General features: G+C 39.8%; 1 protein-coding gene across 1 annotated transcript; it reads left to right on the top strand.

Annotated features, from left to right (window-relative positions):
• The first annotated feature begins 27,999 nt into the window (after nucleotides 1-27,999).
• DSG2 (desmoglein 2) lies at nucleotides 28,000-58,110 on the top strand. Its single transcript, XM_008692890.2, has 15 exons — nucleotides 28,000-28,161; nucleotides 30,528-30,563; nucleotides 32,168-32,302; nucleotides 36,121-36,282; nucleotides 36,418-36,562; nucleotides 37,365-37,531; nucleotides 39,423-39,560; nucleotides 39,676-39,861; nucleotides 44,286-44,551; nucleotides 45,293-45,435; nucleotides 45,732-45,959; nucleotides 49,864-50,091; nucleotides 52,213-52,334; nucleotides 53,426-53,755; nucleotides 55,347-58,110. Exons 1-15 carry the CDS (start codon nucleotides 28,000-28,002, stop codon nucleotides 56,355-56,357), a joined length of 3,459 nt encoding a protein of 1,152 aa, XP_008691112.2. The 3' UTR covers nucleotides 56,358-58,110.
• The last annotated feature ends 548 nt before the right edge of the window (nucleotides 58,111-58,658 follow it).

Raw genomic sequence — 58,658 nt, 5'->3', positions numbered from 1 at the left:
CTCTTCCTCCTTACACTTTCTTGCACCCTGCAACAGAAGGGTCTGTTGTGCTGGTCTTTGGAAATGCTTTCAAAGAGGCAAACCAACGACAAAGACATTTGCTGCCAAGGTGATAGAAGCTCTTCTACTCTATGCAACCCTATTGCACCCCAGAGCCTCCAGAACAAGCCAACACATGCAATTGCTACTTCTGCCAACTCTGGCTAGGAAAGGATGTCTCCACGGAAAGAACAAGTCAGGAGATGTTGTTGAATATTTTGATAGGAGACATTGAGTTGTCGGGCAAAGAAAACCTGCTAAACTTTGCACAAAATCAAAGCTACTACTCAAGGGCCTATGAGAAAATTATAAAATGCCATTCCATCTATTAGCCAATCAAAATAACTGTATTATGTTTTAAGGATTAACAAAAGATAAATTTGAATTTTTTTAATGTGATTTGTTTTTTTTTTTTTCTTAAAGATTTTATTTATTTATTCGACAGAGATAGAAATAGCCAGCGAGAGAGGGAACACAAGCAGGGGGAGTGGGAGAGGAAGAAGCAGGCTCATAGCGGAGGAGCCTGATGTGGGGCTCGATCCCATAACACTGGGATCACGCCCTGAGCTGAAGGCAGACGCTTAACCGCTGTGCCACCCAGGCGCCCCAATGTGATTTGTTTTTTAATTGTGTGTTTTAAGTTAACAGTTAAGAGTTCAAGCTTTGGAGACAACTAGTTGAGTTCAAACCCCAGCTTTACCACTTCCTAGCTGTGTGTCCTTGGGCAAGTTACTTAACCTCTTTGTACCTCTCTGGACTATTATTATGGAAATAACAGTCCTTACCTATATCATGAGGTTTCTGTAAACAGGTGGCAAGCATGCACTTAGGACACAGTAAGTACTCATGAAGATTGCTATTTTTTTTTATTGTTTTTATCATTATAGTTTAAATCTTCAAAATGAACTCAACTCAAAGTTAAGAGTACTGACATACAGCGTATTGAAACCATACAAACTCAAAACATCTATATTATCTGATCCAAAGTCTTGTCTTAGATGTTCAAACAGGCTGAAAAGCAACTTGTTGATCAAGTTAAGAATTGACTAGGCTAATTCTCTTCCTGTGACTCCAAACTGCCACTATAATATTTCTTTTTCACTAATCTTTTGCCTCATTCACCAGGCTTGTCCTGGCTAGGCCACTCCACATTGGAAACTCCTCTGAACCCACAAGCAAAGAGAGACAAATTCATTCAGATCAAATTATTATCTTATGTAGCCAAAATGATGAGAATCACCAGATGATTATAGTTTTTCAGTTGAGCTTCCTTGGAAAAGGGCAGAGTGGAGAGCTTTTTTCCCTAAGAGTTCTGTTTTTTTTTTTAAGTAGTCACACCCAGCGTGGAGCCCAATGCAGGGCTTGAACTCAGGACCCTGAGATCAAGACCTGAGCTGGGATCAACAGTTGGATGCTTAACCACCCAGGCGCCCCCTAAGAGTTCTAATCACATCATTTTCACCAGTAGAACGGGGCAGCCAGGTGGCTTTGGGGGAAAAAAGTTACTTGAAAATTAGCATGAAAAGAATAATGCTCTTAACCCAACCTTCAGTAGTATCCATGTGCTGGGTAACGCTAATAGAATAGCAATTACTGCACACACAAAAGAGACCACACTTTACATTCAGTTTCTATGATATCTGGTGTCAAGTTGGTAGCCAGGTAAAAAAGAGATTTATTTGTAAAAACTAGTTACCCAACATAAAACGGAAGGAAATGAAATTTGTCTTTTCCTTTGCATTTTTTTTACCTTATTTCTAGAACACGATATGCCTAATGTTTTGGTAATCACTACTTTCCTGCTTCCTTTAAAAAGCTGACCATAACTAGTTGATAGGTTCTTAAATTGTTTTGATAGGTTAATTCAAGATCAAGTATAAATCACAGGAGAACTTTATTATTCCTCCTTGGAGTATATGTCTTTAATACTTAAGATAACTCTTCACTTAGAAAACAAAGTGATATTCCATTAACATTAGGTCAAAGGTCAAGAGGTGAGGTGTTTTAAGCATATACACTTTCCAGGGTCCCTCAAATCACATATTTTGTATCTGTCCATGTAGGGCCCAGAGCACACCTGGGACTCAGGTTTCACATTCTGATGAACTGACCCAATGGATCTAGTCTCTAAGAAATAAAAGTAAATAAAATGTTCCGTAGAAGTCCCACTATCTAATTATTCCTGAAAACCTAGAAGCCACAATCTTCCTCTGATTTTTTTGTGTTTCAGACAGCTTATTCATACTTCTCAGGTGAAAATCGAAGGTATAAAGAACAATAAACCATACTCTATAGACTTAAGATTCCAACTATTGAAAATTCCAACATGTAGGCTGATTCTCCCACAGTGCCAAACAATGGAAACTCACAATGGCACTTTTATGAACCATAAGGCAATTCTTTGCATGAGCTTTCACATGGGTTTTACTTTGTTCACCTCTAACTCTTCCCTGTAATACTGCTCTGCTTAATTTTTTGACTTGTCATCAAATGTCCTGATTACTTCAGATGAATGCTCTAATCCTAAAATTAAGAAAGAAGTATGATGATGATACACTCTCTTCCTCTTTCATACCCAAAGAAGAATTAGTCACAAGAAGTCTTTGTTGACTGACTTACCTCCTCTATTGTAGCTGATTCTACATGAAATGGGTGTGACTTTCCCCAAAGTATGACATCATTCAGATATTGTTTCAGTAAAAGTTAAGAGAGGTCCACCTAAAAAAAAAAAAAAAATGTCATAGTAAATTAGCAGACAATTGCCTAGTCAAACAAGAGGTCTGCTTTCAAGGCATATATTAATGTTCATGATGATCATTAGGAATTTAAAAAAAATCTTTAACCACAATTGTCCTTAGAGATGCTAGTAAGTCACTGTGATATTTAAAGCTAAATTTTCAAGAGTAATTTTTTTCCATTGCCTTCTTTTTTTTTTAAATATTTTATTTATTTATTTGACAGAGAGAGAGACAGCCAGCGAGAGAGGGAACACAAGCAGGGGGAGTGGGAGAGGAAGAAGCAGGCTCCCAGCGGAGGAGCCTGATGTGGGGCTCGATCCCAGAACGCTGGGATCACGCCCTGAGCCAAAGGCAGACGCTTCACCACTGAGCCACCCAGGGACCCCTTCCATTGCCTTCTTTGTACCAATGTTTTGCTTAACTGGTTTGCTTAGCATTTGAACATATTTCTGTCTAATAAAATCTCTAAGTGGGAACTAGAGAGGGGGGTGAAATTTAAATTTGGTCTACCACCAAAACAAAAACAAAAACTAAAAAAAAGAAAAAATGTACAGCTCAAACAAAACAGTTCTAAAAACAAACATCTTCCTAAAATGCTTAGGCACTAGAGACATTTTGAATCTCTTTTCTTATATCCGAAAGACTGCTTCAACTCTCCAATTCCCTGGGTGTATAATAGATGTAACTGAGTTAATTATATTATTTTTTATCATATTGAGTTTTTCAATTATTTTTGTTACAAAAGTAAAGTTACTACATATATAATCTGCCATTCACAGTATCTAATTTAGGACTCAAGAATAACAACATTATAACTTTTAGTCAGCACAGCTCATGTAAACGTGTTCCCAAATAGTGGTTCCCCATATTTTTTTTCTCCATGACATGTGTGACAGACAACATTCACAAGCTCACATCCTCCTGTGGACAAGATCACCTTGAGGCTGCACTGGTCTTCCCAGCTGGAATCAACTCTCTCCACCCGACATGGATGTCAAAATGCAAGTAAGTAAGATCATTATTGAATAACTTTAAATGTGCTCTAATCATTTTAACAAGTAAGCCATTCACAAATTACAGAGCTTGATTATTAAGATTACCACATCGACTGGTATGGTACTGAAATAAAAAACCACCACCACCAAGAGGAATACTGAAAGGTAACTAAAATGAGTGATTTCATTTCCTCAGATCCTTGTTTTTTCTTTAAAATGAAAATTGTTCACTGTTTTGGGGATTCTGCTTCTCTCTACTAAGGTATTTATAATATCACTCCAGATTATTTTGAAAGATCTTTAACAACCAATGGTATACTTCCAAGTTTGCTCTCCAAAACTATTGAATCACTTCATTTCATCTTTTCCTTACACATAAGAACTTCCCTTGCCTACATGCAAATGAATGAAACAACTGCCAAGAAACCAATACTCTTTTCTGTCCTCTGAGGGTTTTTCTCTGTGTATTTCCATAGGCTCATTAGTCACATTGAGTCAGCGTGATGGCTTCTGCCTGACACCCTCAGTAAACACTCCCATCCCTGCCTGTAAGCTCGGCAAGTCCTGTCATGCTGGGGATAGATTCCAGTCCAGAGATGCTGTTAACAGCCAAATACTCTCCTCCGATCGTCCCCAGCCACTGCTATTTCCCTTATCTTTCCAAGAATTCTCATAAACAAATCCTGGGGTAAAACCAAAGCCAGAAACTTATTCTGATTTTTTTTTTTTTTTTTCAGAAACTGTAGTTGGGGGGCATCTGGCTGGCTCAGTCAGTAAGCATGCTACTCTTGATCTCAAGGTTCTGGGTTCAAGCCCCACACTGGGTGTGGAGCCAACTTTAAAAAGACAGAAAATGTAGTTGACTAGATAAAATCAACATTCCCAAGTGTCACACTCCTGTTAATGAATGCTTGCTTTGTTCAGCTCCAGAAGGCAAGAGACTTTCCATATGTTTTATGGTTTTGCACTTTGTCCTCCCTGCAAGGAAGGGAGTCTTAACACAGCAATGTTCTCTACTGGCCTCTGAACTTCTTCACTTCACGCTGTTCAGCCAGCCTTAGCAAGGCCCATCCTTGATAAAATGGTGAGGGAGAGTGATTTTTGTCCACCTTAGTTTGGAGACATTTACTGACATCCTTCCAGGAATATAACTGTCTCTTGTTCTTTCCCCTTTACTCTCACTTCAAAGGCGCACCCACACACGCATGCGCACACCCACACCCTCGCCTCCAAAATAACTCGAAAATATTTTCAATTATTCATTCATTCCCACATTCAACTAATATTTACTGAAGACATACAAAGGCTCAGGCAAGGTTCTATGTGCTGTACACACAGCAGTTCACAGAGAAAACCCCCGGCCCTCCTGAAGTTTACATGCTCGTAAATGGCAACGGATAATACATAAATGCTTAGTCTTTTAGATTGTGATGTGCCAGGAAGAAAAATGAAGCAGGGAAGGGGCGCTCTGGGGGTGGGAGTAATTTGATTTGTAAATGAGTGTTCAGAGAAGGCCTCACCAATAGGGTAATATTTGAGGGGCACAAAAAGTGAAGGGTGAGGGAGTAAACATTGTACATGTCTAGAACAGAACCTTCTAGGGAAAAGGAACAGAGAGTGCAAAGGCTCCGAGGTGGAGCATGCCTGGCCAAACTGGTATCTGCTATGGTGTAAATGACTGATAAGAGATTAACATGCCACTCTCCCAGCATGATGCACATAATGGCTAAGGGAACCTTCAGCTAAAGGATTCCAGACGTTAGTCATTGGGAGGGAGGGGCATCTGATGGGACACCAGGGCTTGTTGAGGCTTCCTAGACACTGGGGCTTTGTGCACACTGCCACCCAGCATTATTCTAGTCCTATCACATTTTAAAACTAGTGTGATTCATTTCAAAAAAAAAAAAATCTCTTAAGATGTCATCGGTACTCTACTTAGACCCAAGAGTAGACAAGTTTGGTTTTCTGGCTGAGCCAAACAGTATTTTGGGATTGTAACATCCCCCACTAATTCTCCTCTGCCCTGTGAACAACGTTAAGGATCTCCTTCAGCCATTTGGTTCAGGGACTTTGCATCCAGCCAATCCCCGTATATTGACTTGCAAGGAGGAGCCTGTAGGGAACAGCTCAGTTACACTGTGACTCACTGCATGGGGCGCTCTCGCTCTGTCAGGGTGTTGGTGTCCACAGCTGTGCTCTCAGGGCTGACTGTTGCTGCCCCAAGTGTGGCGACTGTTCATTACGGACGTGCTGGCTTCTCTGTGCGAGACCACAGGGCTTGCAGTCTGCTAGGCTTTGATTATTAGTCTGTAAGTTCTAGCTCAGAAAGGCAATAAAGCCATCCTCCACCCAAATTGGCCAGCTCTCCTCTCTCACTGCCCAAGGTGGAGGTGGCTCTTGATCCGTCTAACTGGAAAGTCCATGAGAATCTCAACATCCTGACTCTAGTGGCTGTGATGTCGCTCCTGCCTTGGCTTCTGTGGAAGAGGACCAGGGCTCCTTCCCCAGGATTAAGGGGAAGGGGGATCCTCTCCCATTTCTCCACATCCAATGTAATACACTGGCTTCTCAACTGGCCCCTAAACTCCTCCAGCTTCATTCTGTCCATCCCCTCATGCCACACTGAGTTTCACATGTATACTGACACACCTCTTAACTATCAGCCAGGCCACTCTACAACCCTAAGTCACATCACCATCTGCCATCCTTCTCCTGTGCTTGAGCTGCAGTGTGGTTCCTCTTAACTATCAGCCAGGCCACTCTACAACCCTAAGTCACATCACCATCCGCCATCCTTCTCCTGTGCTTGAGCTGCAGTGTGGTTGGGGAAAACACACATACACAGACCAACACATGTGTATGTATATGCGTTCATGCATGTATGCATATGAAACACACACACACACACACACAATCCCAACCAACATTTTCTGACCAGATCCACCATTAATTCATCCACAGTGCATATTTCAAACACCTTCCCTTAATTATACTGCTTTTTACTTATAATCAGTTCCTTCTAGTATGTGGGCTTAGTTCAATCTTTATTGATCAGCAAATATTTGCTAGATACTAGAGGCTGGACCCACTATGAATATGATATGGCCTCTGCTTTCTAAGTACTAACAGTCTTGAGAGAGAGAAATGGGTGGAGTAGCAGACATGGATGAAATCACCATGAGCCACAATGTGATTGCTGCTACAAAGGTTGTATGAATCATTTCAAACAGAACCACAGAGAATGAAGGGAAAGGTAACTAATTGGAGATGGAGAGTATGGAAAAAGTTGAATAGAGAATGACTCTCATGTTCTTGGCTTGGGTGGCCAACTTGACAAGGCATGTGAGAAGCATATGAGGAAGTTGTAAGCTTGAATTGGAGAGGTGTAGAGGGATTGCAGAGATCTTTTTTTTTTTCAGTTTGTGAGTCTGACATCCCTACAAAATTATTATGGTACTTTGAGGTCCCCATGAAATATCCAAATGGTAATATTCCCATGTTTGAAGCTCAGGAGACAAAGCTTGCACAAAGAGAGTCCCTATAGAATCATCTCAGTACCAAGTGAGAAGAAAAGAAGGAAAGAACTAAAAAAAACATTAGCATTTAACAGGGGGGCGGGCCGTAAGAAACGGATGGAAAAAGAAAGAAAATTAGATGATTATTTCCGCTCCCTAAATCTACCTGCAATTGTGTTTTCCTTCTCATTTCAAGCTACGTGCTGGACTTTTCTAATTGGATAGTGCTCTAATACCTCAACACAATTTTTACGGAAAAAAAAAAAGAAGCTTTTACTTCTGACTCCCCTGTTGGTGTTAACATGTGATGAAAAGAATGCTTTCTTCACAGAAATCTGAAGCCCCTGACTCTCCACCAACAGTGTCTATGTTTTGAGTTACTCTGTCCTGGCACGTTCAGTGTCTCCTTCACAATTATTCATCCTTTAAGAATCAGCTCACCACACCACCCCCACAGTCCCTACCAAAAGCCTTCTCTAATATCATTGTCCTCAGTGTGAGTTAGGTACTGTCTTCCCTAGGTTTGCATTATACCCTGCATATAGTTCTACCACTGCATTTATAATAGCTTTTAAGTTCTGTAGTTATATTATTTCATAAGTACCTATTTTTACTTCTTGGGATGAAGAAATACTTATTTACCTTTGTATTCCCAATAAAATGCAAATGAAATGTTTGGTGAACAGGGACAAGCTAAATGTTGAATAAACGAAGGAATAAATGAGTGGAGTTACACCAGAAAAGAGATTCCTTCTTTTTCTGCTCTTTTCACGTTATGTAGAGGTATTTCATATTTTTTCTTGTATCTACATACCCATTATCTATAGATGTTCTAGAAGTAAGCCTCCTGACCATAATGACCATTTTTTATGCTGTAATGGCCATACATTATGACTTAAAAATCAGAAATCACCCAATTTAGCTCTCACCTCTTTGACATTAATTTTAATACACTCATTGGGATTTTCAGTGGATTTAAAGGGTCAGCCTTCTATCAAACTATTTGCCAAGAACTGTTGATACATAAAGTGTTCCTTGATGCTGGAATGTGTCAGGAGTAAAAAGCCAGTGATAGTAGATAAAGGACACATTAATTTTTGTTTTTACACAATTTTTATGTTTTAGGTAATATTAAGAGATGAGATAATAAGCCAATCACTTGAAACTTATTCTTGTCTGTGTGTATGTGTAAAGCAAAGTATTGTGGGAAACATAACTCAGGTAGGTATTTTGAATATATCTAGACATTAAAGCTAATTATTTGCACAAAGTATAATTCGAAATGGTACATTACAAGTACATGTTTTTGGTTTTTTTTTTTATAAGTACATGTTTTAAGAAAAGTGCATTTACCATAATGTTCAACTAATTTAGGGGGAAAACCCTGTAAGTTAAATCTTTCACATCTTGTTAACACTCAATTTATTTTAAGGCAATCAAGTGCTTCGTTGGTAATGACATTTGTTCCTGTGTACAGATTTATGAAATAGATTACTCTCATGCCAGGAGAAAGAAGTCAGGAGCTAGAGAACTAGCTGTTCCACCTGACTCTTCAACAAGTACCTTCAACACACTGAGTCATAAGTTTCACAGTTTTTAAAGGGGAACGATTTCAAGAATGACATACTATGGCACTGGATAATGCACGTATTGATACCTTCTCTCAAAGCCTTTGAATAAATGTCTTATAAAAGAATACGACACTGAAACTGACTTTGTCAGCCTCTGGGGAAGGTGAACAATTCAATAGAAATAAAATTTGGCTTAGCTTTTTCTCATTCTGGAAGCTACAATTATGTTTTTTACTAAACAGAAACCAAACTCTTGATAACGAGGCATAAATAGTTGCCTATAGGACTCAGGTGCAAGAGAACTAATTTTAGGTGGGATTTATATACAGTCTCCAGGGTTGATTTGTGAAAGTGTTTTGGTAAAGCCTGTCTTGTTTATTTAGGAGTTTTCCCACAGCGATGGGGAATGAGAATTATCACCAAGGTGCTACCACCCACATCTAGCTCAAGAGAAAGGAATGTAAACTAGAAGACATACTTCTTTCCTGATTGAATTATGCATCCAATGCTGGTACTCAGCACTGTTCTAGGCACTGGAAACAGCGGAAAATGAAACACTCTTCCTAGATACTTAGTCCTCTGCTTACTTAATCACTAACACTTAAATAATACTATGAGAGAAGTCATTCAGCAGTTAAGCCCTAACCAAATAGAGGAGAATATGGTTCTCTCCACTCAAAGAGGGAGTGGTCCTTGGCAGTTAGGGAAGAAAGGGACAAAGAGGACATGCCAACTGCACTGCATCTGAAAAACTGGTAAGATCAGAGCTGGGGAGAGAAGGGTAGGGTAAACAGGGAGAGGAACAAGAGGGCACTTTTGACCACAGAAGGAACTCTGCTATTGTGTTCAAACTGAATGCCAAACTTCTCTTCCTAGCAGCATACCAACCCTTTATACTTTCATAGGCTCTTCCACTACTCCAACATCAATAGTTAACCTTTCTTAGTTTCCCAACCTGATGTTGATTCCAGTGCTTTGTTTTTCAAGAGGAGTTCAACTTAACATTTACACTTGCAATAATAATTAGACTACCAACAACTACATTTATTGAACCTGATGTACTAAACACCACAGAAGGCTTCACATGGATTTTCTGGTTTAATCTTCACAACAGCCTTATGTGTTGGGTGCTATTAATCCCATTGAACAGACTGGGAACTAAGGCACAGAGAGATTGTCCAGGTCACACCGCTAGTAACTACTGGAGCAAGGATCCTGACCTCCAGTTATTCTTTGTGTAAGAGATTTTGGAAATCATATCGACGGGTCTATCTTCCCCTTAACACCCCTAGAATATTCTCCTAGCTGTGTCTAGTTAACAAGGAGTCAAAGAACTGTCTGCTTAGATCGTCTGTGATTTTTGTTTCTCCCTTAACCAGATAAACTGCAAACCTGTTGGAAGTAATGAAGGGGCATTGGGGAGAAGCAAGAAGCCTCACAGAGCCAGCCACCTAAATCCTGCTCCAGAACCCGAGCTCGCTGAAAGCAGGCCCCAGGCACCCCTGGCTGCAGTGAGGACGAAGGAGCCCGCGCCACAGTCTCCTCTGCGCCACCTGAGCTCCGGGCCCGCGCACAAGCACAAGGCGCTGTACCCCTGAGCGGCCTTGGGTGGCCGAGGACCCTCTCCGGACACAGCAGGTCTCGCTGCGGAGAGCAGGCTTTGCCGTTGGGCCGGGGCCGGGCGGCCCGCCGCTGCTCAGGCAGAGTGGCGCCGGGTGACCCGGAGCCTCCCTAGTCCCGGCCACTCTCCTGAGAGGAGGGGACGGGGAAGGAGAGGACGGCGGGGCGGGGCCTGCCACCTAAAGTCCCCAGCCCAGGGACGTCATGGTCCCAGGTGCGTGTGCAACGGGGGGCGGGAGTCCACCGCGCGCCTCCCTCCTCCGAGGAATTCCCACCTCAGCGCCAGCAGCTCGGGCGGGCTCCCGGTTCCGTTTTCTCGCGGCGGCCACACCTGGCACGGCGCCCCTGGGCAGGGCGGCACCGCGGCCGCAAAGAGCGGCCCTCGGGGCGGGTGCTCCGGGGCGGGGCCGGGGGCGCGCTGGCGGGGACGCGGGGGAGCCGGCGGTGCCGAGCAGGGCGAGCGGCCCGAGGCGAGGGCGCGGCGGAGGCGGGGGCGCGATGGCGCGGAGCGCGGAGGGCGCCGCGCTGCTTCTCCTGGTAAGTGCGGGCAGCGGGGACGCGGAGCCCCGGGGGGGCGCGGGCGCGGGCGAGGGAGCGGGCGCCGAGCTCGCGCCCCGACCTGCCTTCCTCCGCCAGAGCAGAGCCCGGCGCCCGGCGCTCCTTCTTTGTGCGCCGAGGTGGGGAAGGGCTGGGCAGGCTGTGGCGAGCTCGAACCTCCAGGCTTCGGAAAAGCCGCTGGGTCTCCGCAGGCGTGTGGGAACCTGCCTCAAGTTCTGCTTTTCTGGCCGCCACGCTCCGGCCCTAGCGCCTTCTCTGGCTGTGATCCGTCGGTGTCGTGGGCCCGGCGCGCGGAGCACTTTTCCCGGAGATCGGGGCTTTGTTTGCAGCCTTCTCCCTCCGACGGGCAACATGGAGGCAGGAGCGGCAGCAGCCGTGCCTTCCTGCAGGTTCGGGGCCGTTCTCCACGATCCGGTCGGCGGTGGTGAACCCGAGAAACCGGAGAAACGCCTTTATCCCTAGACGGCAACAAAGGGCTAAAAATACGGTTTTTTTAAAAACGCATTTTACAGAGTTTACTTTTTTTGTTTGTTAAAGCCACGTTACTGTCAAAATCACATATGCTTTTAACTTAAAGCTCACAAAGTTGGTGTTCTAAAGTATTTCCGGGTGTTAAAGATAATGAACATATGTAATAGTTTGAAGATCTTTTTCATTTTGTAAGGTGACAGAAAATCGAAGTGCAGAGCCATAAATTGGCTTTTCAGACTAACGAAAAGGGCTTGAACCATTGGAAAATAATGTTGAGTCTCCAGAGCCACATTTCTTATGCTTGATTTCCGTGCTCGGATTGGATTTTATGTATCTTTGCTTTCTGTTTGGTAAAGGAATTGCTCATGATTAAGAAATGTATCTGGCTTATGGGATTTTGCTAAGTGAGTTTTGATAAAGTGACAGTTACTCTAATATAAGTGCGGGTTCACCTTCCTGAGACTTAAATATATATTCAGAGAGATTAGATACAAAGTCATACTCAGTTTTCTTATATAATGATTAAAAAATTCTTTAAACCACACAAGTTCATTCTCTATATTAAAAGTTCTAACTTCCGGGGTGCCTGGGTGCCTCAGTCCGTTAAGGGTCTGCCTTTGGCTCAGGTCATGATCCCAGGGTCCCAGGGTCCTCCCTGCTCGGCGGGGAGCCTGCTTCTCCCTCTCCGTCTCCCTCTGCCCTTACCCCTGCTCATGCTCTTGCACTCTCTCTCCCTCTCTCTCTCAAATAAATAAATAAAATCTTTTAAAAATAAATAAATAAATAAATAAATAAAAGTTCTAACTTCCAGAATTGCAAGGAAGGAGGGGAAAATACATATGTCTATTTTTATATTAATATATTTACATAGTGTTGATATTAGTTAATTACATTAATATATTTTTCCTCTTTTGTCTATGTGTGTATATCACAGGGAGGAAAAAAAGCATGGCTGATCCAATCTAGGGATTTCAGTGAACTCTCACATGGAATAGCATAATTAAGACCTCCAAACCTTTGGCACACCAGTGCATTTTCATGCACTGTTTATCCGTTTAATTTTGCTGAAGTCATTGGGGTAATTTTCAATCAAGTTCATTTTGTTAATAAAAGTTTTCTGTGACAATTTAGGATTTTCTTTTTGTCTTCCAGTATAACAGAGTAATTCCCTCACTGTGACACCTCCTGGCTAGGTCGTATACCACACTAACATATAACATAGCACCTGGCTTACCTTGAGGGTTAAATATTAAGTTTCTTTCCCACAGGAAAAGAATAGCCTTAATTCTCAAATGGTAGAACAAGCAGGCCAAGTCACATATATTTATGGATAAATAGCTAATAATTTATGCATATTTTCTATTCCAACAATCCAGTATTTTTACTCTCCTAGACAATAATTGACTTCTTTATAAAGTGATTATTACTAAATGAACTGGAACAGATTCTAGACTATTCTTTGTATTTTCTGTTATGCTTTTTGTGGTATAAATTTGAGTATGTTTATCTTTGGTCAGAGAACAGTGGACGGTTGAGCATTTTGCCCCCCGGGTGTTTGAAGTTGAAAGTAATACTTTTGGTAAAGAATGGAAAGCAACTCATCTGTCGGAAGGAGTTCTTGAGGAAATGGGTCTTTTATAGAAGGGAATATAAATTGTATGCTGTACGGGTCAGAGTTCAGTTGCAGATAACAGAATTCATTCTAGCTAGTTAAAGCAAGAGGGGAATATATTTCAGGGCACTAAGTTGATTGCTTAAGTATAAGAAGGATTGAGGAAGCAGACTTCATTTTGAGTGGTCTGTAATACCTTCCAAGCCACACAGCCAAACCCAAGCATTTAGGGAGCTGCCGTCTCTCCTGTGATCAGAAACCAACACTGCCAATCCCACAATGTAGAAAGTGCCACGATCTGGATGCTACTTTTGCTGCCAGGTCCAGAACCATGCCACATTTACTAGGATGCATGCCAACTAAATGTACCAGGACCCTGCCTCTTGGCATCCATTAATCTAGTGATAGACGCTAGAACAGTAATAAGATTGCTGCAAAAACCCACCTGCATCCTATATACTAGGCTTGACAGCATGCATATAGCTTCTACTTTACTTCCTTTTTTCAGATCTTACATAAATGCTGATTGATTGAACCTAAATCACGTTTAGAACTTAAGCTGCAAGGGGGTCTATGACCTGTTGTCTTTAGCTTTCTTCTGCAGTTCAGGGAGACACACAAGAAAGGAGATACTGTGTGACACCCGCATAACTGTCACACAGTCATTTAGGCCAACTATCAAACTGGAAAATAGGAACAATTTCATGACAGCCTTTCCTCTTCAAGAGTTTTTTACCTGGGATCCACCAACTACCAAATGCTCCACAGGTAGAATTCAGAGGGTCCTTAGACATGGCTGGGAATAAATATCTGTGTTTACAAATCTCTATCTGAAATTTAGCATTACTTTAAATTATGAGTGTAAGAAAGACACTCCTTAGCATTAGCAGTACCTATGACTTTGTCACAAATTTTGTCACATCATACTGGAGTTACCTGAAAATACCATTTGTTCTCATCACTAACAGACTTCTAAATCTTATTACTGTGTTGAAATGAAGTGCATAATGTCACTGCATCGCAAATTGGTTTTTCTTCAATTCTGACTATTTTGATGTAATGGAATTCATTCATAATCCAGTGGGTTTTTTTCTTTCATAAATTTCAAAATATTATTCTGAGAAAGGGTCCATAGGCTTCACCAGACTGCTGGTGAAGAGAGCACTTGGGGGGAGATTTTCTGATGGTTGCCTCCATTTTGCCTTTGACTAATTAAGCTTATTTTTAAAAACCAAACTAAATTTTAAGGATTCAGTGATTACACATTGTATTATGAACAGTTATAGCTACTGGTGTATTAATTTGCTAGGCCTGCCGTAACAAAGTACCAAGAATTGGGTGGCTTAAAACATTAGAAATTTATCATTTCACAGTTCTCAATGTTAGAAGTCTGAAATCAAGGTGTCAGCAGGGCTACGTTCTCTCTGAAATCTGTGGATTTACTTCCTTGCCTCTTCCTAGTGTTCGGCAGTTTGCCAAATACCTCTGGCATTCCTTGCCTTTTAGATGCCTTACTGCTATCCTCCAACTTCACGTCACATTCTTCCTATATCGCTTATCATCTTACCTCTGCACATGTCTGAGTCTATGTCCAAATTTCCCCTTTTCATAAAGACACTGGTTGTAATGGATTAGGGCTCACACTGATGACCTCACCTTGGTTAAATCCACAAAGACCCTGATTCCAAATAAGGTTACATTCTGAGACATTGGGGGTTAGGACTTCATCATATCTTCTATTGAGAGACACAGTTCAAGCCATAACAAATAGGTTCAACTATAAATTATCAATAACATTGGAGCTATGCTTGATGTTTTAATATACAACTAGATAATAGAATTTAGAGTAAATTCACATATAAATTAGATGATAAATTTTGAAGGGATTTTAGGTAAACGTGCTTTCACATTTGTTTTTGTTTCTAAAAATTAATAGGTTAGGAAAATGTCAACTCTTAACAAATTTCTTTAATAATAAACTTAGAGGGAAGTACTGTACAAAAAGTTATACACATTCACATACCTGATGAGCTAAATTAAAATCCCCATGATTGAGGTCCAGAAATATGTATTGATAAAAACTTTGCAGTTAATCTAGTTATCAGACTTGTATAATAGTGAGAATTACTGGTCTAAATTTTACAAAACAGTTTATTCATGAATGAAGCATACAAATATTTATATGGAAAAAAATTACACATTGAATAGGGACTGGTATTTTTAAACTGCCAAATTGTAGTAAAAATCAGAAACTTTAATTGAACTCATAAATGAGCTTTAGAACAATTTGAGCATTTCTTAGTCACAGCTTTTTTCCTCTGTTTTTCAAAGTGCCACAGATTTTAAGAGCTGAATAACACTTTTCAAACATATAGTCCATATATAAGAGACTGTTTTCTTAGTTAAGGTTATCTTTAAGTATCAAATGTATACCACATATGACATTGTACTATTTTTGTTTATTTCAAATTATTAAAAATTATTGAGATTTTTATTTTTTGCAAAGCTTAGTGATTAAAGTAAAAGAAGCTAGGACACCAGGATTTATACCATGGTCTAATGGTGTAATATGGTAATGCTGACAAGAAAAGAAACTCTGTAGAAACTAACCGTATAGGACCACTGTTTAGTAATGCCTTGCTCAATTTTAAACAACATTGTGGACATTGGGAGACCATGAAAAGCCAGACATGTTCTGCCCTCATGTTGTTTTTTGGTCTAGTAAACAACTAAATGGTTAAATTCCAATTGAGTTATAGTAAGAAGAATAATGATAAAAGACAGATAATATTATGGAGTCTACAGAAGGAGCTCCAGCACTGAACATCCCAGCCAAGATCTGAGAATAATTATAAATTATTGAGAAGATGATATGAAGAGAAGGAGGGAGAAGAATGTTCTAGGTAGAGAAAAGAGTATATGCGAAGGTCTCAAGACAAGGGTGCGTGGTTCTTTGGAAAAGTGAAGGAGTTCATTTAGCGGGAACATAAATGTGAGACAAAACCCATGCAGAAAGATAAGTGCAACCTTCTTGATACCAGGGGAAGCCACAGAAGGCTAATTAACAAGTAAGCATATTTAGGGAGGTATTCAATCATTAAGAAAATAAAAAAATTAATTTTGGTTGAGTTGGTCAGGAAAGGGTCAAGAAAGAAGTGATAGTAGGTGACTGATTAGGATTAGTTTTTCCTCATTTTTTTTTTTTAAAGGAGATGCTCCAAAATTTGGGATGTTGTGATCAAAGACAGGCAGAAAAGTACAGAGCGTACAATTGAGGGAGGATGCAGCCTGGCAGGAGGGTTGGCTTGGGAGCAACGGTTCTCAAGAAAACATTGGGGGCCAGGGGGTTTGGAAGGTGCGTTTTGGTTGTCACAAGGCCCGGGATTATCCTGGTATTTAGTACCTCAAATCCAGGGATGCTAAGCCTCCAGCATTCTTTAGAACCTTCAAGAAGAATTGGCCACTCATGATTATTTTTTCTTAGTGGAAATGCCAATAGTACCCCCACTGAGAAATGGTGATAGACAAATAGTGAGAGGTTCTAATTAAGGATTCATTTTACTTATCTCTATTCTCTTTTGAAAATGCAAAGATCTCTGTGGTTGATTGAGTCTTGATGCATTCATTCATTCAACAAATATTATTGAGCACCTGCTCTGTGCCAGACATTTCTAGGTCTCACATCAAAATCACACCTTCATGGGAATTATTTTCATCAGTCAAGTGAGTGCTGCCTGGCTGATTGGAGAATGAGAGGGCAGATTTGGGTAAAGATGAGATGAGAAGAGAGTTCAAATTCTCCCTATTCTAAACTTCCTCCATCCCATTATTCTTTCAAGTTCCCTACAATGCAAACTAAAAAAAATATATATTAAAATAAAATTAGGAGGAGGGTTCGGATGGCAGTGTAGGAAGATCCTGATCTCACCTCCTCCCACAGACACAGCAAATCTATGACTATATATGGAATAATTCCCTGTGAAGGGGATCTAAAAATTAGGTGAACAGAGCCTCCACAACAAGGGACAGCAACAAGATAGGTAGAAGAGGACAACATTAGTGAAATCAACCATATCTATAATAATTAGTTAAGGAAGGCATAAAATAAATGTATAAATATCACATCAAAAACATAAAACATGAGGGGTGGGGGCAAAAATGTATTGCTTTTAGAAAACATTCAAACTTAAGTGACCACCAACTTAAAATAGATAGTTATATACATAGATTGTTACATATGAACCTCATAGTAACCACAAACCACAACCTGTAATAGAAACACAAAAAATAAAGTGAAAGTATTCCAAAAACACTAAAGAAAGTCATAAGTCACAAGAGAACAAGAAGAAAGGAACAAAGAACTACAAAAACAATGGGAAAACAATTAAAATGGCAATAAATACATACCTATCAATAATTACCTTAAATGTAAATGGACTAAATGCTCCAATCCAAAGATACAGAGTGGTAAATGGATAAAAAGTACCAAGACCTGTCCATATGCTGCCTACAAGAGACTCACTTCAGATCTAAGGACACACACAGACTAAAAGTGAAGAGATAGAAAAACATATTCCATGTAAATGGCAGCAGAAAGAAAGCTGGGTAGCAATACTTCCATCAGACAAAATCGACTTTAAAACATAATGTGTAACAAGAGACAAAGAAGGGCACCACATAATGATAAAGGGTCAATTAAAAAAGAAGATATACCACTTGTAAATATTTATGCACCCAACACAGGAGCACCTAAACATATAAAGCAAGTATTAACAGACACCGAGGGAGAAATTGACGGTAATAGAATAATAGTAGGGGACTTAAACACCCCGCTTACATCAAGGGATGGATCATCTAGACCCAAAATTAATAAGGAAACATTGACCTTGAATGACACATTAGACCAGATGGACTTAATAGATGATTGCAGAACATTGTATCCAAAAACAGCAGAATACACATTCTTCTCAAGTACACATGGCACATTCTCCAGGGTAGATCACATGTTAGGCCACAAAACAAGTCTCAATAAATTTAAGGTTGAAATCCTATCAAGCATTATTTTCTGACCACAGTGGTATGAAACTAGAAATCAACTCCAAGAAGACAACTGGAAAAAACACAAACACATATAGACTAAAACATGTTACTAAACAGCCTTGGGCCAATGAAGAAATCAAAGAGGAAATCAAAAAGTACCTGGAGGGGCGCCTGGGTGGTGCAGTCCTTAAGCATCTGCCTTCAGCTCAGGGTGTGATCCCAGCGTTCTGGGATCGAGCCCCACATCAGGCTTCTCCGCTAGGAGCCTGCTTCTTCCTCTCCCACTCCCCCTGCTTGTGTTCCCTCTCTCGCTGGCTGTCTCTGTCAAATAAATAAATAAAAATCTTAAAAAAAAAAAAAAAAAGTACCTGGAGACAAATGAAAATGAAAACACAATGTTCCAAAATCTATGGGATGCAGCAAAAGCAGTTCTAAGAGGGAATTTTATAACAATAGAGGCCCACCTCAGGAGATAAAAGAAATTTCAAATAGACAATTTAACCTTAGACCTAAAGGAACTAGAAAAAGAGAGGCACCTGGGTGGCTCAGTCAGTTAAGCATCTGACTTATTTTTCGTCTCAGGTCATGATCTCAGAATCATGAGATCAAGCCACACATCAGGCTCTGAGCTGGTCATGGAGTCAGTTTGAGACTCTCCTCAAATAAATAAATCTAAAAGAAAAAAAAAAACCACTGATGGTTGCCATAGGGGGCCAGGAGGTTAGATGCAATAGGTGTGTGTGGGGGGGATTAAGAGGTACAATCTTCCAGTTATAAAATATATAAAACTATATTCTCTACACTGTACATAGAGAATATACTCAATAATATTGTAACAATATGTATGATGAGAGCTCCTAACTGCCTAGACTTGTGATGATCATTTTATAATGTATATAAATATCAAATCACTATGTTGTACACCTGAAACTAATACAATATTATATATCCATTATTCTTCAGTGAAAAATGGTTCGAAACTTAAAAATAAAAATATTACATTAAATTAAATTGCCCTTACCCGCTTTTTCATCTTAGAGATCTATTCTCCTTAGACCCCAAAAGTTCCAGCTGAGAAACTGGGAAAGACACTTAGGTCAATCATCATGTTTTAATACTGTTAATCATCTCTTCTTTCAAATATCTCCTTCCTTTGCTTCCATAATATTCTACCGGGGGTCCTTTCGCCTCTAGGAAGCTGCAGTGGCTCTCACCTCCTTTTCCATCCCAGCACAGTAGAGGGGTATGCTGTACACACATCACTGGGAGACATATCAGAGTTGAGTGGGCAGAGGGGCGGTGCAGAGTGGGTGGTGACAGCTGGGGCTGGGAGAGTGCTGCCTTTAGGACAGAGTGAGTGTAACCCCTGCCTGCCTTTGAGCCGCAGTGCCCTAGTCTTTATTGTCTGATCTCTTTCCCCAGGATCTAAGCCTAGCATGTCTACAGGATGTGCTCTGAGAATTGCATCCTTCTAGCCATTCGGACGTACAATTTCAGTGTCTCTGACCCTTTCCCCTATCCTCCGCACACGGGACATTGCCAAGGACTAGTTGTGTCCTCTGAAACATACGCCTTCACCCATCCATCCTCGTGCTATTGCCCTGTGCTGGTCCTCATTCTATCTCCTCTGGCTTATTACTTTAATGTTCAAACCGTCACCTGCCTTTCGTCTTACACACTACTGCGAGAAAACTTTCTGGAGTTCTAGTGTTAGAGCAACCCTAATCCGAAGCTGTCAGTGAAGAATCTTAGCGCAGCTCTTTGTCCTTGCTTTCCTACTTGCCACCGTAACATAGTCTAGGTGCCAAACTGCCAAACTTCTTGTTCACTGCCCTCGATCTCCATGTTCTGGCACATGCTGCCTTTGATATGGATCATTTCCTTCCACCTCCGATCTGCACAAACACGGATTCAGCTCGTCTTAAGGCCAAGCCCAGTGCCACTTCCTGCCCTAAACCACTCCTGATGTCCCTAGCAGAAAGTGATTTCTGCCTTTCTGAGCTCCCCAGTTCCCCCAGAGCTGTTTTTGCAGCTGTCATTCCGACAGTTGAGTTTTTCTACCTTACGTTATAGTAATTTATGTACTCTTTATCTCTCCTACTAAACTGTAAGCTTCAGAGCAGAATCCACATGTCACTTGTCTATACACTAGCTAACTGTCTGGGACACAGAAGTATTCTTTAAAAACCCAAGAGTCAAAGTATCTTCCTATGTTTGGGAAATCTGGAAGAATAACCTGAATTTCGTTTGTTTAAAAGAAATATTTACTGCCCAGTTAGTCATCAGTCTGGTTTGAACTTCTAGATTCATTGGTTTAGTTTCATTACAAGTTAGAATTATTCAAAAAAGGAAAAAAGGGAGAGAGAGAAGAAATGTAAGTTAAGATTTGCCTAATTTCACAGATAATAGTTCTCCAAAAAGATCCATACAACTTTCTAAAGCCCTTGATTTTCACTTTTTAAAATTTTGCCTCCCCTTATTTGAGGCCAATTGAAATGCCTGTTTCCCCGCTTTGAGCCTTGGCGTCACATGTTGCCTCACTGACAGCCCAGTGCCATCTAATGGTGAAAAGGGACAGTCTGAAGCTCTTGGTTTTTCTTAGACTTCTGGGGAGGGTGGCTGGGAATCTGGTTTTCTTCATTTTTTTTTTTAAGTTTAATTTTCAGGACTAAATTGTAGGAAATAGGTGGAAACAACCCATCATTTTTGTCTGTCAATTTATGTGAGATGTATTTCATAGATTGACTACTATTTTGCCTGATTCCAAAAGCATTCATAGCAATTACAGAAAATACGTACCAATAAAATGGTAAAATATTTCAAAAATAATAAATGCTCAAGATCAGTAAAACTTAAACTAGAAAAAGTATAAAGTGGTGGAAAACCCTATTTCAAGTAATCCTATTACATTATTACTTCTAAAGTGAAGAGTTTTCTTGGATAAAAATCACTCAGTTACTGAATTTCCTAATTTAGAATCTATTGTTTCATACATCTTTGTAGTTGAGGATTTATTATCCAGTGTATGAATTATGCAGGCTTTCTTCTTCCTTTTCCTTTGCTACTCTGCTTTTATACAGTGGTTTTTAGAAGTGTGATCCCAGAACAGCAGCATCAGCATCACCAGGAAACTTGTTAGAAGACCAATTCTTATGGCCCCTGACTCCCAGACCAATAATTGTAATCAGAAACTGGTGGAGCCCAGCCATCCGTGTTTTCACAAGGTGATTCTGATGCCACTGAAGCTTGAGAAGCACTCCTAACATCCTTATTAGAAAACAAACAGGAAGAGAAAAGATTACATATTTTAAAAGCTTACACTTGATCACTTGTTAGCAACTCTGATTTTTTTTAAAAAATGTTTTAAGGGCCAGGGTGCCTGGGCGGCTCAGTCAATTAAGCATCCGACTCTGGTATCAGCTCAGGTCTTGATCTTTAAAAAAAATAAAAATGTTTTAAGGGCCAAAGAAATGTACACTAAATAAAATAACATTGACTTTTCTGGGCCTTCAGTTTTTTGTCTGTATCAGGGAAGAAATAGGAGCTGTCTATGATTACACAAAACTCAACTTGAAATAAGAATTCGCCATGTGACCTAACAACTCAAGGGTAGCACACATTGCCAAATCCATATTTTAAAAATTTTTGAGGCAATAAATGTTGCCAAGGAAAATATCTTCCTCTTTAGAGCTAGCTTCAGTATGACTCACTCTGTACCCTATTTGTTTCGTTAAGATTAGCCCAAACATTGGAAAAGCAGGTAAATGGCTATGACAAATCATATAATTTATTGCATTCAGATTTAAAATATGTAGTTTAACTACATACTTAAATTCAATTTCAAGTTCAGAATTGAAAAATTAAAGTTCAAAATACTGCTTTTCTTGGCTATTGAGGGTTTTTTCTTAAGTACCAACTGTGAAAACAAATTCAATTGTATATTTAAATTAGTTTTTGAGTAAAAGTACTAGGAATTGTACTTATGTATGGGTCAAATAGAAGTTGAATAAAATATCAATCAATATATAGTATATAAATTTTTTAGTTGGGATTGTCTAAATAAATTATGTTTAGCCTTAAAAAAAATCAATTTTATAAAGACTACCTCCCCTCCCTCAAGAAGAAAAATTTAGAAAAGATTAAGAAGATTAAGAGAAGGAGTATGGTAGGTGAAATTCTAACCTAAATCTAACCTACATTAAGTTGATCAGGGAAGCTCACCAAAATCACTGTCCACTCTTACTGCACTGCGTCACTTAAACTCTTCTGAATCTATAAGGTTCTGCGATTACAGATGCTCTGCCATGACCTTCTTGGGGCTACAAAGGCTACTGTGAGCCAGACCTCTAGCTGTAGTCTATACAAATAGAAAAGTCAGGATATGTGATCAGTGGAAATAAACAACTGGCATTTGTGGCCTTTATCTCATTTTTATTTCCTTTGGATTATTTTATTTTTTAAGATTTTATTTGTTTATTGGACAGAGAGAGACACAGAGAGAGAGGGAACACGAGCAGGGGGAGTGGGAGAGGGAGAAGCAGGCTTCCCACAGAGCAGGGAGCCCACTGCGGGGCTTGATCCCAGAACCCTGGGATCATGACCTGAGCCAAAGGCAGACGCTTAGCAACTGAGCCACCCAGGCGCCCCTGTCCTTTGGATTATTTTAGCCAAAGCTGCAAACACCTTAGGAGTGGATTGGGGATAAACCACAGATCCTTAGAGCAGTTTCTGATTTTGCCTTCCACACAGTAAAATGGAGAAACAAAGAATTTTAAAACATTCTGCTTCTTTGGAAGGGTGGGTGAGAAAGAGAAATAACACAGGTGTTCCTGTGATTATCCAGGGGGTGGTCAGGAGTTTGAAGAACAACAGCAGGTGCATGCTAGATCATCTCTGTTTGACTCCTGAAGTATGTCTATTGACCACACTACTGACCTCTATGAAGTTAATTCTGGCTGATTGGAAATAATAAGCCATTAGAATGCCTCAAAGTTGAAAGAGCTTTTAAACTGCTTTGTATCCCTCTACTTCCATCTGTAATAAGATATTTATTAGTCTGAGTTATTAAAGTTTAAGGGGTCATCTCACCATGGACTCAGAAACATGGAAGAAAGCTCCAAGATCATCTATTCCAAATCAAAAACATATCAATCAGAAGGAGTGTCATCCAGTGACTCATAAGTCCTCCTGGATTGTGCTTATTAAATCATCAAGGTGACTTCAGAACAGGAAGTCTTTTCTAGAAGTGCTGACCTTGAGAACAAACAGTACATTGATTGATAGTATTTTTGCAGTTATGTTTGACTTTCCCTAATGCCTCTGTCAAAAAAAAAATTATTTTCTTGCCAGTTACCAGGAAGGCCAGTTTTGACAAGATGCATAGGATCCAATGGTAAAAGTAAAAACTTGTTTTTAACTTCAGTAAATTGGATTGAAGGATTTTTCTGTTTCATCTAAAAACACTACTTCTTTGGGTAGAGAGACTAGAAGTTTACTTTTCCTCTTTAGTCTTAAAGGCATGTTGCATATGACACTTTTCTGTCACCAAGTTCCCTGTGAGAAAAAAGCTATAGGTTTCATACTCAGGAGAAACCATAATGGTCGTCTTGTCCAGGCATTCTTCCAATGTTTGAAACCCTTTTACAACATCTCCACAGGATGTCACTCAAACTTACAGAGCTGGAAATGTTCAAAGGAAGTGGGAAGGAGGGGGGATGGGGGACAGAAGTCAGAAAATATCAGCTATTCCACTTATATTATCTGCAATATGCTACCAATTTGGAAGTTTACATAAATCCACAGTCCTCTGAAATCTGTATGACTTTCTTGACTCCAGTTATTATGGTAACTTCCAATCAGAGATGCAAGTTCTAAATCAGGGTTTCTTAACCTAGCGCTTCGTCATTTGGAACCAGATAATGCTTTGTTGGGAGCAGCCGTCCTGTGCATTACAGGATGTTAAGCTACATCCCTGGTCTATCCACTAAATGCCAGTAGTAGCTCACCCTGGTTTGACTACCTCCCTGCCCTCCACACAGGATTCAAAACCAAAAATGTCTCCAGACATTACCGAATATCCAGGTGGCCCCAGGATGGAGAGGGAAATTATACATGAAATCTCCCCCATTTGAAGTGAACCACGGGTATAAATTAAGAAAGTGGTCTGTGAGTTAACAGTGGTCTCCCAGGAAATCTCCCCCATTTGAAGTGAACCACGGGTATAAATTAAGAAAGTGGTCTGTGAGTTAACAGTGGTCTCCCAGGAAACATCCAGATTATTTACTTAGAGTAAGTAGAAAGGAATAGTTAAGACCTTAACTGTTTCCTTAATCAAATAAACAAAACAGTTCCACAATTGACAAAATGTTGGTACAGTTCTTTTGGGATTTTTTGTACGAGTGTGGAGCAAATATTCAGTCCATCATACTTTATTAAGTGTCTGAGAACAGAGCACTGCAGCAGGTGTTATAAAAATGCAGATAGCGTAACTATATGCAGAACTATTCCATGACACCCTTGGCTTTAAGATGAACATCAATTTCTGTAACTTTTTAGTGTAACACATGGAAAAGTGTACATATCACAAGTGTACTGAATTACTGAATTTTCACAAACTGAACACAGCGTGTGACCAGCAACCAGATCAAGAAACAAGATTACCAGCACCCCAAAAGCCCTGACATCATCTCCATTGACTCACTCCCCTCTTACAGCACCAGCCTTGATCACTGATACCATTCCCACCTCATGCCTGGCTCTTCCTTTTGCAGCAGTCTGCTTGACTTGCTCCCCCATTCCATTCCAATCTCTTTGAAGATGAAATCTCTGCTGAGAGCCTCCTGACAGTCCTAAATCAGTCTCTACCTATCCCTGCTTTAATTTACTTTACAGCTATCACATTCTGTTTTTGTCTGTCTCTCCAACAAGTAAGAACCCAAGGGGATAAGAACATTCTATTAGCATATTGTAGGAGCTCAGGAAATTGAAGGCATGAATGAATCCAAATTTCAGAAATTTTAAGATGAGGAAAATGCAAGTCATAGAATTAAGGAAATACCATCATAGTTCTATTTATTGAGTGTCTGGTATATGTCAGTCACTGCAGCAGTAATAACAGTCATATATTATTTCTTTTAATATGCACCATAACCTGCAACCTGGGTGTATCATTTTGCTTTCAGGTTCAAGTAACAAAACCCAACTGAAAGTAGATTAAATAAAAAGAATATTTAATATCTCATAAAAAGTGGTCCAGAGATGGGGTGACTCCAGTTTTGACCAATTTTGTACCTCAAAGATGTTATGGTTTCAGTCTGGTTTCTCTGCCATTTTATTAGCTCTCTCCACGTGGTACAGATGGCTCCATCCAAATGTCCTGAAATTGCTCAGCAATGTCCAGAAGCAGGTAAAAAGAGAGGCTGTGCATATACTTCTCTTCCTATCAATGAGGAAAGTCTTTTCCAGACCCTCCAGATATCTCATTGGCCAAAATTCTGTTACACATTGTATAGGTTGAATGTTTGTCTTCCCCCTTCTGCCCAATCCCAAATTCCTGTACTGAGGTTCTAACTCCCAGGGTGATGGGATTAGTGCCCTTACAAGAAGAGACAGGAGAGCTCAAGTTGGAGCTCTTCCTCCTTGTGTAAGGACGTAACAAGAAAGCTGCTCTCTGCAAGCCAGAAGGGAGCCCTCACTGGGAACTGACTCAGCCAGTACCTTATCTTGGACTTTCCAGCCTCCATGACTGTAAGAAACCAATTCCTGTTGTTTAAGCCACCCCATCTATAGTATTTTGTTATGGCAGCCTAGCTGAGTAATACATACATTTATGCCTAGTCACCATCAAAGTGAATGAGACTGTGATACTTTGGCATATACCAATCATTACTCAGCTCCAGCAGCTAGGCAGGGTCTACTTGCTACCTGAACAGAATGGGGTTCTGTCAATGCTAAAATGAGAGGAAATGGCAATTAGCTATACAGTTGAAAATGTCTGCCACCAATGTATTATGCTACAGATAAGGAAACAGATTAAATCAATTTATTGAGCAGAATCGGGATTCTAATCTAGGTATGACTATTTCCAAAGTCATGCACTTTCCACTAGGTGATACTACTTCTCAAAGATAATTAGAACAGAGTCTCTTTTGTAATAACAAAGTTAAGAAAGCTCTATCTTTATGATTCCCCTGAAAAAAGTGGTAGAGGAGACGGGGAGCAATTTTGTATTGTGTTTGCTACATCTATATCCAGATCTTGGCTTCTTAATACCATCCTCCAATATTAGAAATCAAGGCTCCTTGGAGAAATGGCTCATTATAAAGCTGGGATGGGAGAAGTATAAGGTGACCCTGGAGCATCTTGTGATGCTAGACAGTAAGGAAGAGCTCAGAAAACAAAAAGATGGGAACATGCCCAACATAGGAACAGAATCTAACCTGAAAGATCTTCCAGTGCCCCAAGCTGGAACTGTTGGAACAAAATTAATAAAATATTACTGGATTATAACCCATAGAATAAAATAAATACACATGAGTCCATACTGATGTAAATGATTAAATAGATAAAGACATGAGGGAAGACGAGACAAAGCTTTCTTGCCAAAGAATTCCAAGTAATATGTATACATGCCTCTATCATAGGAAGTGGGGCTTAGTCTCTTTCCTCCACCAAGCCCCCCACCCCAAAGGAGAGCTAGACTTAGTGACTCACTTGTAGGGAATAGAGTAGGGAAGGGGAAAAGTAGTAACTTTATGGTGGAGAAACCTGCAAAGTCTACGTTCACCAATAATGTCATATGGATATCATTTACCCCTGATATAATGTGATGACAGGGGCACTTCACAGTGCCATGGCGTTCTTTCCAAAAACACATCACCCTGGTCTAATCATGAAGTAAACCAACAGAAAAAACCAAACTGGAGGACCTTTTTTAGGATACTTGGCCAATATCAAAACTGCCAGAATCATAAATAAGAACAGACTGAAAAACAGTCACAGACCAGAGAAGATAGTCCAGATCCAGTCTGGGATCCTAAATGGATGCTGGAACAGAAAAAGGACATTAAGGGGGAAAAATGATAAAATCTGAACAAAGTCTGGAATTTAGCTAATTCTGCATTATATAAGTATACCGATGTCATTATCTTAAATTTGACAAGTGTACAATAGTTATTATTTAAACTGTCACTGGGGAAAATGGGTAAGGGAACTCTGCACTATCTTTGCAACATTTATGTAAATTTAAAGTTATTCTTAAATTTCAAAAAATATTTTTTTTATTTTTTTACAGTTGTGGGTTTGTTTTGTTGTTGTTGTTGTTGTTGTTTGTAAGTAGGCTCCATGCCTAGTGTGGAGCCCAGTGTGGGGCTTGAACTCACAACCCTGAGATAAGACCTGAGCTGAGATCAAGAGTCAGACACAACCGACTGAGCCACCAGGTGCCCCTAAAAAAACCTATTTTTAAAGAAAGTGTGTGCTAGATGATTGGAACTAGGCGTTGTTTTGTGGGTGTTCATTGTACCATTCACTCTACTTCCATATATATTTGCAATTAAAATTTTTTAATGTTAAATTCATGAAATATAAGATTCTCTGCATTCAAGATATTAGTAATCAAGAATGATGAAGTTTCGGGGCGCCTGGGTGGCACAGCGGTTGGGCGTCTGCCTTCAGCTCAGGGTGTGATCCCTGCGTTATGGGATCGAGCCCACATCAGGCTCCTCCGCTATGAGTCTGCTTCTTCCTCTCCCACTCCCCCTGCTTGTGTTCCCCCTCTCGCTAGCTGTCTCTATCTCTGTCAGATAAATAAATAAAATCTTAAAAAAAAAAAAAAGAATGATGAAGTTTCTTGTGTTAAGTACTAAGACAATAGTGAATAAGGTGAACTTCATTGTCTTTAACCTTAAACAAACAATTGATATTCCAATCACATTCTATAACCTTGTTACTCAAGAACCAGCAATGTCAGCATCCCCTAAAAGCTGGTTAGAAAAGCAGAGTGTAAGGCTAAACTGCACACCTACTGAATTAAAATCTAAATTTAACAAGATCCCCAGTGACCAAAATGCACATTAAAGCTTAAGAAGCACTATTCATGGGGCGCCTGGGTAGCGCAGTCGTTAGGCAGCTGCCTTCGGCTCAGGGCGTGATCCTGGCGTTCCAGGATGGAGTCCCACATCGGGCTCCTCCGCTGGGAGCCTGCTTCTTCCTCTCCCACTCCCCCTGCTTGTGTTCCCTCTCTCGCTGGCTGTCTCTGTCATATAAATAAATAAAATCTTAAAAAAAAAAAAAAAAGAAAGTTGAAGGTAAAGCATACGGATGATGGTTAACTTTGGAAGGGAATCAGGACACCTCTGTCTTGGAGAAAGCAGGGAAGGAGAGGAGGATTGAAGATACAATCTCAGATAAAAGGTGAGATCATCTAAGAATGAGTGGGTTCAGAGGTGTGGTCCATGTGATTGGGGTAGTCTCCTGAAGTGTGGAATGGCACGATAGGGCTACTATACAAAGATAGGGCAACTTTATAATTTATGGTCTGAATGAGCACACATTTGAGAATGAAGGGGTTATACAGATGGGATACCTACATAGCAGGTGTCATCCAGATTTTCCTGGGCAAAGGTTGCACATGGTCACCCTAGAAAGGAATCACCACCCCTGTGGAGGGAGCAGCTATTAGGAAGTGAATGGATATGATGGGTCCATTCAGCCTCTATGACCCTGTCTAGCATTGTTGCCAGTACAGGGTCAGAATCAGAGAGAGTAACAGGCTCACAGAGTTGGGGAAGAAGTAAAGCTGGAATATTAGAAAGGCAAGAGAATGAGTCACTGACAACGTCTTTGGAATGGGTGGCGATGATCTATTAACATTGTCTAATAGAGCTATCTACAATGTTGCAAATGTTTGCAAGCCAGTTGCTTAGTGTGAATAGTGAGCAAATGAATTATTAATTTAAAATAATTTAAGTGTAAATAGCCACATGTGGCTACCATTTTAGAAAGAACTGGTTTAGGGGCATCTGGGTTGCTCAGTCAGTTAAGCATCTGACTTCTGCTCGAGTCATGATCTCTAGGTCCTCAGATAAGGCCCCGCGATGGGCTCACCACTGAAAGGGGAGTTTGCTTCTCCCTCTCTCTCTCTCATTCTGCCCCTACCCCTGCTCATGCTCTCTCTGTCTCTCTCTCAAATAAATAAATAAAATCTTTAAAAAATAATAATAACTGGTTTAAATTAAGCCAAGGGAAAAATGAAACCAAGAGATTATTGGACTGTAAAGGGCAGCAAGAGTGAAATAAGTCAATCAGAGAAAGACAATTACATGATTTCACTTATACATGGAATATAAGAAGTAGTGCAGAGGATCATAGGGGAAGGGAGGGAAAACTGAATGGGAAGAAATCAGAGAGGGAGACAAACCATGAGAGACTCTTAACTATAGGAAACAAACTGAGGGTTGTTGAAGGGGAGGTGGGTGGGGGGATGGGGTAACTGAGTGACAGGCAAAAAGGAGGGCATGTGATGTGATAGTTATATGCAACTGATGAATTACTGAAATCTACATCTGAAATTAATGATGTTCTATATGTTGGCTCATTGAATTTAAATTTTAAAAAAAGACAGGGAAGCAAAAGTCGAAGGGCAGGATAGGATTTTATTATGCAGATTTTTTAAAATTTATTTTTTTAGAAAGAGGGCATGGCGGGGAGGGGCAGAAGGAGAGAGAATCTTAAGCAGGCTCCACACAGAGCACAGAGCCCAAGGTGGGGCTGGATCTCAGGAACCTGAGATCATGACCTGAGCCAAAATCAAGAGTTGGGCGGGCTCTTAACAGACTAAGCCATCCAGGTGCCCCCCTATTGTGCAGATTTTAGAGTAAGCAAAACTGTATTTAGTTCTGTGTGACGATGAAGCCCAGATGTGACAGTGCTTGATAACCAAAGAAAAGAGTTGGTCAGATTTAAGTGTGAAGTCTGAATATGGGTGGTCACATGGATGACCCTGGAAATGAAGGGAGTTAGCGGAGCCAGGAGTGGAGGGTGCATTTCACACTAAAGGACTTGAGGAAAGTTATGTAGGTCCCTGAGAACATGAGGTGGATATTAGTTGTGTTCTGAGATTCCTGGAGGAGGCAGTGTGGATCAAGAAGAATGTAGATTCCTGTCTCTGGCCCTGGTGCGGTGGGGGTCGAGGGGGGGACAAAGGGGAAAATTAAATTTTTTTTTTTTTACAAAGGAGGATAGTAATGGTGGTGGTTAAACCTTTTTTTACTATCTATACCATTCAATTGGTAATTTATTAACAAGTATTTAAACTGAATTGAGTGATAAGTTATATTAAACAACAAATAAATAATCTTATTTTCCAGATCTGCTTTAACTTTGGAAATGGACTCCATTTAGAGGTAAGGAACCAAGGGATTATTTCTGTCTTTTGCACTCAGAGGCTTAATTTCATGGAAGGCAATTTGGCTATGATTTACCAGATTAAAAATGCACGCTCCCTTAGACCTGGCCATTCCCACTCAGTGAAGGGCACAGAATATGTGCCCAGGGATGTTCAAAGCAGCATTTTGTGACAATCTAAATGTTCATTGATAGAATGGTAAAACAACTTAGGGTACATGAAGAATGTCCATGATGAGGTACTGAATGAAAAATCAAGGGGCAGAATAAGAGGTATGGTATAGTTCCATTTTTTTGGACAAAGAGCTTAAACATGTGCAACTGTATGGTCATAAGACAAGATCATCAGGCAGTTACCAGTGAATACTCCAAAGTGTGAGAGAAAAAGTAGAATGAAGTTTTATATTTTACATTATAAACTATAATGTTATTTTGCTGTTTTGCTACATAATTTAATTTTTTAAGTTCTAGAAAAATTTTTTCAACTAAAAACAAAAAAAAAAATCAGTGACCTAGTGATAAGCAGTATATTCTGAAAAAAATACATGTTATGTAGAGCAGCAAAATAAGTAAGGTGATAAACCTAGTATAATATTCATTTCTGATCTTAATATACTAGGTCAGCTGTATTGAAACTTTCCTTGCATAAAATGTTTTTCTATTAAAGCCCAACTGAAAATATACAGAATAAATCTCTTCTACTTAAAGTTCTGAAAACAAAAGACGGATTATTTAATCTTTTATCTCATTCTTTAAACAATAAATTCATTAACAGACAGTTTCACTTGGTTTTAGTTAAATCGATGCCACAGGGTAGTTACTCAGATTTAGTTTTAAAATGTTTAATAATTCATTCTTAAACTATAAGCCACCCCAGAAAAATGAAACTTCATTTTCAGTAAGGAAAGAATATTTTTGACACACTATATTATTTTTTAATTTGCCTATTTGTATGGTCACTCAATTACTCTAGGCTGTTAAAAGAACAATCTAACGATCATAAATCTTGAAAAGATCTGGTTGGCTTTATCCAATGATTCATGAATAGGGAAGCATCCAGTCTAGAAAATAGTTGTACAAACGAGAGGGCTTTGTAGACCCCAGCTCCCAGAGAGTAGGACGTTACACTGGGTATTTGCTGATTGGTTAGAACAGAATCACTTTGGACCTGGGGCAGATATGATGCAGTCCTGAGCAGGTCAGTGCTGACTGCTTGGCCTAGGCCTTCCTTTTCCGGGAGAGCCACGCACAGAAATTTAGTTAGGTTCCAATGTATTGATCTGGAGCTTAGCATAGGCGACTCCATCTTAGGCCTTAGTCTAGACGCTTCAACAAGCCTTTGTAACTCTTCACTCTGGGAAATCTGTTCTTACTGATAAAAGCAAAACTATACCATTCTCCTGATTTAGAGACAATTTCTTGAATGCCTATGGAGTTTGTTAGAGTGTATATACTTCCTCTTTGAAAATGAACCCCATTAAAAAATATGAAATTTATACCTTAAGATATGTGTGACAATTTTTAAAGTTTTAGTACATTACAGAAGACCATACTAATGTTTTAGGATACTTAATAATTGTTTGACAATATTTTATTGTTGTAGGTCTTAAACACAGAAAATGACAATACTCTGCTTCCTAAGCACACTCACTCAGTGCGGCAAAAGCGTGCCTGGATCACCGCCCCTGTGGCTCTTCGGGAAGGAGAAGATCTGTCCAAAAGGAATCCGATTGCCAAGGTACCTTCTACGGGGACGCCTGGATGGCTCAGTCATTAAGCGTCTGCCTTCAGCTCAGGTCATGATCCCAGTGTTCTGGGATTGAGCCCCACATCAGGCTCCCTGCTCAGCGGGAAGTCTGCTTCTCCCTCTCCCACTCCTCCTGCTTGTGTTCCCTCTCTCTTTGTGTCTATCTCTGTCAAATAAATAAAATCTTTTTTAAAAAAAAAGTTACCTTCTACGGAGAAATAGGAAATATATGTATATTATTGAAATATAGTGGGAGAAGACTTTTACGTTCATTTTTAAATTTAAGGAGAATAATACGATGTACTTACTGAGTCTTTTAATATTCTATATGTATTCTATGATTTGGGGATTTGATTCACCTAAGAGTCAGGACTCTGACACTAGTTGAATCTTTGTTTAAGAGAGAGGGCTACAATACTCAAAAAAGGATATTATATGTAGAGGAGAAAGGTTCTTTTTCCTGCTACCCTCCCTAAGTTCTCTTACTGGTGCCCTATAAATTGGACTGACAAAAGACAGATTAGCAGGAGAGTAACAAACAAGTTTATTAATATGCGTATTGCTCCTGTAACACATGGGAGTACCCAGAGATGAATAATTCAAAAGTTTGGTTAGAATTGGGGCTTATAAAGCATCTTAGCAAAGCAACAGTAAATTTTAGAGAAGTGACAAGACAAAAGAAAAAGTCCTTGAATCTCTCGGGATGGAAAATTGTGGGAGGGTAAATACGTGGGGAACCAGTGATAGAGAAAGACTAGTGAAGACAGCTCATTACGTGGATGCCTGATGCCATATCTAAACTGATAAGGGTCTAAAATTGTCTCTGATGATTAAAATTCGTCCTTCCTGGTAGAGAAGGGAGGGCGGACACCTTTTCAAATTTATGACCTGCTTTTAGGCACATAGGGGAAGGGCAGAAAACTTTCTTGAATCTGCTTTTCAATTGCCTTCAGCTCAAAACAATCCTACACCAAAGTGACCTATTTGGGGACAGTATATTCTGCCACCCTACAAATAAAAAGTAATTTTCAAAATGAAAAGAACTGGTGCTTAATAGGGAGGGTGACCATACATCCTTGGTGTGTACCCATTGTCCTGGCCTAACAATTAATAGCCCCCTTTTTAAAGTGTCCTGTTTTTTGATAAATTAGATGATAATCCGGCTAGTATGTATCTCAGACTTAGCATTCACACCTGAGCCCTTGATTTTTCCCCTAAAGCTGTTCTGCATCAGTTCTCCCCATGTCAGTCAATGGCACTCTAATTCTACCCAGTTTTTCAAAAATGTAGCAGGCACTATCAGTTCGACCTCCAGAATATATTCCAGATCTGCTCACTTCTCTCCACGGCCACCCCCATCGTCCAAGTCCGTGTCATCTCTGACCTGCGATAGCAAAAGAGCCCCTGACTTTGTCTGCCTGCTTCATTGTTGCCATCCCCCACCCTGCCACAGTCCATTCTCCAGAAAACAGCCAGAGTGATCTTTTAAAAAGACAAATCAAAGCATGTTCGCCCCCTTAGCAAAGGCCTTTCGATGACTTCCTGCTGCAGTGGAAGGAATATTCTTTACTCTGACCTATAAGAGCTCTAAGACAAGACCTCCTCTCTTACCTCAGCTTCTAACAGCCCCCATCTCCCACTCTCCTACATCCCTAAACCAACACAAACTCTTCCCAACTCCTCGCCCTTCGCCCTTGCTGTTCCCCGTGCCTGGAATCCCTTCCCCAAGGCTACTTGCAGTATCTCACAGCATCAAGCCTCCTCCCAAGTGTCATCCCCTAAAAGAGTTCCCTTTTCTGCCACACCCCCTCTCTCTATCCCTTCACCCCCGTTTCAGCCTAGTTAGAGTGCATTGTACTACATGACATGCCTACATTGGCTGGCTTGTAGTCTGGCTCCCTTGTAGAGTGTAAGCTCACGGGGGGCAGGGGCTTAGTTCTTAGGCTCACAGCTCATGCCCTGGACCCCAGGCAATACCAGCATCCAGTGCGGGGGTCAGGAAACATTTGTGTGAATGAATACTTGTTCATATCCAAGTGTTATCTTTATCTTTCCGACATTATAAATATCATGCATGAAGAGCTCCTTCAAAGGAGGAGCAGCTACAGAACAGAAGACAATGATTTCCTCTGTCTAGCAACAGGTTCTTTTCATAAAAGCCTTCTAAAATCCAAATTTTTAATTATGGCTTTACATAATAGTATGGATACAAGCAACTAAGTTTGCTGGTTTGGTTTGGTTTTCTGAGGTGTGTGAGTCATTCATACATTTTTTCAGTAGGTTTCTCCAAAATGCATGGATTCAATAAGCATTAGTTGTTCTTAGTAATCTTAATTACATGAGTCGTTACATATGTAAAATTTACATAAATTTTAGGGGTATATCTTGGGAAGACAGATTTTAAATTTGGTACATGAGTATAAGTTGAATTTCCCCAACTTCCCACATTCTCTATGTAGAGGTAATGCTATCAACAGTATAGTATCCTCTAAATCTTAAGAAATTTGTTAAGTATGTGTATACTTACATACTCTTATGTATACACATATATAAACAAACAGGTATGTCCACACACAGTTTTGTTTTATTTTTAACCTAAATAGCATGATGTAATGTATAATTAGTACATGAAGATCCAGAATACTACACACATGTGTATGCACGTGTTTGTATATATATGTATATACTTGGCAAAAAACAGAGACATACAGAAGTACAAGAGAAGACAAAGACAAACAGATAGAGACAGAAGTTCAGTGAAGGGTAATCACGGACTGCCCCAGGTTCACCATTCCACTCCAGGAGCAGAGCTGGTGTAGCAGGAGGTTGGAGGCCCCCCATGTACTGTCTCCTTGGTCATTCTCAACAGCAGTTCCCCAGCCCCAGTGCATGTTGGGAAACCTATAGGAAGGAACTGTAACTAATCCTGGACAAAGAAGTGACTGGGTAGGTGAGTGGCGACGGCTTCTATGATGTCTGAAGAAGAAAATTAAGGAACCAGTAGGGAGCCATAGAGACATATTTACTAATGAAGAATGACAGACACGAATGAAATTGTTTATAGAAAAAGAAGATGCCGGCTACAGAAGACATTTGAAATGGGTTAGATGCATGAATTTCCTGAGGCGTTCCAAACAGGGAAGGCGTTGACTTTTTTAATCCTTCTATAGAAGGATGCCTTATTCATACTCTCCAGATGATCGAATGGATTTATAGAAGTGATTTTGACACCGCAATTTTTTCCTTCATGTGCTGAATATAAACTTTATTTTATTTTATTTTATTTTTAGAGAGAGAGAGAGTGGGGGAGGGGCAGAGAGAGAGGGAGAGAGAATCTCAAGCAGACTCCACACCCATAGCAAAGCCTGACACTGGGCTCAGTCTCATGCCTCTGAGATCATGTCCTGAACCAGAATCAAGAGTCTGATGCTTAAATGACTGAGCCACCTGTGTGCCCCTCCTCATGTACTAAATTTAAAATCTGTCGTCCCAAGATATACCCTTAATGATATCTTAGTTTCATAGCAACCCTAAGAGGTAGGCAGTAGTATCTCTCCATTTTACTGATAGGAACACTGGGGCACAGAGAGGTTAAGTAACTCTGAGTATCACGTAACCGGTAAGTGGCTGAGACAGGATTTGAACCCAGGTTTTCTGACATCAGCACATCTTCCCTTGAGAGCTTATGTACTCTCCCTCTCTCCTATCAATATTATGACAACTTCAGAGGGAAATTTTCCATTAAAAATATGTGCATTTAAGTTACAGAGAGCTTAACTTGGGTCATTCTTCTGTTATTTTTATGTTAGATACATTCTGATATTGCAGAAGAAAAAGGACTAAAAATTACATACAAATATACTGGAAAAGGGATCACAGAACCACCATTTGGTGTGTTTGTCTTTAATAAAAACACGGGAGAATTGAACATCACCAGGATTCTTGATCGAGAAGAAACGCCAAGTTTTCTGGTAAGAAGAACAGTTTTACATTAATTAGTTTGTAGTTTTTCTTTGGTAATAGTTACGATTTATTTTTGCATTGTGGTAATTTAATTACCTTAGCTTAACATTTAATCTCTTCTATTATTTATGTCATGATTTCAGCTAGTTGGTTATGCTTTGGATGAAAGAGGAAACAACCTGGAGAAACCATTAGAACTTCGCATTAAAGTTCTTGATATCAATGACAATGAGCCAGTGTTCACACAGGACGTCTTTGCTGGGTCTATTGAAGAGCTAAGCGCATCAGGTCAGAGTTTGTTAATTTTATGAATGAGTACCACCAGTCACGTTAACCCCATAATGTATCTGAACACTAAATCCTATATCTTGATGGAGGCTGAGTACTACCCACAGGACAAATGGTCATAAATCTATCAGTCTAGGTTGGGAACTGCTTTTCTGTGATATGTTCTAAAGGCTTTACATGACATCTTTTTTTACCCTCAGAACAGATATGGTAGATCGATGTGACGGGTTAGGTCTCTGTAACAACTGTGCTGCCTTGTAGCTGGAAAGCAGCCATAGACAACATGTAAACATATGGGTGTGGCTGTGTTCCCCATAAGATGTTATTTACGGAAACACGTGGCTGGCTGGCTTTGGCCCACTGGCAGTAGTTGGCTGACCTTTGACTTATATTATTTCTATAATAGAAATATTGACCACATGGTCCAATGCAGTGGTCCATGTGAAGACTTGCAGGAGAGATTTCTCTTTGATCATAATATAAAGGACAGCTATGCTTCTCCTGAATTGTTCGTATTTTACTAAGCATGTATTTGTACCTGCCCATCCTTCTTTCTTTGTATTGATTATTAGAGCTATTATAAATAAATTTGCAGCGTTGCCCTCTTCTTATCTTTCCTATTTCTGCACCCCATTTACCCTTACTTTCTCATCCAATTCAAGTTTTTCATCTTGGTAAACTGTGATTTTGATAAGCACTTGAAATCCTTTTGTGAACAGGCTGAAATTATAAAGAGGATAATAATGTACAGAACTTGTGCTTAAAGTTGTTTCACCTTGGAGACCTTTGTTTCTAACGCCAGATACCCTTGTGATGAAAATCAGTGCAACAGATGCAGATGAGCCCAATACCCTGAATTCTAAAATTTCCTATAGAATCGTATCTCAGGAGCCTGCTTATCCTCCAGTGTTCTACCTAAATAAAGACACAGGGGAGATTTATACAACCAGTTTCACCTTGGACAGAGAGGTGAGTTGGTATTTTATGTTGCTCATCTTCTAAGCTCTTCTTTATCTTTTCAGGTTTTCCTTTCCCTTTCTTTTCTAATTTTCTTACTTTCTTACATATTCTTCATTTATAGGATAACTCCTAGAAATACCCTCTTCTCGCAGTGTGCAGTCCAATATGCCATTAGCCATATGTGGCCATTGAGCACTTGACCTGTGATTCACCCAAACTGAGATGTGCTAGAAATGTAAAAGTCATCAGCTTGGAAAGACTTAGCATGAATAAAAAGTGTAACACATCACCTTAGTAATATTCTGTTGATTGCATGTAGTATTCCCTTTTTTTTTTTTTTTTAACTTTTTAAAATCTGACTGTTGGAAAATTTAAAATTCCATACGGACAGCTCTGTTCTAGGGCCTCTCCAGTCAGGATTCTGTTTGCTAGAGCGTCCTAACGCAATGTTCCGTAATTGGTGCTTCTGTAATGAAACATCAGGAATCTCCTCCACGGCCAATACAGATACAGAGGGAGGAACAGAGATGGACATAGGAGTCCTACTTAGGATAATAGAAATACTTGTAAAGGAAAGAATTGTTGTAAATCCCAAATTGGAGGACAATTTCAATGGGATTCCAGGCAGGCTATTCTCAAACATTTCACTTTTTTATTTCTAACTCAAAGGGAAAATTTGAGATAAAAACAGGAAATAGGAGAGTTTTAAATGCTACATAGATGAAGGTTTTAACAGTGTGCACGAGGAAAACGTGGATAATCCTAAGAACACTGTATTGTCGTCAAACATAAATCATCGTCTGGGGCAGTCACTGTGTTTTGTATTTCTTGGGAAAAATGATTTCGTTTTGGCCAGAGAAGAAGATTGTGCCCAACATGGCTAACAGGATCTCTGTAGAATTAAAGAATATTATTACTCCTAAAATTCTAGTCTGTACTTTTTACATAAAACTAGAATGGAAAAGCATTATTTTTAACTATCCTGATTTGTGATAAGCTGCTGTCTGTGAAATAGGGCAAGTTTAGCCAATAGTGATGTCTGTCACTTAGTGGGCATCTACTGTGTCCCAAGTGCTATTCAAAGCATGTTACATAGATTAATCCATTTAATCCACCTAAAAACTCTGTGAGGCAGATCCAGTTATTATCCCCATTTTACACAGAATGAAACAAAGGGTCAAAAGGATTAAGTGTATATCCAACACGGCTAGTAAGTGACAAAATTGGAATCCAAGCAAGTGGCTCCAGGGCCTCAGTTGTCCTGACTTGCACTGAGCAGTTCTGTCCCACACAGGACTCCCATGCATTGGCACTGGCTGCCCCTGCTTTTTCTTAAACTCCAGCTATCCCTAATGGAGCCATCATAAGGGGACCGTGTGGAAGAGAAGGGCTCACTTTGGAGTAGCATGTAAGACATCATTCTCCAGGACAGGTTCTCTAAGAATCACACCTCTTAGAATGTCTGGGCAAAGTCAACCCCATTTTTTCCTTGCCGGCGAGCTTTTCTTGGGGACGAGGTTTTCCTTGCTTAATTCTTAGCTAAAAATGAAGAAAGAACCAATTCTTATAACCACCCCCGTCATTTCCATATAGAGCAAACTACATTTTGAATGGCACTCCTTTGTGCACAGACTATTTTAAGGAGAGACTCATTTCCTGATAATGTCACCAGTGACATATTTAAGAATTTGACTACCAACAACTTCTCTAGGCTTTTTCTGGCTTCTAGACATGCTCTGACGGCAACTAAACAGCATCTTCACATGAATAACAGATCATAAAACATATTTATGAATAAAATATACTGTGGTTCCTTCTCTTAAGGATGAAATGAACTAGAAAGACAGATTTGGGAGTGATTCACTTTCACCCCAGATGGGTATTTTTCATTGTCTTGCAGGAACACAGCAGCTATACTTTGACGGTAGAAGCAAGAGACGGCAATGGACAAGTAACAGATAAACCAGTAAAGCAAGCTCAAGTTCAGATTCGTATTTTGGATGTCAATGACAATATACCTGTAGTCAAAAATGAAATGGTAGCTATTATTTTTATAAAAGATATCTACTTACTCATATTTTTGTCCTACCTAAGAATATATCGCTTGCGTTTGTGCTACATTAAAATAAAAACCCTATGTTTATGTTTTGCAGACTGAAGGGGTAGTTGAAGAAAATCAAGCCAATGTAGAAGTTATGCGCATAAAAGTGTTCGATGCAGATGAAATAGGCTCTGATAATTGGTTAGCGAATTTTACAATCGTATCAGGAAATGAAATGGGTTATTTCCACATAGAAACTGATACTCAAACTAATGAAGGAATCGTGACCCTTATTAAGGTAAGTACTTAGTGTTCAAAATTGGAATGGGAAAAGTTGGTGCAGAGGAAGAAATGATTGTACTAAAGACTGCCTTACATACTCAACCAACACCACAACTGTTTGAGATTGGAGACCCCCCCTATTTGTCCAAGTTCTGTGGTTAGTAAATGGTCACACTACAGTCCAAATTCAGATCAGGAAACTCGAACCCTAATCTGACAACATGATACCAGCATCATTATTGCTCAGCACACTTCCTGTCTTGCTTGTAGCCCGTGTCTGACTAGGGCATTCTTATATCATGACCTCTTGCCTCTACTAAGTATCCCCAATTGACTATATTTTATTTGATCAACTTAACATAAAGCCAGACCTCATTAATAGCATCTAAAAACAAAAGCTGTAATAATTTGACAAAACTCGAATCCGGTTGTCCTCATAACTTAAATATGCCTAAGAGTCACTTGTAAAGTTACATGGCACAAATGCAGATTCCTGGGCCCCGTCACCAAGTCTGATGGGGTGGAGCTCAGGAACTTGCCTTTGTAACAGAAATCCACTTGTGATTCTAATATAAGCAGTACGAGGGTCACCTTTTGAAACACAGTGTTCTAACTTCTTGTGCTTAATTGAATCAGTGAAAGAAAAATAGTCCTATTAAGTATATGGGTCTTATACCTTTGAAATTTATTACCCCCACAGAATTTTTTTATACAAAAATTATAATTATAGGGTGGGTTTTTATCTAACATTATAAGTAAGAAAGAATATCCGTGTATTTTTAAATGGTTTATGATAGAATTGGCTTATCAGATTTTGAAATAAAACGCAAAGCTACAGCTTTCAAAATACTATTCCATTGATCACACACAGACAGAGGTTAATTCCAGAAGTTTCTAAACTTTCACAAAAACTTACTATATGACAGAGTAGGTAAAGTCTAACCACAGGAAGAGGAATAATAACACTGTAAATATATAACAGAATAGAGATATATTAACTTGAATTTTCACAGTAATAATTATGTGCACCATTTATTAATAGGCTATTTATTGTATGCACTTAGACTACCACTTTGTAAAGCAAAGGAAAATAGAATACGATTACCTCATGTTTAAAGGGAAGACATATTTTATGATTATGCAAGAAGTGGATAATGGCATCAGAGACAAATAGATTTGCTTACTTATATAGAAGTAAGCAATCCTCTTAGTAGAAAGTGAGTACAATCTTACTAGATGCTTAAGACAAAAAGCCAATAACAGATAAGGAAAAAGTCAGTGATGAATGATAGAAGTTCTAGAGGTATTCTCATTCTACCATGGTAGCACAAAAAGGGATACAGTTATTTCTACCAAAGGAGGCATAGCAAAAAATAGTAAAATTAACATTATTGTGACATCAGCAGATTGAGAAAATTATAAATATACTGTCTCAATTATATAAAGAATTGCTTCTAAATTTTAAGAGCAATAGTCAGATTCTGTTCAAAGGAAGTTAGAAAAAGAAGATATACAGATAGCAAATATGTACATAAAGGATACTCAACATCATTAGTTATTGGGGAAAATGCAAATTAAAGCTAGAAGAGTTAGCACAATGCATCTGCTCGAGTGACTATAATCAGAAAGACTGACACCACCAGCAATCGGCAACATTAAACAGAAACTGGAACTCCTATCTCTTGCTGGGGAAGCATAAAATGATACAGCTAGTTGAGCAGTTTTTTAAAACAAGTAATTACTCAGTGACCCAAAGATATAGTCCTAGGTGTCCACCCAGGAAAAATAGAAGCATATATTGTAACAACTTGTATGATGTCAGCGGTAACCACTTATCCTGGTGAACATTGCATAATGTGTAGAATTGTCAAATCGCTGTGTTGTACACGTAAGACTAATAAAACATTTGCATGTCCAGAAAGGAAGAAAAAAATACATCTATACAAAAACTTCCATGCAAATGTTTATAAGCAGCTTTATTCATAATAGTCGAAAGCTGGTAAAAATAAAAATGTCCATCAGCTGATGAAGAGATAAAACGCAATATATCCGCATAATGGAACACTATTGGTTAATAAAAGGGAATGGAGTACTCATACTACGACATGGGTGAATCCCAAAATCATTATGCTTTGTGTAAGAAGCCAGACACAAAATGCTACATATTGTATTATTTTATCTACGTGAAATTTTTAGAAAAGCAGAACAATGGCTATAGACGTGGGTTGTGCAGGGCTGGGGCTGTGAGTGATGATTGACTACAAACAGGCAGAAAGGAACTTCTGGGGGTAATCAACATGTTCTAAAACTGGATGGTAGTGACATTTGCAAAACTGTACACTTTTGCTAAAAGTCATGTTGTACACTTACAATGGGTGAATTTTATTCTATGTAAATTATACCTCAATAAAGCTGTCAAAAGGAGAACAGATACTTTATTTTTTTTTTTAAGATTTTAGTTATTTATTTGACAGAGAGAGAGAGCACAATCGAGGAGCAGCAGGAAGAGGGAGAGGATGAAGCAGACTCCCCGCTGAGCAGTGAGCCTGACTTGGGGCTTGATCCCAGGACCCTGGGATCATGACCTGAGCTGAAGGCAGACGCTTAACTGACTGAGCCACCCAGGTGCCCCAAGAACAGATATTTTTAACTGTGGAAATACAGATAATATTTCATCACATGATAAAAAGCCACAGCTTTGTTAACAAATTAACAAATACATTTGAAATCTTTAATGCTATTAAAAGTAGCAAAAATGGAAATGATAAAATATGTTGACAGTTCTAAAAACATAGAGGTATCTGCCCTCATTCATTGTTCATGATGCTGAAAATTTTTTTTCGTTCTCTTTGGAGAACTATAGCTATTTATAACAAACACCATGAAACAGTTTTTATGGCCCTAGTACCTAGCTCATTTTTTAACACTGTTGTGGCCTTCCATGGTCTTTGAATACTAATGACATCTGGCTGGAATATTTTATTTCGCATCCAGCATACATCATGCTATTAAAACAAGCATGTCAAATGCAACAGCAACTTAAAAAGAAAATAACTTTCACAAGGATTCTACAATCACAAAGAGTGTATTTTCTCTAGTCATTTTCTGTTGAGTCCTTGCCTCAACACCCTAGTGGCCCATTTTAAAAAGAGGGCAGAAGTTCTTATCCAACCAGAACCCTACAAAAAGGAACACGATTTTTTAATAAATCATCGAAAAACAAAGTGAACAGCTTTGCAGTAATTCATGTAAATACATGTAATACATTTACTGTTATACTGAAGAAACAATAAAAATGGCCCATGCATCTAAATGGTCAGGACCCCTAGAAATAAAAATCAACAGGATCTAAATAAAATTTGATTCGGTATTTCTTTTCATAGTGGGATATAGCTCAACAGAGGAAAAATAAATTTGTGTAAAAATGTTCACAGCAGTATTAATTATATTTAAAAATTGCATAATGGTCCAAATGCATAATAGTCAAATGGCTAAGTAAATTAAATATATCTAAATAGTAGAATACTGTAAAAATGTTTATAAAAAGAAAATGGACAAATTGGAACATAAAATATGTATTCAGTGATACATTAAGTATATCAAATGTACTTTATAAATTTCATGAAGGGGGCGCCTGGGTGGCTCAGTCGTTGGGCATCTGCCTTCGGCTCAGGGCCTGATCCCAGCGTTCTGGGATCGAGCCCCGCATCAGGCTCCTCTGCTGGGAGCCTGCTTCTTCCTCTCCCGCTCCCCCTGCTTGTGTTCCCTCTCTCGCTGGCTGTCTCTGTGTCAAATAAATAAATAAAATCTTTAAGTAAATAAATAAATCTCACAAAGAACACTATTTGGAGGAAGGTTAATCTTTTATGGCATTAATAGCAAACCAGATATTAATAGACATTATGCTAAAAAGGGGGGGATAGGTTCTTTGTTTAAAGAAATTTGAAAACCCTTCGGTTTAGGCAAGTTATACCAGGAGGTCTCAGCTTTTTGGTATGCTCGTGTGCAGTGAAAGTCTATACTAGGGGGACAGCCGTCTGCTACCACTAGGCGTTACATGCCTTGTTCACCAGAACAAACCCATAGAACACATTTTAAGGAATATTATATTGCATGTCCATTAATTTTTTTCAATAAAGAATCACTTCAGATGGTTAAATATATGTGTGTATCTATATAATATCTTTTAAATAATTTGGACTTTAAAAAGATAAATTGGGGCTGCACCCTAAATCATCCTTAACATTGATGAATCTCCAAATTGACGGACTTTTTAACTGCTTGGTATCAGTATGAGTTAGAATGCTGAGGGCTGATGTATTCCCCATATGTTAAATTGTAATATCTAACAGTGAAACTGTATGTGTATGTATGCTCTGTGTGTGTTCTCGTTGTTTTCTCTTTTGAAAGAATGAATTCCCTTTGATTTTGTCTTCCTAGGAGGTAGATTATGAAGAAATAAAGAATCTTGATTTCAGCATTACTGTCACCAACAAAGCAGCTTTTCACAAATCAGTTAAGAATAAATATAAGGCTACATCCATTCCCTTCAAAGTAAAGGTGAAAAATGTGAAAGAAGGCATTCATTTTAAAAGTAACACAATCTCAGTTCATGTTAGCGAGAGCATGGATAAATCAAGCCAAAGCCAAATAATTGGAAAATTTCAAGCTTTTGATGAAGACACTGGACAACTAGCCCATGTGAAGTAAGAGATAGTTATGAATATATTTCCTTATTTTAAATTACTTTAAATGCCTGTCTTCAAAAAATCATAATGAAATTTGAACACTTTATTCCTTCCTCCTAGCCATACAATCCCCCAAAAGTCTGGAGATTAAATTCTCCAGAGTTATACGTGCAACTGAGAGTCAGGGAGAAATTTCTCCCAGACCACCTTGCCTCCACCAGTTGAGTGTGAGGCAGAGACTAGGTGCTTCACCTCAAAGTAATTCTGGCTAAAGAAAGCTGAAAAGCAACAAAGAGAAAGTTCAGAAAGAAGTTTACTGTCTTATTCTGTCTAAACCTGTCTTATTTCCTGAGAGAAAGTATTAGAGGCAAGAAAGTAGCAAATACATTGTCTCCACCAGTTCTTGGGTTACTAAGTTACCCTCCAAAGGTTTACCCTAAATTTAAGCGAGACTTGACCAAAAGCTGTAGGACAGATTACAAAACAACTTGCAACTGGGTTTGTAGGTGAGAAATGATCGCCCTTGCATATGTCTTGGGTATATTACAGAAATACAAAAGCTTGCAAATAAGTATGATGTGCAGTAAAGAGAGGGGGCTTTTAGTACAGTTTCAAGAAAGTAAAAATATTTCAAACTAATGCCTATAACAAGAACATAGATAATGAGCCAAAAATTAAGCTTGAAAGAGTTGTAGATTACTAGAGATCATCAATTTATCCAGAAGTGAAAATTATTTTTATGTTTTTTTTTAATAACAGATATGCCAAGTTGGAAGATATAGACAACTGGATCTCTGTGGATTCTGTTACATCTGAAATTAAACTTGTAAAAATTCCTGATTTTGAATCCAGATATGTCCGAAATGGTACATACACTGCAAAGATTTTGGCAATATCCGAAAGTAAGTTACTACATATATATTTTTCTTGGTTATGTGTATCTAAATATTACTTTGGAACATCCAAGACCTTCATTTTGTTCTTGTAGGAAAACCAAATCTTTCCAATGCACAAACCTTCACATTTCTATTCATTTAGTGGATTAAAAAACATTACTTGATCTGAATATTAAAACACATCTAGGATAGAAAGGGCCATAATTTGTTAGTACCTTCTCAAATCAGAAAGAGAATTCAAACTGTGTCTGTTGTCAGCAATATGGGCAGAATATACATATTTCTTCTTTCTCGTTTTTAAGGTTATCCAAGAAAAACCATCACCGGCACCATTGTTATCACAGTGGGAGACATCAATGACAACTGTCCCACGCTGATCGACCCAGTGCAGACTCTCTGTGATGACGTGCCGTATGTAAATGTGACCGCAGAGGACCTGGATGGATCCCCAAACAGTGGGCCTTTCAGTTTCTCCATCATTGACAAACCAGCTGGAACGGCAGAAAGATGGCAAATAGTACACCAAGAAAGTAAGCAAAATCATTGGACTACATTTTTAAATATTAAACCTGAGAGAAATCTAAAATCGTTGTAATACAGGCTGTGCTTTTTTTCCCCATAAATTATATTTCTGATACGATTTTGTAGAGAAGTTTCATCAAATGATGTTCTGGACTCAGGTAGAGTGTCTTTCACCGGCCTACAGTAAGTGCCCCATTTGCAGTCACAGAAGAGGGAGAGAAGAAAAATAACCTGATGTCTTAAAGAGAGCTGGGTATTCCCTAAGTCACTCCTGAAGTTGTTGTTTTGTCTTATGAGGAGTACCTTGCCTGTCTAAGCACAGCATCAGAGTAGATGCCTTCTAAAGTCTTAAGCTATAATAACAATTCCATTAAAATAATATTTATGAATGACTCACTGTGTATGAGGCACTCTGCTGGCCCTTCATAGGCATTATCTCATTTAATCCTTTAATCTATAACATGATCCCCTGATTACAGCTGAGAAATCTTGGCTTACTTAGAATTAAATCGCTGTTCAAGTCACAAAGCTGGTCAGTGATGGACACAGTATGAAGAAGGGTCTACCTGACCCCTCCCCCATTCCAGGTGACCCTGGATGTATATCCATGTCTTAGACATATCCCCCTTGTTGATATGAGCTTCTGGGTGTTCTCCAGGGTGGTTTTGAATGCCACAGACTATCCAGGAGACTATTTTGTTTTAAATAATTAGTGTTTATTTTAGAAAAGTTTCAAATATAATATCCAAGTTTTTCTTAACTAACAAATTCATTGTTAAGTCTAACAGATTTTTATAGCCATTTTAAGAAGCTTTGAATAGCATTTGGTCCAATTTACAGAGTAAACAAACACCTTCAACATCTCAAACTACATTTATAAATTTAGCATATTTCAGTTTTTGCCCATGTATTTCAATGATCTGAATTAACAAATCAAATGCATTGTCTCACTTCTTGAGATCCCTGTACTCTTAAAATTCCAATAAATGTGACTTGTAAATACACTGAACCTGAAATCCTCTTCAGGGGTCCAATACTGAACAAACCAGTGATATTTCGACCTACAGCTACAAGGCCAAATCAGTAACATAATCACACATTTTAAATTGGAGTTACAAAGCTGTCACGTGAAGATGGCTAATTTTCCTAAAAATGATGCAAGTATAAAAACACAGTATAATTCCTTTATGATACAAAAATATTAAAACTATGTCTTTAATTTGCTTAAATATTCTGTAACTAATTTTAAATCTTCTTGGGTTTATGTGCTCACTGACAGAAGATAGTTATGGGCTCAGTTAACTGAAGTTGCCTCCCCTCTGAGGATGACAGTCACCTTCGTGACTAACGGAGACTACTTAAGATCAAGTTTTCAGCTAGCATGAGCCCTGGGTGGCAGACAGATGGTTCCTCTTAGGGTGATTAAGTCACAGGCCTGAAAACTTGAAAAGTGGTTGGTCTTCTTGTTCGGCGTCTAATTCTGTACTCACAGAAGTCTGGGACTCCAACCCAGGCTGAATGCTTGATAGGAGCTGGCCTTTCTTTGACTAAGATGTCTAAGCATGTTTTGCATTGAATTTACTGGGTTTCCAACTCTTACTTATTTTATCTAAGAAACATATGATGTCTGGGAGATGCCAGGCACTGTCCCAAGCATTCTACTAATGTTAACCACCTTACAAGTTTGGCGCTACTGTCGTCAACATTTTACAGATGAAGAAACGAGGGCACAGAGAGTTTTCTTAACATTCTCAAGGTCAGGGGCGCCTGGCTGGTGCAGTTGGTTAAGCATCTACCTTTGGTTCAGGTCATGATCGCAGGGTCCTGGGATCAAGCCCCATGTTGGGCTCCCTGCTCAGCAGGGGAGTCTGCTTCTCCCTCTCCCTCTCCCTCTGCCACTGCTCCTGTTCTCTCTCACTCTCTCAAATAAATAAATAAAATCTTTAAAAAACAAACAAACAAACAAACAAACCATTCTTAAGGTCACAGCTAGTTAAAAGCTGGAACTAGGATTTGAACCTAAGCAGTCTGGCTCTGGAGTCTTTCTGGATACATAAATACATTTTCTATCTAAAGATAAAGATGTTTGAATTTGATGGGTCCTTGAATTTTTTGTAGTCTTAGGAACATGAAACTCTTAAGGATATGCATGTGGAGTGTTATAAGAGGAAGTGACTGAGATTTATACTTTATATACCTAGACAATTTAGAGAGAGAGGATTCTGTCAACCAAGCTTTCTTCTTCTTGGTTACATAATAAGGTGATCGGCCACCTGTCATGATAATAAATAGCTCCTGTCTATTTTTATGTATTTGGGAAAAATTTAAAGCACAGAAAATTTCAGCGACTAATATGGCAGACATCTTTGTACCTACAACCTAGAATTAAAGGAATATTAACAATTTTTCATTTTTGAATGAGACCTCTTTTTTTATGATAATGGATAAGATAGAAGTCCTCTTTTTGCCTTTTCTTCTCTCTCGACTTGCCCCCTCAGAGCCAATCACAAATTTAATTATGTTCTTCTTCCAGGCCATGTTTTCATGGATTTTTTTTCATGAGTTCTTACTCCTTTAAATAACTAGGTGCTTTTCTCCCTTCTCCAAAGCTTTGAGGATGACTTACTAAGTGTATTCTAGCTATGCATATCAAATTCCATAAAATTTGGACCTTAAAATGAAAAGAAAATTAACAAAAATAAACAAAAAAAAACCCCCAAATACTTCATTTTTATCTTTGTGTTCATCTGGGTTTATGTGTCTTGCAAGTTTATTATTTTTAAATATATGGTATGAATATGTCGGGATAATTTTTACTTATTTTTACTCATGTGAAAACAGGTCATTATTTTTATTCATGTGAGAGAAAAAAATTGAAAATAAGCATCAGTCACATTTTTAAAAAAATAAAAGTTCATTCGGACAACACTTTGTGTCATGTTCTTGCCAAAAATGTATAACCTGAATCCAATCATGAGGAAATAATCAGACAAATTCAAACTGCAGATCATCCTTTGAAACAAGTGACCTTCAAAAATACAAGGTCTTAAAGGCCAAAAAGAAGGGTGGGACTGACCTGGATCATTCATAGAGGTTAGGGTGACAACTAAAGGCAATGCACAATTCTTGATTGAATCCAGGATCAAGGGGGAAAAAAAAAACAGAAAGAAAGAGAACCGTAAAGGGCATTATTGCAACAATTGAAAAGTTTGACTATGGGTTATATCAATACTAAATTTTTTGAGAGGGCTAATGTCCCTTGGTCTTAGAAGGTATACGCTGTGTATGCACCATAATATCTGCAACCTACTTTCAAATAGTTCACAAAGAAGTGAGTGCGTAGAAAGTATTGTTATAAAATGTGAACAAGTCATGAAGGGTATATTGATATTCATTGTAATATTCTTACAATTTTTCTGTAGATTTGAAATGTTTCCAACTTTTGAGTATATAGTGATACAGTGTCGAGAACAAAAAGGAGGGGACTAGATGAAATGAGATTGGCCCATTGCTGAAAGTTATTAAAGCTTGGGATGGGTACCATGAGAGTCAACTACATTCTTCTATTATTGTCTGTTTGAAAATTGCCTTCACAAAGTTTTTTTAAGATAGTAAAATAAAGGCCATTTAATGAAAATGTCATTTAACTCACCACCTGTTTGTTACTGTATTCCCAGTACATAGAACAGTTTCTAGCATTTGGTAGACATCACACGTATTTGTTAAAATTAATCATCATAAAAGGAAGATGCGTCCACATCTGACCCTTTGCTGTCAGCCTGCCTGTTGGGGGTCTGGACTAATTTTAACAAGCACGCGGTGTGAGTTCACTCAGCAATTAAAGGATGCTCCTGCTCACCCCTTCCTTGGTAATCACGCATTTTTATTTCCTTTTGCCCCCGACCCTTGTAGGTACCAGTGTGCTGCTGCAACAAAAGGAGCAAAAGCTTGGGAGAAGTGAAATTCAGTTTCTGATTTCGGATAATCAGGGCTTCAGTTGCCCCGAAAAGCAGGTGCTTAAACTCACGGTCTGTAAGTGTCTGAACGGCGGTGGTTGTGTGGAAGCTCTGCATGACTCCTACGTTGGCCTGGGACCCGCAGCCATTGCGCTAATAATTTTTGCCCTTCTGCTCTTGCTACGTAAGTATTTGAAAAGCCACTCTTCAGCTCCTCGAGTCATTTCAGTGCCCTACCCGTGTTTTGTCATGGCAGTAGTCATTGATTTCTTCACAGTGATTCCTTGACCACTCAGAACACTTCCGAGGGGGATTCGGGAAACAATAAGTGACCATGAATAAATTCACCAAAGATTATTCTAGCCCTCTTCAGAATTTTGTTTTATGAGAATGAACTTTTGTTTTATAAAAACATCTCATTTCCCGATTTAAATGACCAAGGTTACTAGACAGCCTTGTTGGTGATAAGCTCTGCGATGAGGGACGTAGTCTGTTCTCCCACACCTGGTGCTTAGAACACTGCCTTGCGCATAGTAGGCTCTCCGAAAAGATTTGTTGGGTGAATCTGGGTGATGGATACAAAGTTATTTTACAGACTCATTCTGTTCCCATCAGTTCTTGCTTTGCACCTTCAACTTGTCAGGGCTCAGCCTCCTCAGACCCTCTGCTTTGCTTGCTCCTTCCCCTGCGCCAGCAGTAGCCCGACCTCCGAGCACTTCCGTGCTTCTTGACAATGTCAGCCAGTCCTGCCTTCCCTGCATGGCCTCCAAAGACCTCCGGTTCCCTTTCATGAAAGAGCAAAGTACTGCAGCTTGGGGTTGTGTGGAATACCACTCCACTTGGCCACTGAACGAGGGTAGAGGACCACCTCTGAGGCACCCCCAGTGATTTCAGTGATGAAAGAGGAGCTTGTCAAAGCCAGTAGTAGATGGGCAATCGAATGCACAGCACTCAACAGTTTACAGTGTACATTTATACCATCGTCTCTGTTTTATGCATAAAAATACAGACATGTATGGAGGAATGACTTGTCTCAGCTCCCCAGCTCTGTAGGGAGGTACTGGAGCTGGGTCTGTATCTTGTCCCGAGACCCCTTGCATTGCCTTCTCATCTCAGACTTCCCGGGGCCCAGTGTGGTGCTTCGTGCACGGCAGACACTTGATAAGCATTTGTTAAATCTGTTGAAATTGTTGAGTTGCCACTGGCTAATTTCAGCTTTTTACTCACAGTGTAGCTACTCACAGTGGCTGCATTTACTGAGCTGTCAACTATTTCACACAAAAGGGAATCTAGGAAGGAGTCAGTTCATCATTGGAAGCTGCCAAATGGAAGCGGCGGTAAAAACTCATTTGAGAAGGACTGCCTGCAGAGGTATCATTAATTCTTTACTGCATTGATCGAGAAGACAACCTTGGCTTTCACTTCCTCCCAGGGGTAGAATAAAATTTAAGGAGGGAGCTCTGAAATGTTATTGAATTCGTGATGAAATGTTACATATATTCTAAGGGCTTTTAATGTAGAGTCATTTTTGAAAATAATACTCAGGTAATTCAAATGTTAATTAGAACCTCAGTTTGCCATGCCTTCTGCTAAATTCTACTCCAGGATGAAGTGGTGAAGGGTTTTAGAAGTTCCAATGTTCTAGAATATTTGAACATACTAAAATTTTCCTACCCCTAGGAGCTTTTGATCTTTTTAACATATATATATTTTTTGGATCGTGAATTTTCTCACATTAAAAAACTGATTTAAAAGAACAACAAAAGGGACACCTGGGTGGCTCAGTCGTTAAGCGTCTGCCTTCGGCTCAGGGCATGATCCCAGAGTCCTGGGATCAAGCCTCACATCGGGCTCCCTGCTCCGCTGGGAGCCTGCTTCTTCCTCTCCCACTCCCCCTGCCTGTGTTCCCTTTCTCACTGGCTGTCTCTCTCTCTCTGTCAAATAAATAAATAAAATCTTTAAAAAAAAAAAAAAAAGAACAACAAAAGATTTAAGTCTTTAAATTGGTTTTGATGATTTGTATGCTATCGAATCCAGGCGTGGTGCTCCATCCAACAACGATACACACAGTCTTTTTGTGATGAATGAGGAGGACTCCCTCGTGCTGCCTTGAGGCATTGATATAATTCACCAAAAGACGCTTGGTGAGGTTGGATCAGAGTGAAGAAAAGAAAAATGCAAAAATAGGGCTGTAAAGTGAAGACTGAACTCTAAGAAGCAAAATGCAAATTCCAAAACTATGCAATCTAAATTTAGAAACATGTTGGGACTAACCTTCTCTGGACTCAATTTTGTTTCTGTCCAGTCGTGCCACTTCTGCTGCTGATGTGCCACTGTGGAGAAGGCGCCAAGGGCTTCACCCCCATTCCTGGCACTATCGAGATGCTGCATCCTTGGAATAATGAAGGGGCGCCGCCTGAAGACAAGGTCAGATCATCAGATGTCAGCGGGACTTGTCTTCTTTCCTGATTTGAAAGGGTCTTTGGGAACTGTTTCTAACATTTTAAGTCATGAGAGAGTAAAGTAGTCATTATAGATTTCATTCACACGTCTTTGTTAGACAGAGGGTTCAAATGACAACATATTTTGTGTTTGTTGCCAGGGCAGAGTTGAAGTGGTCTTGTTCTACTGTGATAGGTCCTGTGTTACAGAGAATCTTTAAAAAGGGTCAGGGAATGAAGGATGTGCTTCTCCATTTCCATTCGTCTCAATACATAGGGTTGGGAGAGGTAAACCCACCACCCCCATGACAGTTAGAAAATGTTGCAAAATCTCCTCTCCTCCCTACGTCATAGATAGGAGGCGATCCCATTGTCTGTCTACTGCATTTTCACCCCGGGTCTGTCATCACCATCTGCATCGTGTTCAGTAGGACATGATTTAGTACCAAGTGTCAGAGAACTCAGCAATATGAATGTGGGCAGTCAAGGACCAGCGTGATGGTTCCTCTCCAACATGGTCACAGCTCCTCCTTCCTTGTTGTTCCTCCATGGTTGAGTTCCCTTCCCAGGCTGTCTTCACGCTCCAGACCCTAGCTGCTGTCCCCACATTCCAAAAAAGCAGATTGCGAGAAATGTTCTTAAAGAACACTTCCCAAAAAGTTGCCTACCCCATTTCTGCTTGAGATCACATTAACCAGAGCTTAGTCAGGTAGCTATTCTGAGTAGCAGTGGAGGCCTAGAAAGATGGTCTTTATTTGGAGCAGCCATGTGTCTAGCTGGGGTGGGGGGGTGGAATTATATATATATATTTAATAACTATAGAAGGAGGCATTAAACCCTAGAGGAAAGTTGAAATGCCAGTGGTGCCAATAGAGTAATAATCCACTAACAAAACAAGAAGGTGGAATGGAGATCTTCAGAAGACTCAGATACAAGTTATTCAACCCAAAATATTTTTCCTAACTTGACTCTGTGGAAATAGCTTCTTCCCTGCACCTGCCCGCTTAGCTTAGATCCTTGAACCACCTGTACTGACCCTCCATCCTTCTCACTTCCCAACTGTATCTGCTCTCACAGGTGGTGCCTTTGCCTGTGACAGCAGATCATGGAGAGTGTGTGGCGGTAGACACCAGAGTGGGCGGTGTAACGACCAAGGAAACCACGAAAGAAAGTAGGTCTGCCCTCATCAGAGGCCAGCATGAGATGGCTGCGGTGGATGGCAGATGGGAAGAACACAGAAGCCTGATTTCTGGTGGAGTCACCGAAGTGACAGGGACAACAGGAGCCAACATAGGCGCTGGAATGACAAAGATCACAAAAGTCACAGGGTCTTCCAGAGACCTGGCCGGAGCTCGAGCAGCTGCTGTTGCAGTCAACGAAGAGTTCTTAAGAAATTATTTCACTGAGGTAAGGGTTGGTTTTTGTAGGTGCCGGGGCGGGGGCACAGTGACATGTGAAGGTGGGATTATTCGGGTAATTATTGCCTTGGCTCTAAATAGGACTTTGTCGTTTTTTAAGAGAATGCTTATAGGCTGTGAGGAAAGACAGATGTGGCCCATTAAGTCAGCTCCATTATGTAATGATAACGAATGACACACAATCTTACTTCTTGCAGAAGCTTATTTCTCACATTCTTGTTTTTGTCAGATGACACAACTCTGCTCTCCTCCATGTTGCCTTCATTCTAAGATGCACTCGGAGAGAGCAGATTGGACTGGGCAGGTGCGGTCTTCCGAGAAAGGGGAACAGAGCCAGGCAGAACCAGGCAAGGACGGACTCCTCAAACAGCTGCCTTTTTGTGCTCGCATTTCATTGGTTAGAACGAGTCACATGACCAAGCCAGATGTCAGTGGGTCAGAAAGTACAGTTCCTCTGTCGGAGCAGACTTGATAGGGATGAGCCCACGAGGAGCAGAGAGAATACGTGATCTAAAAATCACATCTATTATGTCCATTTAAATTTTGTCTACTTGGCTTCACTATTGAGGTGGTTCAGAAAAAATCAGGAGGAGAGTTGAAGGAAAGATGATGGGATGCAGTCAGAAAGCTCGTACGTGGAATGAGGAATTAGAAGCAGGGCTGGGTGCCTTTCTTGAGAAGAAGGCCGGTGTGGCCCACACAGGGATGGGCAGGGTCAGAGTGCTGGGCGTCCGAAGGATACTTGAGACGAGTGAAGGGATGGGCTTCTAAGGAGGCCAGTTTATTTCGGTCCCCTCTCTACATGATAGCCAATTACTGGAGTGCTTTTCCCCTTCCTGTCTCCTACCCCCCTGCTTTCTTTCAGACCATCTGCCCACCTGCTAGCTTCACGGGAAGACGGTGAAGCGGCCCGTGTCAAGGAAAGGCACTTCTTCTTGTGCCCTTTCTGCCTCACTGCCAAGCTGCACTCTGGGGTGCCCTGTTAGTTCCATTTCAATAGTTCTCCCTCTCCACTCGAATCCTGCGCCAATCAGACTTGGTTGTGTGTGTATGTGAGCAATTTTTTTATTCAGAAACCATTTCACACTTACCAGAAACTTTCCAAGAACGATAGAAATTTTGAACTCCTGTGTATTCTTCACCCAGATTGCCCAGTTATTAACCCTTTGCCGTATTTGCTATTTGCTTTCTTAATCTCTCCCTCCCTCTGTCCCTCTCTCTCTCTCATACACACACACGTGTACATTTTCTTAACCTAAGACAGTAAACAAATTTAGAGATTTAACAGTGCCATATTCCATATTTCAGTTTTGCCAATTATCACAATAATGTCTTTTGTAGCCACTGTTTTTCCCACCCAAGACCCAACCCAGAGTCCTGCCTGTCTTATCTTTCACAATATGAATATTTTTTTTAAGAATACAAGCCAGCCGTGATGTAGGATGTCCTTGCGTTTGTGTTTCTCTGATGTTTTCTTAATAAGTAGACTCAGGTTATGCATTTGGGGCAGAAATATAGTCTTATTCTTAAGTGAAGTTGTGTCACTAATTCTATGCCTCTATGTTTTATTTCCATTTTAGAAAGCTGCCTCTTACACTGACGAAGATGACATTCACATAGGCAAAGATTGCCTTCTGGTTTATTCTCAGGAAGACACCGCATCTCTCCATGGTTCCATTGGCTGCTGCAGTTTTATTGAAGGAGAACTCGATGATCGCTTTCTAGATGATTTAGGGTTTAAATTCAGGACACTAGCTGAGATTTGCTCGGGTCAAAAAATAGATATGGATGGGGAAATTGAGCAGAGGCAAAAACCTGTGGGAGAGTCAAGTACGAAGGCAGCTTCACATTCATTCAGTGAGCAAACTAGGATTCATTCGGAGCATGCCCACTTCTCTGATAGTAGCTTTCAAGTTCCAAAGCCTTTGCATGAAGCAAATGCAGAGAAAGTAACTCAGGAAATAGTCACCGAAAGCTCTGTATCTTCTAGGCAGAGTCAGAAGGTAGCGACGCTGCTCCCTGACCCATTGGCTTCTGGTAACGTTGTAGTGACAGAAACGTCCTATGCCACAGGCCCCACGGTGCCACCAAGCACTGTGATCCTGGGTCCTGGCCAGTCACAGGCCCTCATTGTGACGGAGCGGGTGTATGCGCCCGCCCCTCCCTTGGGAGATCAGCATTATGCTAACGACAGTGGCGTCCTGGTTACCGAGAGAATCATACAGCCTAACGGGGGCCTCCCTGGTCCTCTGGAAGGCTCTCAGCATCTCCCAGATGCGCGTTACGTTATGGTGAGGGAGAGAGAGCGCTTCCTGGCCCCCAGCTCGGGGCTGCAGCCCCCTCTGGCTGCGCCCGCTGCGGCAGTGGGACAGAAGGTGATAGTGACAGAAAGAGCGCGGACCCCTGCCTCCAGTTACCAATTTCCTGCCGATACCTCTGTGATGGCCAGAAAGACGGAGGTTTCTGGAGCCGCAGTCCGTGGCCCCCTGCCAAATTTCAGTTTAGAGGAGTCTGGTCGTTCTAATTCTGCCCAGACCACCTCCTCCACCAGAATCTCCAAGCACAGCATTGTGCAGCATTCTTACTCCTAAAGCGGAACCCTCCACAGTCCGACCCGGAGTCCCATTTCATGTCTTCAACGGGCCTGTCTTTTGATGAGCCTGTAGACTGAAGAGACACACACATTGGGCTTAAAACTCTTCTCAGTCACTAGTACACAACCAGCCTCGCTGCCCCGGCCTCCTGGAGCGGACTTCAGAAATGCTCCAGGGTTTGCTGAGGGCATAAGGACGGTGCTGTGTCTTAAGTGCCTTTTAGCGAGTTACGGCCAAACGATATTCACAAAGCAAGTTAAATAGAGTCAGTCCTACTTCTAAGAGTTTACCAAATGGACACAGTAGCCAGGGCATCAGCTGTCCAGCCCAGCCACCCGTGAAGCCAACTGAGCCTCTTGGCTTCCTGCGTTCACCTTGAACGTTGCCGTCTAGACCCCATACTTGACAGCACCTAGCAGATTATCAACACCTCATTGCTCCAAAACTACGTGCGCAGTCTGGACGACTGTTTTCCTTAAGACTAGAAGCCTGGCCTTTTAATCTTTCTTAGGATGATTGAATTTTGGGGCATTGACACAGTAAAGAACACACCTTGTAGGTCTCTGTGCATGTGTGTTGTATGAACGTAAAAATAGCATTATTGCTTCCCTTTGTCTCCCCAAAATCATGAAAATAATGAACACTTCAAATTCAGTTGCATAATCCAGGGCAAAATTCATAAATATAAAATCACTTTACTTTTTAGAATAATATACTATTTTTACGAACTCAGGATACATTATCTTCTAATTTTGTACAGCTAAATTAACCACTCGCCTGGATTCTCCACTGTGATAAGAACTTGCCTGTTTCACTACTATATACCTTCAGTACATAAGAGAAGTGCCAAATATTTGTGGCATCAAACAAATTTTAGAAACAAATATACAATTGCAAAAAATACGGAAAAACCCTATACTATCAGTATTTGTGAGTTTGAAACTATGATTTTATTCTACATCTCAAAGTCACGGGCTGGCCAGTCCTAACTTACAATGTGAATATGAAATAGTAAATATTATTCAATTGAACAATTGGCCTGAAATTGTACAACATCCTTGCCTTTCATTTTGAAAAGTTATTTGGGTATTTTGGCCTCTCAGTAGATTACACTTTCATTGCTCCTTAAAAAGATGGTGCATTTAAAGTTTCGAAGCATATCAGTAAAGTTTATGTGAATATTTCCCACAACAAAAAAATTTTCATAAATTTTAAAGACTGTAATTTTTTTATTTTTCAAGGTATTTTGCTAGGGAAATGAGTCTTTAAAAATGCTTTTTTTAGACGTGTTTTTTACCTGAATTATGTTATCCAAAAGATTGATATGTTTTGCCCCTACTGACTGTATACGGGCAAAAGGCAAATATTTTTAAATATCATAAGCGTGTGATCAAGGTGAAGGTCAGTCTCATGATCCAGACTTTTTACTCTCTCCTCAGTAATATTTGTTGTTTTTTCTCCATTATATACTTAGTAGTGATATTTTGCCATGTATGCAACAGGAATTTCACTATTGTGTGAAATGTGAAGGTGACCTGCGTACTCGAAAACTCCAAACGTGGTCTTAACCGTCCTCCTTGGACAGACCCGGCAAACCTAACCTGTCTCTTTGTATGTAGCATAATCACATTTTCTAAATGGTTTTTTGTACCTGAAATGGTGATTTGTATTAGGTTTTACTTTTGTCCCTTGGGGGATTATATTTGTATGTGCATCATCATAAAATATTTAAATAAAAAGATGCCCTTTAGAGTGACCCTTTTCCATAATCTTTTTATCGCTCCGATATTTTACAAGGACTATAGTTTTGCATCAGAGCAGAGAAGCTCCCTGAAAGCAGACGTTTGTTTGACTTTGGTATTTGAATTAGAACTGCTTACATCCTTGGAAAAGCATCCTTTCCAGAAGGCCTGCTTAAATTTTAATTTCAGATGTATTTTAGTATAAATATGTCCCATAGTAAAAATTCTCTGTTGTTTATCTGAAATTCAAATTTAGCTGGGGCCTCCATATTTCTCTTTGTCAAGTCTGGCAACCTTGTTCCTAAGGGACTGGAGTTTGCTCTGTGCCCACAAAGTAGCATTGGAGGAGGCCATTGTGTTCTGCTAAAGAAAGTTTGCACATCTGACCCAAAGTGACGAAATCATTCCATCACGGTCAAGAAGCTGCTTTAGTTGCTTGTTATAGTTTATGAGAGAAAAGATCAGAGTTTCTGCCTATACTATAATGTCACGTTAATAAACATTTCACAACACTGGCACATCAAGACATCCTCAAGCATAGAGACCGGGTGGTATT

Source organism: Ursus maritimus, unplaced genomic scaffold (assembly GCF_017311325.1).
Source record: "Ursus maritimus isolate PB19 unplaced genomic scaffold, ASM1731132v1 scaffold_18, whole genome shotgun sequence".
Taxonomy (NCBI): domain Eukaryota; kingdom Metazoa; phylum Chordata; class Mammalia; order Carnivora; family Ursidae; genus Ursus; species Ursus maritimus.
This window is presented reverse-complemented; position numbering and strand designations above follow the sequence as displayed.

What these genes read in the sequence shown, in the direction of transcription:
- DSG2 (XM_008692890.2), top strand. Translation starts at nt 28,000, where the DNA reads ATGAAGTTTCTTGTGTTAAGTACTAAGACAATAGTGAATAAGGTGAAC. An exon ending in GAAATGGACTCCATTTAGAG is followed by an intron (nt 30,564 to 32,167) that starts GTAAGGAACCAA and finishes TTATTGTTGTAG; the next exon opens with GTCTTAAACACAGAAAATGA. An exon ending in TGAAGAGCTAAGCGCATCAG is followed by an intron (nt 36,563 to 37,364) that starts GTCAGAGTTTGT and finishes TTCTAACGCCAG; the next exon opens with ATACCCTTGTGATGAAAATC.